The 62,671-nt window shown below is 41.2% G+C and overlaps 2 protein-coding genes across 2 annotated transcripts; one reads left to right on the top strand and one right to left on the bottom strand.

Moving 5' to 3' along the window:
- Positions 1-13,188: 13,188 nt before the first annotated feature.
- Positions 13,189-29,251, bottom strand: il17rel (interleukin 17 receptor E-like). The gene is made up of 19 exons (XM_073480529.1): positions 29,172-29,251; positions 27,358-27,586; positions 25,384-25,411; positions 24,563-24,712; positions 22,772-22,878; positions 21,847-21,961; positions 21,576-21,620; positions 21,329-21,471; positions 20,695-20,766; positions 20,538-20,592; positions 20,264-20,427; positions 19,320-19,364; positions 18,380-18,437; positions 18,038-18,183; positions 16,613-16,672; positions 16,463-16,520; positions 15,487-15,618; positions 13,727-13,783; positions 13,189-13,635 (listed from the first exon to the last, which is right to left on the bottom strand). Exons 1-19 carry the CDS (start codon positions 29,234-29,236, stop codon positions 13,514-13,516), a joined length of 1,851 nt encoding a protein of 616 aa, XP_073336630.1. The 5' UTR covers positions 29,237-29,251; the 3' UTR covers positions 13,189-13,513.
- Positions 29,252-33,561: 4,310 nt separating this feature from the next.
- On the top strand, positions 33,562-57,824 carry LOC141008050 (protein phosphatase 1H-like). The gene is made up of 10 exons (XM_073480241.1): positions 33,562-33,797; positions 40,319-40,508; positions 42,963-43,334; positions 45,771-45,883; positions 46,018-46,102; positions 48,239-48,357; positions 52,325-52,388; positions 53,357-53,464; positions 56,401-56,552; positions 57,024-57,824. The coding sequence occupies exons 1-10, from the start codon at positions 33,562-33,564 to the stop codon at positions 57,169-57,171; spliced, it is 1,587 nt and encodes a 528-aa protein (XP_073336342.1). The 3' UTR covers positions 57,172-57,824.
- The last annotated feature ends 4,847 nt before the right edge of the window (positions 57,825-62,671 follow it).

A 62,671-nucleotide genomic window follows, 5' to 3' on the forward strand; every position in this document is an offset into this window, starting at 1 on the left:
CCTTTCTTTTACCCTTCTTTCTCAATTACTCAGTGTAAGCCCATGCTCCTCCCTCATCACACAGACACACACACACACACTCACACTCATCTTTTCTTTGATGGGATCCTGGTATCTTGCATAGAATATGACTGAGGTCTGGTGCAGTGGGCCTGTACCGACAAAAGCCATTGTGCACGGGGGGTTGGCAGATCCCTCTGAAGCCATGCCAGTTCCTGTGCCAACAGACACACACACACTCACACACACTCACACACACACACGCACACACACACACACACACACACATCAGTGATTATCAAGCAAAGCCCGACAAGTGGGGAGCTTATAGAACTGCAGGAAAGGCCTGGCACTCATCCACCCACGGGCCTCTTACCCCCACCCCTACCCCCACCCTCTCTGCTTAGCACACAGTGGGGGGTCAGTACACACACACACACATGCACACTCTATCCACCCCCTGCAGAAAAAAACAGCTTCTGTATTGTGTTTCCGTGTTATTCTTCTTTTTCAGCCAATCGCGGCCCTCGCAGTGAAGACAGGAGTGGAGCGGTGTGTTTCACTCTAACAAAGACATCTCGGCCTGATCAAAGTGTCTGAGGGCTGACACACACACACACACACACACACACACACACACACACACACACACACACACACACACACAAAACGCCACGCAGCACGCTCCAATCATGTTGAATCACATACTTGTCTTTCTTTAATTCCATAATCAAAACAATGAGATATCTTAATATGAAGCCACTGAGGGATGGTGATTAAAGGCTCAGTTCACCCAAATCACAAAAATCTCAGATTTTTTTCCCCACTTACTTCTAAGTGGTATAGTAATGTAAGTGGCTCACTGTTATTTGTTTAAGTGTTGAGACACAGTATCTCTGATTACTCTTGTCATCCCAGTACAATGGAGCTGAAGGGAATTTCATCTGTGGTGCTCACAGATTTAAAAAATGACATTCAAGACTATTCAATCGCAAAATCTGCTTCAGAAATACTGAAAGCTGCCAACAGCTTTCAAAGAGACTGTTTCTTCGGCATAAAGTAGTTTGGATCAGCACCAATCTCATATCTGTATGCTAAATATAAAGCTACAACCAGCGGCTTGTTAGCTTAGCTTAGCACAAAGACTAGGAACAGGGAAACAATTAGCCTGGCTCGCTTCAAAGAGCATGAATTAGTCTGATTTTTAGACCTTTGTTATATGTGTTGTTGAGTTGTGTTCTCACATTAACCTAAACGTTTCCAAAAATGTTGAGAAATACATAATTTTATTCAAGGTGAGGTGGGTTTCACTTGATTGCCTGCCGCTATAGCTTAACACCAGATGGTGCATCAGAGAGTGACGAGGAAAGTCAGCAAACGTGACCAAATGTAACGCGAATAAAACTTTAATACAGTAACTCGTCGCCTGTGAACATTTCTGCCTGAGACATGTCAGATTTTCACGGGCAATAGTGGTTTAACAATGAAGACAACAACTCCCATGATCCCATGCTACTTCACAGCATCTTCAAACTATGTCTTTTGTGATCATTGTTTTTTATTGTGCGGCAGAAATGACATACTGAGCATTTAAGACTGTTGAACAAGAAAAAGATGACTAAATGTCTTGGCGGCCATATCGTGACCCTGCAGTTTGACCCTCTCTTCTTGCAACAATGTATGTGCTGAGTGAGCTCGTTGTGTCCTACTGCTGCCTTTATCATTGTTTTGTTGTCTTTATAGTACTGTACTGGCACTCCTGCCCACCTGCCCGTGTCTCACGCACACACACAGGAGCGTGGAACCTCCACAGCTGGCCGATCGGCACGTGTCCTGACCTCAACTATTGAAATGTCAGGGGTCACAGGTTGCCTTCCAACAGATGGACTCTCTGAGTGTGTGTGTGTGTGTCGGGGGTTGGTAAGAGCTGATTGTTGGTGTGTACTCACATGGCTTTAACGTGGCAACGAGCACAACCTGGAGGGGGGGCGGGAGTGGGGAGCGGGCCTGGCGTGTGCCGGGGTCACGACAGGTCAGAGGTCAGCGAGGCTGACAAAGACCAGTGACTCCACTGAGGTCACTCGCCCAGGGCTTCGTTTGGCTATTCACAGCTTTTTATTGCCAGGCTACCAGTGACCCGTCATTCGTGGTGCGATCCCTGATGATTTGACCCGAGTCCTGTCGAAAATGAGCGAGGTGACTGCTAATTAAAAGGCAGGAGGTAAATCTAAAGGTTTGATTTTGTGTGTGTGTGTGTCAGGGGAAGGGATGGAAAGAATCGCCACTAAATATTTCTCTCCGGTATAAACACTGAGCAGAGAGAGAGAGAGAGAGAGAGGATGAGAGGGAGTTGCCAGTGTGAGAAAGGGAGGGATTTGGAGAGACAGCAGAGGGGTGACAGAGAGATAGCAACCCATGGAAAAAAGCCTTGTTTGCCAGCTGGGAGAGGCATGAGATCATTGCCCCGTGCTACTCTGCACCATTATCCCCCTAAACCCTGCTCTCCTCCTCTCTCTGCCTCCTATTACCCCCCCCCCCCACCCCCCCTCCTCCCAACACACACACACTTTACACACTCATCTGACTGTTCTGTTTATTGATGACTCAAGCTTGCCGTTTCTTTCCGGATACACAGTCAACACTGGAGCTCTGGCACCTCGGGGGCCTAATGGACTGATCTCGACTGTTTACAGCTGTGCCCTTTCTAGAATGACTCACAAAGGAACAAAGAGGCCTCTGTGTGCGGGAGAGCTTTTCCTATCCTCGTCAACAGGACCTACCGACGTGCACTGTACTTTTCTTCGAAAGCCCTCCTGCCTCTTCTTCTTTGACGGGCCTGTCGTCTTCTCGCCGGGCTTCCTGTCTGCTCGTCCTCCCGGTCTGACAGTCCCCGTCTCTCATCCTTTCATCTGCAGGAAGTTCTTTACTTTGTCATGTGTCACCACTTAGACCCGTACTACCTATTACCTTCTTCCTCCTCTGTGTATCTGTTTATCCCTTCATTTGTTTCCCATCCTCTTGTGCTCTTCACCCAATGGCCTATAAACCTGGCAGCTCTCAACAGCTCTGGACCTAAAAACTAAGGCCACAATCACACTGAGACTTGTTGCTACTGGGCGATACGTTTCAAAAAACGCCTGGTGCACCTGTGGCGCAGGGCTGCATCGACAACCAGGCGACCAAGTATAATTCATAGAAAAAGCCGTATGACTCCACGCCTCACGCTGAAACGTTGAGAAGATTTTAAAGGTGCAATATGTAAAAATTGCCCCCCCCATAAAATTCGTATTCCAAATCAATCAGAGGCAGCGTATCACCAGAGTAACCGCTAAGTGATGCTAACTGAAGCTGTTAGCTCAGTAAGCCATGCAGCTAGCGGTCTGAACTGGAAGCTTGGAGCAATGGAGAGTTGATGTTGAAGTTTGCTTGTTCAGGAGTTTTGCAGCAATAAATGGGACGTCATCACATCAAAACTGTTGTTTCTTTACATTCTGTTGATAATGTTCATTCATTTTTGGATGTTTTCATCTAAAATTCCTCCATATGACGACAAGTTTTTCCAGAAAGTGCAGTTTTCTCCGCCCAATTCAAAATGTCCCTTTTAAGGAGACATATTATGCTAATTTTCAGATTCATAATGTCATTTTGTGTTACTACGAGAATAGCTTCTCATGCTTTATTGCTCAAAAAACAAATACGTTTTCTCATACTGTCCAGTGCTGCAGCACCCCTCTGTCTGCTCTGATTGGTCAGCTCACACACGCCTGACCCAGCACCACTCACAACAACAGAGCAGCTGTGCTAAATCAATACTCACGTGCCAAAGTAGATGCTAAAGATGTAAATTATGCAAATGTGTGACATGGGGATGTACTGTGATGTCACAAAGTCACAGAATTAAAGGCGGGACTGCTGACGAGGTGTTCAGAAGCAGTATTTTCTGTGGGAGAGAGGAGCTTCTTTGTCCTTTTTAAGGTTCGAGATCTTTTAAATGCACAAGAACCTATAAAACCTTATGGAAAGGGAAAAAGGAAAAAGCACAGTGAGTCTCCATTAAGAAGTAAAGGTTTATGAATGTAATAGTGTGTACAGGTTTGAAGACATGCTTTCCATCTATTTTAAATGTCAGCAGTGACAGCAATTTCCCCTCATCAATATGGAGTTCCCATCCCCCTATCCATTCTCTTTTTTTTCCACCCGTGAACCTTTCACCTTTGTCCCAGTTACCCGGCTCCGCTCCTATGTGTACCTATGTGTTTTACAGATATGTGTCTTTCCACGAGTGCCTTGCAATGTGAATACTTGCCTGTTTGACATCAGCTTTCCACCCTCCGCGGCTCTAAAGGCCCGTGTTTGTTTGTTTAGCGCAAAGCCCCGGCGCGAGCGCTGCGTCGGCGCTCACCGATTAGCCCGACCCGGGAACAACACCCCATCGGAATGTCTGGAATTATACACAACAAGGATTAGCTCATCCCTGTCTGTTGTCTCTGGCTCTCCCTGTTTGTCATTCTTTCGCCGCATGGGCTTAGAGGCAGAGATGGACAGACAGATAGATGGAGACAAAGACAGAGGAATAGTTGTTTTTCACCTGAAGGCCTTAAGCTTCATCCTGTGCGCCAGCGCCAGGCTGAGAAGTGCTCCTATTTCTTCTTCTGTGTTCTTCCTTTATTTTCTAATCATTTTTGAAAGAGTCCACCAAAGACAGCTGTTGGCACTGCACCTGGCATTTTTATCCCAGTGGATAACCGGCCCTGCTTAGACAGCATGACATCATGTTCAGATCATTCAAGCAAAGCCACAACAGAGTTTAATTTTAGGAAATGTTTCAACAATCTAAAGAGATCAGAGGGAGACACTCAGACTGAGTTCTTTGTTGGAGTTTTAAACAGAGAAATACAAAAATAGATGTAAATGCATGCAGCTTCTGGTTATAATGCAGTTCTCACTTCTTTTCTCTTCATACCGTGTACAAAGTAATCCTGATTTTCTATCCATATAGGCTTAGATGTAAAACTTACAGCTGAATGCATTCAACGCACTTATCCAAAGGCATTCTGGGAAATATAGCAAACCATGAATTGAAGAGAAACAACACCAAGAAGAATAAAGGAATAATTTGAGAACTTCATCACAAAAAAACAGCAATAATCAACATATTATCATATTGTTCAGGTGCCTTTAAGCCACTTTATTGTTTAGAGGTTTTCTTCCAGGTCAAGTGTCTTTACTCAGGTGCAGTTTTAGCTGAGATATCATACGTTTTCAGCATTAGCTCTACTTCAGTAGTTTGCTGACGTTTGAAGCCTCTCAGCCACCTGTCAGACAGTCGGCTGAGAGGCTGCTGAAGGTTTGACTCGTCATCGTGCAATTCAGAATTGCACAATGAATTGCATTTGTGGCCCCTCCATGCTACACACACACAGATCATGTAGCAACAGATGTCCATACAGATGATTAGAACAGAATACAAGCAATTAGCAATAAGTACATTTATATAAATACACAACTCTTCAAAAGTTTGGAATTTATTATTAAACTCTTATTTGTAAAAATTGTATATGATTTTTGCACCATGTCTTGTGCGTTGCCTTTCCTTTCAAGTCAAGTCTTGGTGAACACCGCCATCTTGTGGCTAATGTAGAACAGCATGTAGGGACTGATGGTCCTGTGACCTTAGTTACTGTGCACATTTTCTATGGGTTATTTTTACTACTTAAGTTTACTAAACTGATTGTGCTGCTTATCAAGCTGAACAGTACAGCATTGACAGTATTGATTTAGACTTTCAGTATTGGGTTACTGTGACTGTACAATCATTATTTCATTGTCATTTATAGCACATTAACTCTTATTCTATTTGTATACTTACATGTAAAATCTAGGTCCTGTATCGTAGGCAACTGGACTTGTTTCAGTTTCTTGAAGGCGTTTCACCTCTCATCCAAGAGGCTTCTTCAGTTCTAACTAACTGGAGGGGAGTTGGCAGGCTTTTAAACTCTGTGTGGGTGTGAGGACAACAATGTAAACATCTTGGCCAGAGAAGACAGATGGTTTAAGAGTAAAGGAATCCATCTATGTCAAACTGGAACGACCGTCTTTGAACAGAGGAGGTGGCGTAAGACATTACTCATCACCCACCTACAATGCTGTACTGTACACCTAGCCCTGGCACCACACCTGGAGGCCAGTTGGACCAACGAACCCACAAGTGGCCCTGAAACGTCTTCAAGAAACTGAAACATGTCCAGTTGCCTACGATACAGCACCTAGATTTACCATGACCTGGATGACTGAGAACCTTCATCAATATATACTTACATGTGTAACATGTAAGGCGCATTTCTTGTCCCCTTACCCCAGAGAAAGTGGAGTTAGGACTACACTGTCTTGCCATGTTGGTGTCGATTAATATGAGATTAAAGAAAGTAAACGTAGACAAATTGTAGCCCATTTACCCATAAACCTATAAAAAGGATTACAGTCCTGTAGGACGGGGAATTTGATGCAACAATTTAATTTATAAGTCAGACCTCCAACAAAACTCAAAAGAAGCACATGATAATACAATTATCGACACAATACGATATAAATGTCTTGTCACAGTAAAAGTCCCTCATAAATACCAACCATAAGCCTTTAAACATATTGTAATGGAACAATACAAATTGTTTAAATAGTTGATGTTTCTGCCACGCCTCCATCCTGGGCAAATGTCACAAAGCAGAGGTGTGAAAACATTTCCTCCATCATCTTAGGATAGTCAAGAGCTGAGCTTCCAGCGCACATCGCACCGTTTATTGCTTCTGGACAGTCACCAATCGATGATCGGGAGTAATGGAATACATGTAAGGGGATTACGTAATCAAGATACAAAAAAGGTAAGTGTATTCTGGTAAAGTTACAGAAAAAAAGATGGAATTAGATTACAGATGCATTCAGTAAAAAGGGGGATTATTAACAGAGTTACAATTTGAAAATAAATAATGATCACTGTGGTCTTAAGTGAAACCAAATACACAGTTAAGATCAGATAAAAGTCATATTATTGACACTTCTTTTCTCTAGGATTTATTTGCATGTGTTTGGTTTGGTTTGGTAATCAAGTTCCAGTACTTTAATATTGTGATACTTAACGTTACTGACAACATTTTTTAATAAGTAATTTAATAAGTAACTTTATTGGAGTACATTTTTAAAGTAACCCTGTCGATGGTGGATCAGTTTCAGAGACATCTCTACTTTTAATTTATTTACACTGGGACCAGTTAATATCTGTGACTGTTTTATATAGCCAGAGAATGAACAATGAGCAATAGATTTTAAAAACTGTGATGCCACACCTGATGATTGATGTTAGAGGTCAGGTGATCTGCTGCCAGGGTTTCACACTCTCCCATGTTTGCAGTTAGTTAGTTAGTTTGAGATCTATTTTTTTTAGAGTTGTAAAAGTGCCTGTGTGCCGTTCATGGCCTATTGTTTGTCTAGTAATTAACATAATAACATCTAAGTGGTAAAAAGAATAAGGGTAGCTGTTCTATAGCTAACCATGACTCCTCTGACTCAACCTCAAATAAAAACAGATTTTCAGGTAAACACTACAATATGTTCTGTCATTCATTTAAAATAAATAAATAAATAAATAAATCTTGTGGAAGAACTGGCCTGAAGATGGCACTGTTCACCATGTATTTAACAGTATTCTCTGTGCAGCCTTTTTACCATTCATCATTTCTGTAAATAAATAATATATCTCAGTTATAAAAATGTATATTCTCGCATACTGTGCGGCTATTTCTAGGATGGAATCTTTAAGTGAATATCTTATTTAATAAAGTAATATTAAGCCAAACTTTTGTTTAAAAATATCATTTTTTTTATCATTTTGTCAAGCAGAGACTGAAGTTACATGTAATTTTACTGTTAACAATATTGTTTCCCTTTTTCAAAATGGATCAAATAGAAAGTTTTCCCTTTTATATAAATACAAACATGGTGTTGTACATTAGGTATGACTGTCTGCACAGTAGTGAGTTTGGTCAAACTTCTGTTTGTATCCAGCGTCATTTTTTACAGTGTTATAAGCCAGTGATGTTGTACCATCAGGTACCAACATGCACCTTTCCTTTGAGGCCAGCGCTGTCCCCTGAGAGATGCTGTGTTTATTCTACATAATGATACAATTCTGCTTTATCAGTCCAAGCTTCAGTTGAAAGCTCACACAGACTGTCAGGGTAGACTGACACACAACAATGTTTTTGATTTCATTCAAGTTTTTCCAGTTAAAATCTTTCATTTGTTGTGTGATTGCATCATCCATCATTTGTTGTTTGGTGTTCTGTTCAGGCTCACCTGCGTCTCTCTTTCTTGCATTGATTCAGTGTTTTTCCACCAGTTTGTTCCTCTCGGTGTTTAGAGGACAGCATTTACAGCTTTATCAAGGGAAGTAACGTGAAGAGAAGATATATGATTAAATAAATATATCTTATATTAAGTTTAAGGAGCTTTTTAGTCCTAATTAAAATTACTGAGACAATATGAGTGTTAATTACAGCATAGTAAAGAACGTTTGTTGTTTTTAGTTTGTATGGTTTATAATACATAAGCAAAAAACTGTTAATAGGTGCATTATAAAAGATGTATTAACTTTAATGATGCCAAAAAGCATCATTAAAGCAACACCATGTAACTTTTAAAGTCATTCTGGAGGAATTAAGTTGATTGTCAGGTCTCATTCTCAGATATTTGGGTAGTATTTGACACTTATTACAAGGACCATATAAAGTGTTTTTTTTGTTGTCTTGTGGCTTCGGTATACTCAAGCACATTGATCTGAACTGGAAAACAGTAACTCTGAGGTTGTGCTGTCTGATCTAGTTAAAGACGGATTAAATCAGATGAACTGTGTAGGTATCAGTGATATCTTATTACAAACTCCAAAAAAAATAAAACAAAGTATTGGACTTAGTTATTAAGACTCTAAAAGTTTAAAAAATGTTCTTGATAGATCCTGAGCAAACAGAAAAACATTGATTCTGTTGACACTGATCCAGCTGATGACACCTATTGGGCTGCTCATGGAATCTCATTGGCACTTGAACTGAAATAAGGGCAAATACACATACGCAGTGTGATTTTACATGTGGGAGAATTGCCCTTTTAAAAGGTGAGTTAACAGTAAACGTGTCTGGAACATTTGCCAGCATTCATTTCAGGTCCGGGATCCTTTCTGGGTTAGAGCACCACCCGATACCTGCAGTGGAGTTTTTGCTTAGTCACCATGAATTAAAATTATAGTTAACAACAATAAGCTGACTGTCAATTTAGTTGTTTCCTCAATGTGACTAAGTTATTATAGATAATGACACACTGATATGGCGCTAGGTAAAGGTCGCTCATATTGTCCTGAACACACGTGGACATGTTTTATGATTCATGCAAGAAGACTCAAGTCCTCTCTGCTATGAGGAAGCATTCCCTGTATATGCAGGTTTTGGGAAAAGGCCAGATGAGCAAACATGGTTCCCTCATGTGATGCTATCAGTCCTTGTGTCTGTGTGTAATGTGGTAAAGGATATAAACAGACACTGCTTTTCACACTCCTACTTCCTGTGAGGTGGTTAATTTGGGTAGTTGCGAAGAAGAACTTTATTTTCGTCTCGTGTTTTACATGTTGTCTAACAAGGAAATGTGTTGCGGCACACCACCACTGTCCCATTTAGAGTTTTACAGTAACAAGTTCCTCGTGCAAGAAAGCCTGGTCATGGCCCTTTTCCGTAAGTACTGCACAGAGAGGCCTCTGTTCTCTTACTGGTACTGGTACCTGTGTGGAGCAACATCATTTGACTATGTAAACCAGAGAAAGATGTGGGCAGCATGGTTAAGTGGTTGAGGAAGAGACTGTAGCAGGAAGGCAGTTATGTGAATCAATAGAGCAAATACTGGTGTCCAAATACTACACGCAACATAAGGTGCTCCTGGAGCCGTCCATGACCTGTATGTATGTGTAACGTTGTGATCTGATAACACTGGGCCTGACATTAAGACTCTCAGGCTTGTAGCTTAAGAGGATGTGATGAGAGCCAAAGAAAAGCAAACTGTGGGGGAATCATTCGGATTAACCTGGCACTATGTAGTTTTGGAGAATAAATTCAGAAATCAGATAAATCAGAATTTTAATATTTACAATATCAATGAGGTGATAATACAAACTACAAATATTATTTTTTTCCATAGCTGAATAAACAAGCTGTTCTCAGAGGAAAATAAGGTCCCCAGAACACTGTTTGAAGCTAGAAAGGTGGCAGGGTCCGCCACATATAAGGTCATTTTGTTTATTCAGTTTATTCTGTCATGAAAACAAGACACTTCCCCAAAACTACATAGTGCACCTTTAAAGAAATAAAGCTAACTGAGTCAACACACATAAATGTAACTCGGACCTAATGCCCCACTCTACCTCAGATTACCTCTCTAATAAAGGTGCGATACCTCTGATTTCTTTTCCATTCCAATACCAAGTAAAACCCAGGGTGGTATCACTGATAACAATACGATACTGACACTTTGTACAAAAGCTTAATTAAGAGGTGTTTTAGGAATGCAGGAAACTCCCATTGTTTGAGCATCATCACAGAGACTGAAGCCAGATGTTTATCACTTTCCCACAGTCAGTGAGAGCGATAAAAATGTCAACAGTAGCTACACCCTCTGATGATCCGACGTCTGTCTCGCCCTAGCAGGTCCTTCCTTGTCCTCTTCTCTAGACCGTTGCTTCATAACGTCATTATTCTGTTTTCTTATTAAATCTCAGATACTTAGCAAGGTTTATGATGTTGCCACAGAGCCTTACAGTCCTCACATACCCATCACATACAGCGTCACTGCTGTTCTGAGGACTGAAAAACTCGTCCAGTCATCCGTCATCTCTGTCAGAGGCGCAAAGAGAAGTTCCCATCAACTCGGTATTATTTAGACTAGATTCTGGTAATAGCGTAGTTACTTCCTTCTGTGCCCCTGTTGATGGTAAAACACATTTTTACCCGAAATTACTCAGCTTAGATATCACGTTAATCGTATTCCTGTCTGTGTTCCCAAGCTTCCTGTTTGTTCTTTGGCTAACTTCATTTGGGTCCTCATCCTTCTGACCTCGGATGTATCAATAATCTGTATTGATCTGCACACCACTACTCACTAGTTTGGTCCAGATTTACAAACCACTGCATGAATTCCCATGCCAGAGGATGCATCCTAATGACTTTGGCAACATGTTAAACTTTTTAGTGTCACCAGCAGTTCAAAGTAAGATAGTGTACATGGTAAACGTTACCTGCTAAACAGTGGCATGTTAGCATCGTTGGCATTAGCTCAAAGCACCACTGTGCCTACAGCATCACCAACAGAGCTGCTTGCATGGCTGTAGACTCTTGTAGACTCAATAAAGCTAATGGATGGGCCAAATACTCCTATTGATTTTAAAAGAAAAGCTTCTAAATTTAGTTCATTTGCTTTGTGTAGTTAATACTTCACTTGAAGGCAAACCGTGGGCCCTGGCATTTATATTGATGCCACCTGACACACAGCATCCATCCAAACACTGTAGCAAACCAACAATCATGGCACTGGAACTCCACAATCACAACCAGCAACAAACTTCTCAGGAATGGCCCAAGGAAAGAGTTCCTTTCAACCTGGCCTCCAAATTCCCCAGATCCCAATCCAGTCGAGTGGGATGTGCAAGAACAAGCCCAATCCATTGTCCCCTCACCTAGCCACCCACAGGACCAAAGGATCCACCACCTATGGCCTGCTGGCAGACACCACAATATACACCCATAGGTCTTGTTTCCATGCCTCTGCGGGTTCGAGACAAGTCCATGGTTGGGCCTCCAGGGATTGAACTTGTTCTGGCACATTTCATTGATGCTCAACTGGATTAAGTTCTGGGGAATGTCGAGGCCCGGTTGGCGTGTCTGAGGGGAGACACTGATGCCCCCATGTTTTGAAAAAACACACTGAAAGTGACGTCTTGGATGCCCTTCAAGTGCCCTCTCTGCGTGCTGGTGCACTATTTATTTTTTCCGCCCCTTGAACATCCCGAGTCCACAACTGTGTACTCATCCTAAAATTCTCCATGAATTATTTGTATATTATGGGTATAAATATATCAACTGTGTTTTTTTAAACAGATTTTTCTGCCATGTTCTGTGTGATGAACTTTCAGATGATATTTGCACATATACAGAGAAACATTAGTGTTCATCTTTACCTATGTTTGTGTCCACCTAATGAATGTCGGTCAAACATTCACTCTCCTTGTAGCTGTGTTTTGTTCTTCACTCACTTCTGAGGGAATTACAATGCTCCACTTTACTCACCAGCTAGTCATCAACTGTATCAGTCTGTCATTTGGTGCTGGGATGGTTGTGCACACTTGGTTTATTAGAAATGTTTAGCTGCTTGATGAGACAGAAAACTGAAACCGAAACAATGAGCTGAACGATGCTAAAACACTCTAGAGCTGAAGAACCGGGTGCTATTTATATGTGGATTCATCAGCACAAGCAACACCTTTCGCTTCACACAGTCATTTGATCAGTAGTTATTATAAAATACTGATGACTAGACCTTTGTTACCACAGTTATATTCATCTGTCCTTATAATGTGCTCATTGTTACTTGAAATGCTTCATGAGCTGCCGAGAGTTATGTGAATGTTGGAAAAATACAAAAAATATGCAAAGGATGGAGGAAGTGAGCTGCCACTTAAAAGAAAAACTGGCTTGTCTGAACAAGTGTGCAAACAGAGGTGTGAGAGCTCCGGTGAAAACTAATTTCTTGGAAACTGATAGGTTTAAATGCCAGAGGTGACCTGCTGTCTGTTGGGTGTGGACAAAACAACAAAAAACGCCTCACAGTACAGAAGGACGCAACAATGGTAAATACCAGTTAGGTTAGGCCTTTGTGTTGAGTGGGGACTCTGTCACGTTTGGACATTTCTAGTTGTCATATCACAAAATGCTGTATGTGATTCGTTGCATATATGGCTCTGACTGATGTTTGCTTCCAATACAAGGAAGCTTAGATAAGAAAATGTTTATTGCTATTCAGATTTTGGACGATGCTGAACTAAAAAGAAGTGAATCATTCCCCTCCAACATTTGTTCAAAACTTTAAGAAAAAATTAACAGGTTTTCTTTCATGTTTGGCATTTTTTTTATTGAAAATAGACATTTAAATTCAGGAAATGACTGTTTAGCTGCATGCTGGATGGATATCTTAACTTAATTCACATAAACTTTCACCTAAAGAGACAACACCACACAGAATACATGAACAACCGGCAAGAATATAGCAAGCATACTAACGAGCACATATACATTACGGTAACATACATAACATTTGAAATATTTGCCCCAACATTGTACACTGCCTTCAACAGAGAACTTATGTGGTTCATGTAACATCTTTACAGTCTCATACTGCACGTCCTAAGTAATGCTTTCTGACTCTTTGGTCAATTAGAGATTAAGTTGGCCTTCTCTGTGTTCCCATACTGCAGTGAATCAGGTATGAGGACCCCTCCGTGGAGAACAGGTTGAGACTGTAATGCAGGGACCACACACTCAAAAGCAGGACCTGTCAGAATAAGGTTCAGGGGTTAGGTATGTGAAAATGCATACGCTGCGTGGTCAGATAAAAAGGAACAAAAAGATTGTGATAATCTCACCTATTGGCTTTTCCGAAGTACAGTCTCCGTTTCTCTCTCGTTTCCTCCTCTGATACACTGAAACAGAACAGAGGGGAATCTGATGAGGAAATAGGCCTATAGTACAAATTCAGTGGCTGCTTTTTATTTAAATGAGTTACACAGCCGTGGCTTTGTAATTTTAGGTTAATTTTAGGCCCTATATTCACAAAGTAATAAAACGTCCATAGCCGGTTCATTGAAAAACCTAAATTTGTATAATCTAACAAATGATGTGGTACACTTTACATACACAAATATCTCCCAACGATAGTTGTTAGTACCACACGTTCATGGAAAGACACAAAATGTACAGCTGTGTTAGATCTGGTATGATACAGTATGAACTGTGTAGAATTATATTTGACCTGGTGTGTTTTATATATAACAATTATATGAGAATAGTGGTTGAAAGTAACATTTACTCAAGTACTGTTCTTCAGTACGATTTTGAGTTACTTGTACTTTACTTAAAGCAACATTATGTCGCTTTTTTACCTTAAAATAACAGCTTCAAAATCATTTTGATGGTACAGTGTCAATATGTAATAAGGTGAATGGTGTCTGCCCCTCTATCACTTGTTTCTGCACTATGTAACTTCAGTGAGAGGGTAGGATCACAGCCTTACACACATTATATTGCTTAAGTATTTCCTGCTATATACAGTAAATCTACCCCACTAGAATTGAGAAGGGATCACTGTTCTTTTTACTCCACTTGATGTATTAGAAACTAAAATTCACTTTAAGTACTGTTCAGATTCAGATCGATTACAAAAAATTAAACCAACAAATAATTTCTGGTGTATTATTGTGGATAATGATAAGAAGAGTTTATTGATCCTTTGGCGAAATTATAAAAATTATGCCCCATTTTTACCAGCAGCAGCTTAAGGATGATATAAGTGATGTACGTATTAAAACATCAACAATTATAGCTCAATAATATATTATACACTATTCTGACATGGAATATTTTGCATAATGAGCCTTTCTACTTATTGTACTTTCACCGGGGTATATTTTGATGCTAAAACACTTAAAGAGTTACTCCACCAACCACAGGTGTTTACAGGTCTTTGGGAGCACTACTGCATGTGTGAATCAAGTAGAATGAAGTCTTTTGTGGCTCTGGAGTTGTGGCTCAGTTGCATTGTGGATAATGAAGGCACCAGGTTTGGAAAAGGAAGAAGAATGTGTTGAATAAAAAAAGGTGATATCTCTGGTTCTGCTGTGTCAATTTTGAGCATTTGTTTGAATGCAAGTAAGCCACTGAGTGACATCACTGGTCCCAAAGACCTTTAAACACATTTTAACATGTAATATTGGTGGAGTGACCCTAAAACATGAATGCAGATTTTTACTTGTTACACTGTGATATGGCCATGTTTGCTTAATATACGTATAAGTATATACAAGTAAATGATCTAACTCTACCACCATTGAATTAGAAATTGAGTTATAATTGAGTCAGTTATCAGTAAGAGGGAAAACAACCCCCGATATGAACTGTTATCATTTGAACACTATTTATTGCGCTCAATTCCAAGCATTGAAGCCTGAATTCAGGGCTGTGCAGCCCTTTGCCCTAACTTATCAGGAGCATGCAATGTCTGTGAGTTTGAAGGGTGGACATTGCAACTGAGCCAAAATCAATTTTGGCTCAAGTGCTTACATAACAGTATGTCAACACAGTAAACAACACTGCAGGCCTGAGGATGGTTGTGTAATTCTCTACCTACCGGTTAACAGGACGTGAAGCACCAGAGTGATGATAATGATGCCAGAGAGGCAAACTCCGGCTGGTACGACGACCCAGGTCAAGTCCCAAGAGGCTTGTCTGGACATTAGAATACTGACGTCAGGTGATGGATCTGTCAAGAGAATTCACAGGTTACAGACATACATACAGCATTTTCAGGTTAGACGTGGCACATACTGACATATGTATAAACTTGGTGACAGTGAAAGGATCGGTCGGATCCACAGACAGATCCACACAGTCACAATAACTGAAATTGTAGACTGAATGATGAGGCATATGAGCCAAATATGTAAATCACATGTTGTCCTAAATAACAAAATGGTCGCCAATCAGTTGTTACAGAGGAGAAATGTTCTCAAAAGCCAACTGGCTACTGGTTACAGCTTCATTTTGTACAGACAGACACTGAAGTGATATCGATATTATTATAAAAATACTAGTCAGTGTTTTTCCAACATTTGTGAATTACAATATAATATAAGCAGTCTGTTTCTCAGTGTTTCTCAATCTCAGTTGTGCGTGAAGAATATAAACAGCACATCAAAGATCTTTATCACTTCCTTCAAAGCCCTTATGTTTATACATATTGCTTTCATCGGTAACTGCCAGCAAAATTGATGTGCAGTAAATGTTACAGAGAATCCTTTTATCTTCAAAATGATGCCAAGAAAACACTTAGGGGAACTTCAGAGGCTCATAATTTCGTAATGACTCTATTAGAAACAGCGTTACAGTAGACATATGACTTACTACTGCTTCAAAACGTATTTAAAAAAAAGTAGCGGAAACCATTAACATTTCAAACTGATGAGGTGCCTCAGGTTGGGAATATTTAAGGAGAAAGGAAGGAAAAGAAAGAGTTGGATAAACCAGGATTTGTCCCAAAAAAAGAAGAGAAGGATGAATTAATTTCTAGTACATAAGGAGCAGAAGCGCCCCAAACATATACTTACCACATTCCTGAAGACAGTGATTGACTGTGGCAGCAAATTTCACATCGAGCCTCGTCACCTATCCAAATTCAAAGCATGTATTAAGTCATTGTTTGTCTAAAGGTGAAAGCATAGTGTACCTCAAAGGACATATTGACTTCCCAAACACACCTGGAGACAAGAGTTGCATAGTTCCCCTGCCAGGTTTAATCCAACAGCTTTGCGTTTTTCCTGAAAAACAGACAAACGACACAAAAGACCTTTAGGAGCTTAACTCTGCAGGTGTAATGAAAGCAGTCATGATTGACATCCTGTTTTGTTTATAGTCTCTTTTATGTGTTGTCTGCCAGGCAGCTGTTCACTAGTAATTCAGGAGAGAGCTGACTGATGAAGCGTTAATGTCAGAGTACTGTAGAAACACATTTCCTGCAAGAACAATAACGGAAAACGTGCTGTTGCATATTTTATGCTGCTGATGTGTTGGCAGATAGTCATCTAAAGGTGTTTTTAATTGCTTCGATTACATAAAGCGGTTTGAGGATATGTCACCTAAGATGAAAGGTGGTGTTTCCTGGCAACAAAAAAGCAAAATACAGAAGAAACAGTAATCAGACAAGACGCTGCCATGAAAACATTACAAGCATGTCGTGGCATGTCCTTGCAGTGTTCCCATACGGGCCATAGTGGGTCACTGATATACAAATAATGCAGTTCATACAACACACCCTCAAACCGAAAAAAACATAATAGGATGATTGCCAGAAACTCCCCAACGTCATAACTGTTGCAGTCGCATCAACCCAGCGCTAAAATGATATGAAATGAAAGAAAGAGATGAAGAAAGTGGCCTATTTGCCCTTCAGACAGTTCGCTTAGTTTAGCTTAGCTTAGCTTAGCTTAGCTTAGCAAAAAGTCTACAGTAGCCTGGCTCTTTCCAAAGGTAACAAAATCTAGCTAACACCACCTCTAAATCTTTAATCTAGCGGCGACTCAGGGAAGCTACTATGTGCCATGAAATAGTCTGGCACCAACGACCGCCATAATGTTTTAGAGGTGCTAGTGGGTGGAGTTTAGACAAAGCCAGGCTAGCTTTTCTCCCTTGTTTCCAGTATTTGTGAAGAGCTAAGCTAACTATTTGCTGTTGTTTGTAGCTCTATCTTTAATACAGAGGCATGATTGATGGTGAGGTTTAGGCAACAAAATTACTTGGTTAGGTTTAGGAAAACATTGTGGTTTGGGTTTAAATGAGTACGTTATTTATTGAACCTAGCCTACATGCATGCATTTGTGCTTATGTTACGTACATGACCTAAGTTACGCTATGTGCGTAAGTGACATACCTTAACTATGATAATAGATTAAAATAACTCAGGTTTTCACACATCGGAATTTTCACACTCTTTATAGTCCATCACCTGACTTCCTCCTTTGCTGCTGTAATACTTACTACAGCCACAAGAGGTCGCCGCAAAACAACTACCGTAAATATGTGTTGTAATAACCTGCTTGCACAGTCGACCTTTATGGACATTTTCATGATGATGGAATTATATGAACATCTTTTTAGAATCGGCACCACAAGTGTGTGATACCTACCACATGAACGGTGTGTGTTTCTGTGATCTGGCACACAGCAGACCCTTCAGTCTTCACACACAGCCCCACAGAAAACGTTGCATTGATCTGGGACGACATTTTCACATCTTCGTGACCTTGCTTTCTTGTCACAACAACCTCCCATGCTGGAAAAATATAGCACAGCTATCATTATAATGGCCAATTTTCCAAAACCATATTGCATGATGTCCGTCATTAGCTTCATAATATGATCTAAATGTGGCTCTGAAATGACTGTCTGGGAGATTTATTGCCACAGACTGATGCAGCGGTGTGATAATCATGATATGATTAGCATGCTGATGTGACAACAAGTGGTACCTTGGAATCTTCCATTAGCAAAGGGGCACCTGGTCCAGGACTGAGAGCCTGCAGTGAACTGAAGAAGATTAAATAGTTATATTTTGTAAATCTCTTCATCCAACATATCAAGCCCATAAATATAATGCTTTGTTCTAAGATAGGAATCTAAATGTGAGAATTTGCATCAGAGAACCTTTTTAACATGCCCACAGAAAATTGTTCCAGTTAAGTACTATTGTAAATCAGTGCACAAAGTCTAAAAACAAAAGCACAACTTCCCCCTTTTATCACTGCAGTTTCAATTGTAAAGGTGTGATCATACACTGCGCGATGTCCTTTTATAGAATAAACTGGTTTAGCAGTGCAAATGCCATCAGCACTAACATGCTATATATAAGCATTAGAAAGCTATTAGTCACTGTCTATATCTATGCCCAAGGGAAAATGTTTTTCTGATATTATCAGGCATTCCTGTGGAATTTAAGCAGACATCAGCCCAGCACTGAAATGACATGAAATTAATTAATGTGAACTAAAGTAGCCTACAGTATGTGGCAAATATGAGGCTAGCCAGCAGCCAATTAGCTTAGCAACTAATCAGTGCCAGCTAACCAGTAGCCTGAGGCAACCAGATGCTAGATTTATCTTCCTGCCCTACAGACAGTTCTCTTAGCTTAGCTTAGCACAAAGTCTACAGTAGCCTGGCTCTGTATAAAGGGAGCACAATCTAGCTGACAGCACCACTAAAGCTTAAAACAAGCAGGGACTCAAGGAAGCTAGGCTACACTACATGCCTTTCTACACTTTGGTTTTTGTTTGATTTTAATTTTTGGCCCCTGTCCCTCAAACCTCCTGAGTCTGCCACTGTAGCCTACTGACGTGATTTACAGTATGTCAGCGCTATTGTTTTTTTTCCCACTGAAAGTGAAAGAGCCAAAGGGTGAAAGGTGATCATTACCTTCATGCACAGTTGAGGGTGTGGATCCATTTCAGTAAATGTCATCTGAAAAGCAACAATTGAATATGAAAATGAAATAACAATCTTCGAACACAGAAAGTTCAAATATTTAGTTTCAGTCTGACTAAATGCTAAACTACTACTGTTTTGTCTTGGTACTGACTTAATAGTTTGTATCAGGTCAGCAAGACTCAGCTTTCATGGAGACTCTGTGTCACCGGCTATTTTTATATCAACAGAGAATTCCCTTCTGGAGTGACACGGCCTCGGGTTCACTCCAGTAGATAAATATACTATCTGTGTTTCATCTAATGACTCCCAGTTGTGCAAGTTCTCCTTTCGTTCTTGCAAGTCAACTGTTAAATCAGCAGCTGTTTGGATGAACACATCTGTACGAGCTGAAGCAAGAGGTTGGAATGAGTTTCCTGCTTTCTAGATGCCTGACTAAGTGCAATTAATAGTTTTCCTGGCAAAAAAAAAAAAAAAAACCCAACACACACACACCTGCTGTTGTCCTAACTTTTTTTATGTATAAAGTATGCCTTAAGGAAGGAATCAAGGAAGATGTTTTCAGAATAATGCAATACTGGGCTTTTGGTGTAAACAGGTGATGTCATGAGCCACAATCGGATCGGTCCATCACGCGATATTTTCCGATCACACAATCATGATGTGTTCAAACCGCTGACGCCATGTTATTACAAATTGTTACAAGGTGACACTTAACAACAGAGTACTTTTGACCTAACCCAAGACAAGCTGTTTTTTTAAACCTGTTCTTTAACCCAGTCTTGAATCTTTGTGGCATCTCTGGCATTCCAAGTGTTTGTATGATCTTGTGCATTGTTGGCTCAAGCGTACATCAGCTTCAAGTGACCTTAACAAGAAGTCAGAAACACTGCAGGTGAACACAACCAGTGCTTCAACATTTCAGAGTGCTGCACCTTTTCTCTGCTAACGTTCTGCGAGGAGTGAGGCAGATCCACACAGTCGCCGTCCCCTCTTTCCTGACACAATGCAACCACAGCTGCAACCGGACAGGCGGGCTCCCACGATAGCGTCCCCTCCAGCGGGTTGAATGTTATTTCTGACCACAGCTCCTCGAGACCTGCGGGCAGGTGAGGTCATGTTCTTTTCAAACAACGTGGTATCAGTTATGAAGTAATAAAAAAAAAGGACGCAGAATTCAATCTGACTCAAAGCAATCAAGTGACTCACGGTCTGTAAAGGGGCAGACCTGGACTCTGGGGGCATCCATCACTGCTGACCACCCCTGTGAAGAACGTTGTTAATGATTACCAAATGTTGATCTCTTTTGTGGAACTGATGACCTATGAAAACAGATCATAAGTACTTCAAACCAGGAGTGTTTTACCTCGATGCAGAGGCAGGGCAAAGGCCGGGAGTATGGGAGGATGACGCTCTTCAAGGTTTCCTCCTTCTTAATCTGGAAGATAAACAAAGCATTGTGACATTCAGCATGTGAGCATGTTAATGAGTCTGTGTTGGGCGACTCCTTGGGATTCCTGAGTCACCTGATTGATAAGAAGCCAATTACCGTTCTTTTATCAAGTGGAGAATATTTCTCAATATCAGTGACGCATCAGACAATTAGTAGCATTCACCTTTAATTTCTTCAGAATTGCAGAGAATTAAAGAAAGTGAGTCGGTGAGTAAGTAGATTACCACTCCACAAATATAAAATGAATGGGATACTGACTCACGAAGTGGTTAGCAGGAGAAGGATTTAAGTAACAAAGGGTGCTTTAAACCGCCAAAAATTGCTTGGAGGGATGTTAACAGGGTTTATGTTTAGATAGAATTCTTCTTTATTTTCATGTAAATCCTGCCCACAGTACAGGAGACCTAATAGGCTTTTTGTTTTTCATTTCCTTCAGTGTGTTATATAGGTTATTTTGCTTTTTAACGATCTTTTAAAGAGAAAGTAAGTAAGTAAGTCCCTGTTGTCCATTTACCATTCTCAGATTCCAATAAAAAGAGGGACTAACCAGTGTATTGATGCCTGTACCAGCGCAGATGAAATCCCTGCGGCGGCACAGACGGAGGTGGTAGCTGTAATCTTCCAGCATGTCTGACACTCGGACACTCAGCTCCCTCTTCTGTGGGTTCACATCATACGACAGCCTGCCAGCTGAAAGAGACATGCGAGCGTGAGATTTTCACCTCAGTCACGGACACATGTGAGATCCTGCCTCTGAGACTGGTTTCTCGGCTGAGAAAAAAATGTGTACTTACTGATGCATTCTGGGACGTGTCTTCGCAAATCTTCACCGACGCATCCTGTGGAGAAAAGTAATAATTACTAACCACTACAGTTTTCTCCTTACTGTGAATCATTGAATCATTTACCTTCATCTTAACATAACAGGGGGTGTAAGTGTCTCCAATGTTTCTATCCAAACAAGTAGGTACTTGTGTTGAGTTACTCTCGGGTTCCTGTTACTTTACAGTCATGGTCCCATGAGTGTGTGTTTGCACAGTTATGCAAATTTGCATATATCTATACCTGGAGCTTCATAGGTGGCTGTCCAGGTAATTCCACAGTAGCTTGGCACTGTCTTCACTGTGACTCTGACTTGTTGGCCCGGAGAAATGTCAGTACAATCGTTCTCAAGTTCCACCTGCAGCAAAAAGTGAAGGATAAAGACATACACGCTGTCACATGTCTGGCATGGCTCAGCTAATAATACCATGGAAACAGCTGCACATGTTTAGACCAATATCAGACCAAAGTAATTTCATGGTGCACAAAAACATGACAAATTGACTTATAAGCAACTGTACTAGACTATACAAGCCTTTTTTTTATGTCGTTTAATGCTGCTGTACAGTGGATTTCTTTGTGAAGGACTCAGGTTGCGACAGTCCAAAGGATGTGACTCAATGCACGTTCTGCTCCGCTAACGAAGAGTGACAGTTGAGTCCGCTACCATAAACTAACGGCCAGCGTCTACCAAGACAGAAGTTCCACAGAGCCCCTTTAAAGGACGAGGCTGAGACGTTAGCTATCTTAGTAAGCTCGTCCATGAGTAGAAGCACGCTTCCTTCTGGTAAAAACAAAGTTGCTCCCACGTGAAATTGCTCACAACAAGGTCTGTGGATTATCTTGAGGAGCTGGGTCGTGATTTCTGGAAGGAGACACTGACGCTAGGTTTTTCAGATTGTAGTATTGTATTTGCATTTTGAGACAGACATCTCTAGGGCTGATATCTACAAAACTTGGCGACTCAAACCAAAAAATAGCACTACAGGTAAGAGGAACAATATGTTTGGGTAATTTTTATAATTAAGGGTGAACTGTCCCTTTAAACTCTTAGTTTACTCTACATGCATTTGCATGACATTTGACTCTAAAAGAAAACCAACTCTAGCATCACACTACACAACTAAATGTCTCAAAAAATCCCAATGAGGTGCTGTTAAGAGTCTACCTGCCGTCCAGACATCCTTTCTCTCGACGCTCTTGTGAAGCTGACGATCCGGCAGTTCGCCATCATCCCCATTGTCATGGTGCAGATGGACACACCATGGACGGACTCTGGGGGAGAGAATTATATCAAAGTCAGAAACCAGAGGGCGGCTTGAAGACACAAAGTACAGTTGTCAAACAGTAACGGTAAATATAAAACAGTAATGCATTTTCAGCGTGAGTCAGCTTGACCTTAGACAAAAGCCTCAGCTGGAAAATGCTAGATTTTACCACTCAGTTAATCTGTTTGTTGTGTGTCATATTTTTTTGGCTGAGTCAAATTTTCGTCAGATTTGGTCAGATTTTCCCTGCTCCAGCCCATATAGTGTCATGTGCCTCACTGTGTGCTTCGAACCACACCTTATTAGATCAGGTGCTTCCTGTCTGGAATCAGGAACAGAAGACGTCAACTGATATTGTCATGATGCAAAAGCAGAAGTTTGATGAGGGAAAGTGTTTGTCTTTATGAATGAGACTTCCTTTACTGTTCATCTGTGTCATCAGTGATAACCATCTTTGACCATGACTAGTCGCGTGTTGGCTCGACTACACCCGAAGAGTTACTTTGGAAACTTCCTCATTACGACAGAGTTAAAATAAGTTATGTCAGGACTTCTGCTCGTTTGAAGGCCAGTTACAGAGAATTACAGATATTCTTGCCAAATAAGGACAAAGAGGTTAAAAACAGGCGGTTGCTCGTTGCTAAAGCACTGCGTAAATAAAGTGTCATGGCAACTACTAATCGATCGTTGAGGGACAGTCCAGCAATTGGAGCAAATGCAACACTTGTGGATGCTAACTGTAACGTGGTGGGCGAGGAGCTGTTTTCATAATGAAGTTTATATTCAAAAAGTTTGTGAGACAACTAACGCTTTTTCCATTATCTACTTGATTCACAGATTCGAACACATCATCAGTGGAGTCTTGTGACTGGTTTGTGATCTGTGGGGTAGGGTAGCAGTGTACATGGCTACCAAAATATCTCTTTTCACCACACAATGTGATTTAATCAGTAATCACTCTGTGGTTTGGAGATTTTTACTCATCATCAATAGCTTACTTAGCAAAACCCAGCTGACCTTTGGCTTATTACCGGCTAATGTTTGCAAACCAGCTACAAAGACACAACATGTAAATTAAAAAGCTTTGGAGTTACCGGGAAGCACATTTCCCCTTTGAGGTCCAGGCCAACCACATCCACACAACCCCTTACTCTACATTTACTGAGAAAAGTAATTGATAGATTGGAGATTAACTGCCCTGAGAGTCACGACTACCACAACTGTTCTTCTGTTGAGTACCATGAACTAAACTGGAATAAATTAGCATTAAACATAATATATTGAAAACAAAAAATTACATAAATATCCATTTCAAACAAAACCGAAGAAAAAATATTAAGAATGTGGTGACCTATAGCTAGGTGCCAGAATTTGGCTTCGATAACTAGATCATTTCCTTGACAAACTTAAATGATTAAACTAGTTATTCCAAAAACCACTAGCTTATGTGGTAACTTTGTGTTAGAGTTTCCCACCTCGCTCGTGGATTGAAGTTCGCAATGGTTACTGTAGGAGAAAAGTCAACTAGATGACTTATCAGAGGCTTTTTAAAAAGGTGCAATATGTAGGAATCTTAGTTGAAACATTAAAAATGAGCCAAAATTATCAACCAATTGTGAAGAAAAAACATTTTGATATTATGATGAAGAGATTTTTATGTTTATATATATATGTTCATATCATTTACATACCATGAAGTTGTAACTTGGTTTTGATTCTGAGGTGCAGCGAGCATTTCTGCTTCCCCTCACACCTCATGACTGTGGACAGGCTGATGTTGTGGAACATGGAGGATGTGCTGAGGCCTTCAGCAGGGGTCTGACATGGAGGAGGAAATAAAGCTGCCAGAAAAAACACACAACACGTTATCTTTCAGCGCACACACGCTGCCACTTCAAGAGAAATCCCTGATGCGGTGAGGTTTTCCTGTCACCGACCATAACAAAGATGACAGAAGGTGTTCCAGGTGGGTGTTCAGTGGATGTTAGATCATTAAGTGTGTACTTCCATGTCAGTTATTATCTATTAGTCATTGAGAAAAACAAATTACATCAGCTTTCCTCCATCATCATGAAGGCATACTGATTACTCTTTGTACTCTTTGAATACACATGTAATTTATGTGTCCTGCTTGCTTTTGATACCACAATGAGGTCAATTCAATGGTTTAATTTGACGCCCACATGCCTCCCAGACATGCACATTGTGTATTTAACTTGATTGCATGTCAGGAAGTTTCTCATACCTTGTGATAGGTGGGGCGGCCTACTTTCAGATCTTTAAATGCGATTTAGGGGGTTTCTAGTTTCACATGATGGTTTGAATGTGGTTTTATAGACCTTTTGAATCAAGTCTTAACACTGATTACAGTTTCTTTGGCAACATAACAGTAAAATAGACACTTATAAAATGACAGCAATATTGTCAGCAACACACAGAGTTATTGTGAAAACATATGTCCTGTGTGCATGCATGAGTGTAGATGTCATGTAGCAACCATGTCTTTACTCACAATCTGGCTTGTTCTTGCAGTGAAGGCCCTTCAAGGAAGAAAAAAAAAAGAGGCACTCAGGAAAACAGGCTGCAACTCTTTTCTGTGACCCTTTTTCAGTTGGAGCTGCTTTAATAAAGTTATTCTTAACAAAGAGAACAAAGGTCTGCAGAGGCAGCTCTGCAGAGGAGGGGATTCCCAGATAAGGAGCGTTTTACATCCTCATTGCTCCTTCAGGTAAAACCCGACCAGTTCATAACCACAGTTTGCTGCAGGTTGTTCTGGTTGAAACAATCAGCCCAATACAAAGGGTAATTATATGTTACAATCAGTTACTCTACTTTTTGTGCTATTAGGGCAGCTGCAACACAAGTCTGTGCTAAACAGCATGCATCACTGAAGTCATTAAGTACAGGACTATTTTCCTAGGCTTGCTTCCAAAATGTATTTAACTACAGCCTTGGTTATAAATCAGCCAGAAAATATTCCATGTGACTATTCCAAATATTCACACACGCTGTTATTCCTCCACCCAGTGATAATTGACAGGTTTAAGTATGACATGGAGATGTAATTTATGAGATGCTTCAGAGCTTATCTGGAAAATGTTTTTAAAAAATTTTCAGCGGCTATTTTGTTAACTGACATTTCTTTAGAAGGCACAGCTCTGAAGTGTCCATCATTTTGTTTTAAGAACAAACAACATCCAGCTACAAAGTATGTAGTAATACACATTACCTCATAGTTAAGGATGTTTTGAAAGTCAACACTGCAGATATCTAGGAGGAAAGTGTCTGGGTTTTTGGGAGGTTGTAAGCGGAAACAAACAGGCAGATATTGTCCTTTTTGCTCACTACATTTACTTAACAACTTTAGTTACTAGCTACTCTTGAGATTACACACTGCAATTAAATTACTTTATCAGCAATCAGATTGAAAAAACATACAAACAAACAAAAAGACACATTCTAATAACCGTGAAAATATTGAATCTCAGGTCTCCAGTATCCATATACATGTAAATATATCTATTATTTACTTGTGCATTTAATATCAAATACTTATATTTTAACACAATATCTTTATTTTTTACTCAAGTATGACTTTTGGGTACGTTTTACAACACTGACTAAGGGTGAGGGTCGTTTATCTCTCAAAAGTCAACTATCTCATGAAAAACAGCCTGTTTTCAGCTTTGACCAACTAATCCAAGAGGGTTTTTAAATAGTTACTTAGTTTTGAGAAGTAGGAGGATTGTTTCAACCCATAAAGGAACACATCATCCTTCAGTTGATCAGAAAAAAAATCACATTCAGATCACCAACATTTGAAGATACATGGTTTTCACTGGACAGGAAGGGTAGGGAAAATTGTAATCTGAAAAGTTGCAGGTAACTAAAACTGGCAGACAAATGTAGCCGAGTAAAAAGTACAATATTTGCCTCTGAGATGTCGTGGAGTAGAAGTACAAAGTTGCATCAAATGAAAATAGTACCTTGAATTTGTATAGCACTCGAGTAAAAGTAATTAGTTACTCAACCTCTGCTTAGAGAGAAGTTAACAGGCTACAGGTGTCACCTATCCACTCTCCACCCAACTAGATCTATTTTTGTTTTCCTCCTCAGTAAATGATTAAGTGCACTTCAAGCACCAGACACGAGCTTCATGAACATGTGCTTCAGATGCTGCATGTGTGCAGTTCAGCATGCAAGATCACCTTTGATGTATCCAGGCACTGTTCACATGTCCAGTGAGTCAGCAGGTGAGTCATACAGTGTCAGGAATTGATATTACAGCAGTGCGTAGGAGCACCTGCATCATTATTTCATTGTCTGACTGTTTGCAGAGCCTTCTAGGAAATCCATACTCATAGAAGAATGAGTAGTAGTAGTAGAATCAATCATAGTTGCTGTACTGTAGTATAAGCAGCAGGAGTCAGTAATAGGACATCTATATTTAGATGTGCGAGTGTATATTCTGAGGATGCGGTTTTACCTGAGAACACCTGGTGCCACATTCCTCTATCCTCTCCAGTCCTGTGCTTCCCGCTGCTGCTCCACTCAGACCCAAACAACAGTGAGACATCACCAAGGCAGCCAACAGGATCATTCTGACCAGCCAGTAACAATCCACAATTCTGCTGCTGCTGCTCTGCTTCTTCTCTAGTTCCTGTGAGCTGTCACTTCTTGTTCCCTTTTTCCCTGTTCCTCTTTCCTTCTTCTTCCTGAGAGGGTGAGATGGGGGGTCAGCCTTATCTGGACAGGGAGTTTAGGAGGCTTTGTTGCTGAGTTTGTCCTACAAATGTGTGTGCTGGTGCAGAGCCAAGCACCCAAATGAAAGACAAGCAGCTGGAAACTGTGGACTTAAATATTCTTGAGTGGAGGCGGGGCCTTTAGTTGTGTGTGGGAAACACACAAACATAAGGGACCTTTCCTCTTAGCAGCACTTCCAATAAGGTTTGATTGTACTAATTGGCACTCATGACATACTTAAAGGTGTCTTCATTGACTGATTTTGTATGCCTAAATAAACAAACTCTTTGTTTTCATGACTGAATAAACAAACTGACCTTAAAAGGACAACACAACTTCATACTGTTTTTACTTTGTTTATATGTGGCGGACCCTGCCACCTCTCTAGCCTCAAACAGTGTTCTGGGGACCTTATTTTCCTCTGAGAACAGCCTGTTTATTCAGTTATGGTCACTTATTCTGTGAAGTAATTCTGTGTTATGACTTCCCCCATTGCTTCAATTCAATCTAATTCATTCTAGGGGTTAACGGTTTCCTGACATTTCCTGTAAATCTATATACCCTTCAATTCAATCTGACTCAAACAGAGTTCATGAGTATAACACGGTAGCTGAAACTCAATACAAGCATGACATTCATTACGTTGTGCTCACCCTGTACAACCTCTCTCTGAACCCTACAGGGCAGGGTAGGACTGTCTGCTACGTGCAAAAACATACCTGCTGGTTGAATTTGAAGATTCAGTTATACAGAGGGGGGGATTAAAGTTCAAGTATGGGTAATGTTTCTTAACATTTTGTTGATAATGTCAACCACAGAAAATCCTTCACCCATGGCTTCAGTTAGTCATGATAGCACCCCCCTGACATTTAACTCCCCGTGATTGCACACAGAAAACTTCCTCTTGGCTGGAAGTTACTTCATGCCCTTACATGGCATGTAATACACTGTGGGGCTGACAGAAGCTGGAGTCTTAGACTGAAAAGCTGTGAAATAAAAAGGAGTTATACACATAGGTTTTAATAAGAAAAAGAATACTAATTTTTCGATAATGTGCAATTATTTATTTTGTGGCTACTTGGTAGCAGCGGAAACGAGCTGTGAACAAAACAATGACAGGCTGTAACCTTTAATGTGTTCGCGTTCAGTTCCTTATTTACACATCCAGCAGATACAGATTAGCAACATTATCATTTTTGTGGAATTAATATTTACTCTCCTTTTATCTTTCAACCAACTACAAGAGGAAATATTTTGTTTTTTAGCAGTTAATTGTTCTCCTTCACCCGCTAGTTGCCGACTTCATCTGTCTGCTGTTTGGTGCTTGTTTTTGGGGGGTTTCTTTTGGCTTTGGCCAAAAACTACACTATGAGAGAAGCTACAGTCAACCAAAACAGCCCAAAACCGAAACAATGAGCTGAAAGATGCTAAAAAAGTCCATAGACAGGACCTGAAGATCATATCAGTGATTTAGAGTCTTTAAATTCAACTCCTTCTCTATAATTGGCTAACAAATAAAACAAATGTACACTTTCAAATTGCGTGCAAGGGACTTACAAGGGGTAGCAGTTGAAATCTGTCCCTGTGAAATAGGACAACCCTTCAAGACCCTCATACGTCATCAGCAGTAGTAGTCGTGGATGGAGCTGTAAAAGCATGGACTCTCGTAATTCATTCACAACTTCATGCTATGAATCAAGTCATCAAATACAAAACACCCTCGGTTTGAAGCGTGCAGACAAAAACTGGGACAAGAATGTGAACACACAAAAATGGAAGGTTAGGGCTAAGTGGTAGCGGCACGGGGTGTACTGGGATTGGGCCTTGAACTTTGTATTTGGTCGCGCCTGTTTTCTACAGAAGTTAATGGGAAGGATTAGTGTATCACATGCACGTACGTACTGCACGCAATATAAAAGTCAGGGTTAGGGTGAAACTCATCATTTGTATGCAAAGTGAAGCAACATGGCTGTTAAATCATCTGAAATACTTTGCTTCAGTATTCCTTCGTATTTTCCACTAATACCTGGTAACTCGCAGCCCCGAAGCACGTCAAGCATGAACATTACTCACACCAGCACCGTTGGCGCCACATATATCATCCTACAATAAGCACATCTTGTACAGCCAGAGGCAGAACGTGCTGTACAGAGAGGAGCCGTCCACAAAACAACTAAAAGGAATGTCTTCAGGCAACTCCCTACCACTCGCTTCAAAGCTTATATCAGGTTTTTGTCACTGTTCTGATGACAGATAATCACTGTTTAACAAAATTTGGGTCAACGCAGGTGAAGAGAGCCATACTAGAAGAATATGTGGTCAAACATTGACCTCATAGCACTGCAAGAGTAACACCTTTGGTTGTGTTTTACTGTCAGACGCTGCTCTTCTTTTAAATGCGGTGTTGTGCAACGAAATTAAAGCGCCAGACCATAAAAGAGATGAGGTAACAGGACAGATAAACTGATTACCATCATGGCACTCCCAAGAAAAGTGATTCTTGGAGCTCATCTGAAAAACTGATTTCATCTTGTCACTGTGTTAAAACAGTTGGATCTCAAGGAGACACCCTGAGGAAAACACAACATTGTAGAGTTGTTGTGATTCATTAACGCATGAGCCTAAAAATAGAAGTGATTAAGCAGCTATGTTCACACTGTCATGCCAATAGAAAAAACACACATACAAACAGCAGCTAGAGTGACAGGTGTAAGCAGACAAAAGGCAATGGACTACTTTCCATCTGGCACTTCGCCCAGTGACTCCTCTGAGCTTCCTCTGCAAAGTGCTGGAGTGGCAAAACCACACTGAAATGACCTGGAGCGAAGATTAGAAAAGAGCTGTTGACACAAGACCTTTTTTCTTCAGAACCCTTGTCACCATTTCACAGAGGAGCACTATAAAATGGTAAGTGTAAAACAAAATTGCTATCAGAGGGCTAAACCACCTCCTTTTGTGTGATGGCGCTATCTACTGGGATTCAGTGTGTATTACAATCGTCATGACTATTAAAGTACATTTGCTTTGGGTTACTGAATGACAGAAATGATGTCATAAATGCATGTAACCCATGAATAATAAGTCTCGCCCTCAACTCATCAAAGGACCCAAACGCAAGACACACAGAAGCAGGCGGGTAGAGAACAAGCAAGCAAGCTTTAATGAGCTGGTGTCCAAAATCCAAAAGCAGCAATAAAAAATGGCAAGCAAGGAAAGAAAAAAAAAAACTGAGGACAAACCAGAGGCCATGGAGAGCACAGAGGACACAGGACCGACAGCTGAACCAACAAAGAGTGAGGGAAGCACGCAGACTTAAATACTCAGGGAGTGATTAACCAATGAGATACGGGAAGAAAAGGTGTAAAAACAGACCAAGAGAAGAAGTGGAAAGTAAAACATGACACACGAGGTTTCAACATTAAACAGGAAACAAACCATGACAAGGTCTGGTGGGTCGCCATCCCAAAGCGTCAGTGTTTGAAGAGTCAAAACTCAACTTTCTTACCAAGTGGACCCTTAATGTACAAGGTACCATCCACAGAGCATCAGTGATATCGGTGAGGTGAGATGTCTGCACAGAGCCCAAAGGATACTAAAGGACAACACCCACCCCAGCCACAGTCTGTCCACCCTGCTGCCATCTGGCAAAAGATACAGAAGTCCCCACTGCCATTACACCTACACGACTATAAGAGCAGCTACAGCTGATATTTACAGTGATGGTGTTGACATAAAGTGAGGTAAACTGGATATTTTAGGTGGACTGGATTGTAAATGAAGTATTTTCAAATTTGAAATTCTACTTGAAAGATTGAAATATCATTTTGACTCAACTAGAGATTTCTATAGTAAACTGAATTAAAGATGCAACGGCACAACAACAACAGCACTAACCTGTATAGGTTAAAAAAGGTTAGGTTTTGTTTCTACAGCGAGTTCTCATTTAATAAAAATAAAACAAAAGAGAAGAATAAAAAAGAACGAGTAGCATCAGCATTCTTATGTTGATTTCTCAAGAAGAAAAAGACGAAGAATTAGAAGCAGAAGAAGAAGAAGAAGAATTAGGAAGAGACGAAGGAGAATTAGAAGGAGAAGAAGAAAAAGGAGGAGAAGAAGAAGAAGAAGGAGAAGAAGAAAAAGGAGAAGGAGAAGGAGACGAAGGAGAATGAGAAGAAGGAGAATTAGAAGGAGAAGAAGAATTAGAAGAAGAAGAAGGTGAAGGAGAAGAAGAATTAGAAGAAGAAGAAGAAGAAGAAAGAGAATTAGAAGGAGAAGAAGAAGAAGAAGAAGAAAGAGAATTAGAAGAAGAAGAAGAAAGAAAGAATTAGAAGGAGAAGAAGAAGAAAGAGAATTAGAAGAAGAAGAAGAAGAAGAAGAAAGAGAATTAGAAGAAGAAGAAGAAGAAGAAGAAGAAGAAAGAGAATTAGAAGAAGAAGAAGAAGAAGAAGAAGAAGAAGAAGAAGAAAGAGAATTAGAAGAAGAAAGAGAATTAGAAGAAGAAGACGAAGAAGAAGAAGAAGAAGAAGACTACATATATATTGTTACCTCTTGCCAATAATCCCTGTTGACTGCTGGTATGAACATGAATGAAATCCTTTCCTTTCGGTTGATTCACCTCAACGACAGGGTTAACGCTCTTTCAGGAGTGTGCCGCGCGTAATTACGCACAGGTCAAACTGCTTGATTAGATCAAATTAAATAATTTGGCAAATCGACGCGTTGGAAAATCTTGGTTTTCTGGACAATAGACTGCTGAGCTATTTCATCGATTCCAAATTTAAAGGGTGAAATCATTTGGAGGAGGCGACAGAAGACGCCCTCGTTCAGGAGGTGGGGTGTGTGAAAGAGGGTCCGTGAACTCAACCAAAGATTTCTTTTCACGGGCAAAACTCAACGCGTAAAAAACATTTTCCTTTAGCATATCCAACACATTTCTGTCGTGATCATATTGCTCATGTCAACCGTCATGTAAGCGCCAAGTATCAAGTGGCTGTTTTCGTTTAGGTAACTCGATTATACAACGGGGAGTGAGCTGGGCCTCTCAGCACTGACAGCGCAGACTGCAGAGCGCTGGTTTAATTTGATAAGGAAAAACGCTCCTTTCCCCTGTGAGCTCCAGGGATCAGTGAGTCCTACAGGCTGTACAGTGTCCATAGGCTGACTTACCTTTAACCTGCTGTCAGCCGCTGTAAGCTGCTCATCCTGCACTGTAAGAATTATCAATCTTTGCTCGTCCTGCACTGCAAAAAATTTCAGTCACAGCGAGTGGTTTAGCCTGCAGAGCCTTGAAGTACTGTTTCACTTGAATACATTTAATTTGTTTTGGAAAAAGCTAATCATGTCCGCTTGTTTTCTGTGAATTGGTTTATTGTTTTTTTTTTTTTAATAAAGCTGTCATATATGTATGTATATATCTCCTTCCCTGGATCCCTGGACATATGGTCATCAATTCAAATACCCAAACAGCAGGAAAACATATGTATTTGTCGTCCCTGGATGTTTTATATGACTTTATGCTTTTACATTCTTATTTATGAGCGCACACAAGCCTGGAGAGCGTATACGTGGAGTGAACATTTTTTGCAGTGTGCGTCCATGGTTGCGTCACATGACCCGTTAATCTTCTGTGTATTTCCGCGTTCACGACGGCCGAGCTGTTATCAATGACTCTCCATGGGGGTGTGCAGGCTTCTACTAAAAGCATCCTCGCTGTTTCCATCGTCCTCCCCTCCGGCTGCAGCTGTCGTGTCCTCTCTGAATGAATGAAGCTGTAACCATCTGAGGCTCTCCTCCTCCTCCTCCTCCTCCTCCTCCTCCTCCACCGCCTCTTTATTCTCCATCGAGCCTGTCGTCGACCAGCGCGGCCGAGCTGGGGGGCAATCCGGGGAAAGGGAGCCGCGGCGCCGCGCACCGGCCGACGGACGCCCCGCCGCGACGCGCCACCAACATGCTCACTCGGGTCAAGTCCGCCGTGGCCGGGTTCATGGGTGGAATCATGGCCGGGGGCAGCTCCGGCGGAGGGGGCAACACTGGCTCCGAGCTGCCGCTGAAATTCCCCTATACCAGACCTCAGTTTCTTGGACTGTCCTCGGATGAGATCGAGTGCTCCGCGGACCACATAGCCCGGCCCATCCTCATCCTGAAGGAAACCAGGAGATTACCGTGGGCCACCGGATACGCTGAGTAAGTAACCTGCTGTCAAAGCGGCTCTTGTTGTCTTGCAAGTGTCATCACACGAGGCATTTAATGTAAAGCATCTGTGTGGGGTCTTATGGAGGCCTGAGTGCCTGCAGGTGGTCATAACTGTCTGAAAAGACTCTCAGCTGCACCTGTTGTGACCCACACCCATCTCCATCTCCAACATGCATCCATTCAGCATCCTCTCTCTCTCTCTCCCTCTCTGCACTCTCCACTCTTTATTGCGTGCTGTTAGAAGTGGATAACATCTAAAGGATCACAGCCCAAGCTGGTTTTCTCGTGCAAGAGGATGGTGCACCCTCCACCAGCAGCATCTGAGTATTAGTGTACAACTGGGCTCTATTTCTGGCTGGATGTGTGCGATTGCATGTGAAAAGCCTTCAGATATACATCAGCAAACCGGTTCAAAAAGATGCAAGCACACATTGTAGCTCGGCCGTCCTGGCTCCAGACTGCTGATGCAGTTAAGTGATGAGTTTGTTGCCATTTATTCCCGTCAGCATGTTGATGGTACAGCAGAGCAGCACGTCAGGTTTAACACAGCAGTTTGAACAGGCACTTAGGGAAACACGGGTGCTGCATTCTTTTGTATACAGTAAGTGGAAAAACCTCCGCCTGAGACAGATTTGTTTGATTTGTTCATAACTGAGGCAGAAATGTGTGGAGAAGAAGCTCATCAGTCACTCAGCTACAGTTACTATCAGTGTTTCCGCCCTTGGTCAATGTATCACAAAGTTGCCCCGTCTCCACCCTGATATCAGCGGTATGTGCGGTTAACAGTTCACATTGAGACACACAGAATCTTGAGTAGTTCCTAGCAACAAATCAGGAACTAGTAATTAATCAATAGTTATCACTAAGTCTCTGAATAACTGACGAAAGGCAGATAAAGAGAAAGAAGGATATGGCGCCGCTATGATAGTGTTATTGATCTACCTACTTTACTCCAGTATTGTATCAGTTGTTATCTGTGCTGCCTTAAAAAGGTGTGATGTGTAATTAGCCACTTCTTGAGTTCATACTCCCAACTGCCAACTGTAGCTGCCATTAGCTAATTAGCTCAGTTAGCCGTGCAGCTAGCAGTCCAGACCACGCCCCCAGGAAGAACACCAGACTTTGAAGCCAACTTTAGTAGTGGCCAAACCGTAATTACTATGTTAGGTGACACGTTGTGGCCCCAAAAGACTGTATGGGGCGCCGTCTCCCGACACTGTTTCCAGGTTTCTTTATACGTCCCTGGTCCAGACTGGGAGCTCGATAAAGTAGTGATATTACGAGAAAGGACGAGTCAGGACCAGCTGGTTTGCATGCCTGCTTCAGTAGACCTTTAAAATGCATCCATTTTTTTCATGTTGTGTTGATCATTTTAGTTATTTTTTCAGATTTAAATAAAGTGGTGGATCATATTGAGTTGATATTAGAAATGCAACATTACTGCATCATCACCATATCAACACATGTTATCTCCGTGCGTAATAGTTCAAAAGAAATTCAGCAGACCTATTTATAAATATTCAAATGTAGTCTGCACTGTGTTTTTTTGCAGGAACATGTTTGTTCTGATCCTGCAAGGTTTTTCACTCGCAGATATTATTAGAACTAGTCGCACCTCCTCCTCTCTCCCACTGGATTGTAACAGAATAATGCCACAAAAGGTGGAAAAATATTATATAGAGCGAGAGGTGTTCCTCAAGCACACTTTTACTCGATCACTGTGAATAAAAATCAGGTTAAAGGACCAGTTTAATACTTGAGGGTTAAACAGGCCTGTGGTCACATCTTCCTTTGCTTTCTTTCTCAGTGTTAAACACACACTCACCACACACTGATAGAGCAGTCATAAGGGGTCTCTTTGGGACCAGTGTGGTTAATGAGTTCAGCTCATGTCAGCATTTAGCTGTAATTAAAGCCTCCTGTGTTACGATTACGGCAGCCATTTTGGCTCTTTTTTTTCCCTTTACGGAATAAAGGCATATCTGAGACGATTCAAGTCATAGTTTAATCTTTTATCTGCTCATAGCCTAATTCACTATTCATTAAATCCCTTCCGGATTTGGGATTTGTCCAATCATAGCTTAACCATATCTATCCTGCCGAGCACTGGACTTCTCCGTATGTTGAAGCGTTGTGCATGGAGCTGTAGCAAGAGCAATTATCGGTATCTAAATATAGGTTGGGCTTTTTAAAACCAAAAACACTCGTGTGAAGGTGTAAGGAAAGGTTAAATTTCAAGTGTCTTCTGCCGTAACGTAAACTGCATATGATAGCATTTCCAGCTAACTAGCTTACAACATTGCAGGAACTTCACGTTCCTTCTAAGGCCAAGGAGCAGTTTTGAAAAGCACTGTTAACAAGAGCTCATACAATGTGTAACATTTCCTGTTTTGTCGAAGTTTGTCCTGGATGCAACCATGTCAGAGTTCAGGGTGTCGTTAGCAGCTAGGTTTATAGCCTCGTTCAGCAATCCCACCCATACCTGTTACCCAAGATGGCATTATCTTAGTTAAACATATCTGATAGTCGACACCCTCAAAGTAAAACTTTTTAAAACTATTCTTTGATAATACAAACAATAAAGCTAAGTCTGACCTCTGCTCTGCCTCGCTTTCCCATTTCCCAGGCTTACAAGACGATACTAGGACTGTCTTTACATGAGAACAATGCCGACACCTTGTTCCCATGTCTTCTACTGACTCTTTCTGGGACATGTAGCTATAGCCTCACGTCACCTCTCGGCAAAATATCATGTGACAGATACTTACGTGAGTTGCATATCGTGGTAGCCATCAAGCAGCCTATTTAGTAAACATTTTACCTGTACTAAAATGAGTAAAGTGGAATCACTGATACAGCAAGTCAGTTAGCTGATGGAGCTAGCTTAAATAGCTAGCTTGCTAAAGTTGATCAAATCTGACAAATAATTGTTTATATCAGCTGGCAAAATTTATGGGCTGGTTTGAAGTGAGTAGTTGTTTTTGCTGCCTGATACGAAGAACCCAGTGTTTCCAAAATGACTAAGAATTTTGAGATGTATATTTTCCACCATACATACCAATAGAGATGTAGCCTATGATACCATTCTTCCCTTCCAATACCTGAACTTTTCGTAGCCTATTGGCTGATACATATATAAATATATATATACATATTATTTTTTAACAGCTGTACAAAGCACTGAAGTTACACAAGTCGCTTGCCTTTTATGGATCTTGTCCACTTGTGCAGTAAAATATCAGTTGAGCTGCATACAGGTGTGGAGGATGCTGCTGGAAAGCAGCAGGGTCATGTTCCTAATGAATAAATGATATGGTATTGAATTGGTGCATACAGTAGACCTGCCATTATTTCAGGCAGTTTCAGAGGCATTTCCGATTCCAGGTAATGGTATCCAAACAACACTACCGTTATCATTGTAAGCATATGTAACGTTTTTAGTTGTGGACCTCACAGTCCCAGTAGAACTACAAATGAAAGAAGATATCTAAGCCATCTTTCATTCCATTCAAACTTTCCAATTTTTGCCATTGTATTTTCTTATCTCACATATTCAGATGGTTGTGCAATCCTGACCAAAACCCTCAAGAAAAAGCACTAAATTTTGAGTGTTTTAATATTTAACTCGTAGTTCCTTTGCTGTTATTGTTCCTTTGATGTTCCGTGTTAAACAGAGGCAAAGCTATGAACCATTGTGCTTCACAAAATAATTATCTCATCCTTGGGGCGAATGTCTGGCCCAGAATCTGTTGCCGAGGGTACCGAAACAAAGGGGGCATTAAATGCCTGACAGTGGACGGGAAAATTAGGTTTTGTTCCTAATGGGAGGAAAGCTAATTGTCCCGAATGGAACAAAAATTTGATTGGCAGAGAAATGAAATGACGATCATTCTTCCTGCAAATGGTGAAATGAGGACGAATTAGATGCAAGAGTACTTTCAACCACACACACAATAGCAGCAGCTGCACATACCATTAAATAGAGTGGCACAGAAAGATCCACTATTGATTTAACCTATTAAACGCAGAGTTGTCATGAAGGCTGAGGATTGTTTTTGCTAATAGTTTTTACATTCAGGGGTTCAAAAGTTTGTATTTAAACATGTATTTTGTTCACACACAGTAGTGTAAAATCAGAAGGACGTGATCTCATCACACATCAGGGGTCATCAGATTACAGTGTTTGTCGACCGCAGATGACATGAAGCAGACAAAGGCTTCCTGGACTTCTGCGTATAGACGAGCTCAAAAGTGGTCGATGCGTCAGGGTGTTTTATGACTGTAATAACTCAGAGGGCATTCTGTACTGTAATTATGGGTGCAGTGGTGGGTTTGAAAGCAGAGCTGAGTAATCAGAGTGAGGACCAGCCTTCTGGACATTATGGGTTTTATACAATCCATGCACAGCACGCATATATTAGCCTTACTCATAGCCGTAATGTAAAGCACAGCATAAAATTAAAGTGACAATGAAAAATGGGACCAGCACAAATAAAATATAAAATGCATACTCATAAATATAGTATCAACAACTTCTATCTCTCTTCTTATACAAGGTTAACAAGCATTTGAGGCAGAGAAGCCAGCATGATACTGCCTCGCAGACAACATCCACAGTCTGGGTCTATAAATAGACATGCCGATTTCTAAACACACACACACACACACACACACACCCTCCAGAGATGTCTGTCACACTTGCCAGTCTCGTTGGAGCACTCCACAGTCTCAGTTTTCACCTTTTATTGGTAGTCCAAGCACTATCAGAAGTGTCCTTTCAGATAGCCAGTAAAGGATTATGGTGACCCAGAAAAGCTATATCCCAAAATTTTAATGAAGACATTTTTTACTCAGTTGTTGTTGGAAGGAGAAACTGAATTATGTTCTTTAAATTCTTGTGCTGTGTATCCAGAAGTCTCGAGTAATGCGTAGACTTCACAGCCTGGGCCATAGCTAACATTGCGGACATCAAGGTTATGTTCTTGGTGTCTGGAGAGGGATTTGGAGGCTTTAGTAACCTATGGGAATTACATGGTTCAATTTAAAATAAGTCTAAGACTCTTCAGCCACACTAGCAGCTCTGTGAACAGTACTTAGAGCTGAATTGTAAATTGTAACATGCTGAAGTTTACCAGTTATAATGTTTATTCTGTTCACCATTTTTGTGTGTCAGCATGCTAATATTTGCTAACTAGAATGGCAGTTAGTAGAGCTCATAAGTTCGCCAAGGTCCAGCAGTCCCCTTCAATTTAATCAAGCCTAATCCAATTACAAACTTGATAACCCTGTACCAAAAGTTAATGGGGTCTATTTTGGGCCGAGATCAACCATCCATCCAAGTTTCATGGAATTCGGTTCAGTAGTTTTTGTGTTATCCTGCTGACAAACCAACAAACAAACGGGCACAGGTAGAAACCTAAAACCTTTAATTTTGTACCGACAAAAAAAAGAAATATAACACATTCAGTGTTTCTCTACCAAAACTGTGCTACTGTCAGTTTGAACCAGTATTTAGACCATTAAAGGCCGTAGGTGATTTGTCAGTTTTTAACAAGGGGAGAAAACCTCAGTCAGATAAAAGGATCCATGAGTCAGGCAGACTAGACTAACAGATTCAATCAAACAGCCTCTTTGTCTCTGCAGCCTCTCTGCTGTTTTTTTTTTTTCAGAAAATATAAATAGTTAACTAAATAAAAAAATGTATGACTAATGCAGTTAATTCACTTTCCAACCTGAGAGTCAGGGCGGTGTTACAGTGGAACTCATGGCCTCGGTATATTTAAAATCCTGGCCACAGCCCTGCTCATATATATCTTTTTATACTGCTTATGTCGACAACACAGAAAAATGCTGAGATCTGATAAAAGAATAGAGACACCACTTTTATGCAAACCTCACAGTTATCGTGTGGCTGTCCCTAATTGTTTCAGGGTTATATATCTTCTTGGTACCATCTCTGGGGGTCTGCCTAGTTAAATAAGGCACCAAAGATGAATCAGGCAACACACACACAGCTTAAGGCATACATGTACACTCAACACACAAACAAAGACTTAATATTCATAATAGACATAATTCTCCCTGGAGCGATGGTCCCGCTGCATCAGGACACACCCAGCAGAGCCGTACCGCAAATGAGCTCTCGTTTTTTGATCCTCATCGGGAAAATGAACATATAACAGCCGCTGCTTTGGCTGGGTGTACACATACAAACCTCAGGCTGTGGCTCAAACTAATTGTTGTGATCCTGCAGTGAGCCATAATAACCATGAAAGAGTGGAGAGCCGTTTCATCCGACGGGGAAGCATCTGATGTCGGCTTTCATTCGGCCGCTTGTTCCAGACCACAGCTGTCAGACAGCAAGTGGTGCATCTGTTGCTCGTAGCAAAATTTCAACTGGAAAAAACGAGGTCTGAAAGTATGTTGCCAAATTTTTTTTTAATAATAGGACCTCCGAGTTGCTGTAGACAAGGTAAAATATAAGTTAACCCATATGTACTGTGCTCTCGCAGGGTCATAAATGCTGGTAAGAGTGCGCTGAACGAGGACCAGGCCTGCTGCGAGGTGGTGGTAGCGAGAAGGAGGCCTATGAGCTACTGCCCTCCGTCCACGCCCAGCAAGACTCCCACAGCCAAGAGACGCAACTCCCTGCCCAACGGAGAGGGCCTGGGGCTCCGTATGGAGTACGGCAAGCTGGGCGAGGTAAGAAAACACACACACACACACACACACACACACACACACTTCATTGAGCGTGTTGGTGTATGCACAAAGGGATTACAGCGCTCATACAGTACATGACACATTTATAAACAGTTATGCTCTCAGGCATACGCATGAGTACACAGCGAGCAGTGACCCAACTACTGGAGCCATTCAGCAGTAAACAGTTGGAGTTCACGTGAACATCAGGCATGTATGTGAAGCTGTTTATGTGCGAGCTGGAGTGTGTTTAGTTCTGGCGTGTAAATTAAAAACCACGGCTACGACTTATTTTGAGCGTCGACTAATCTTCAGGTTATTGTCTCAGTGAACCAATTTGTCGTTGTATGTTAATCTAAAATAATAAGATTTAAGAAGAGACCATCTTGCGCTGGGATCACACCAGCAGCGATGCCCGTCAACATGTGGATGTTCTTCTCCTTCTTACTGCTTTCTAACATGAGTACTCAGTACTCATTGGTCGGACCACACCAATGTACAAACCCTTTGGATCTCAACTACTCACATTTTAAAGTTTCATGACTGCATCATAAGGAATGTGGGCCAGGGGATTAAGTGTGTGAGGAGGAGGCACTTCAGCCCCCTCCTTGAACCACATGCGTCTTCAAACTCTGTCCTCATTTTGATCCCAAGATCCCAGAATTCTTCTCAATCCACTAATCGTTTAATTGTCTCGTCCTTTCAGCTCTAGACGTTACTTGTGTTTTGACTTCAGTCTAGATCTCATCAATGAAATCTTTTCTCATATAGATGTTTATTCAGTGGCTCCGCAAATTGGCCACCAGTCACAAAATCTGTGAAAACAGTTCTCTGTCTGAGAGGAAGCAGCTGAGAACAGATCTCAAGTTATGTTGTGACATTTCATTCAAAAAAACCCCAGATGTTTGTGTTATTCATTTCCATGGATACACTCCACTGGGACAGCCGGTACGCAAGTCTGTCAGGGAGTGATTAGCTCATTCAAAACGTCCAGAGAATAATCATGCTTGAGAATGTATTTATTTATTTTGTAAATCAAGTGTTTTTAATGGGTTAGAATGTATCCACACAAACCAAACCTAAGTAGTAAGAAAGTGAACTTTGCTTTGCTGAACAAAAAAAGAGAATTGCATTAGGTCACTGCTAAATAGCTTTAGCGGAAATGACAACAGAAAAAACTAAAGTGAGAGAGAATGTGTAATCAAGGTCAGGTAATACCAAGCAGAGTGTGTGACGGCACAGACCTGACGAAGCCTTTTGGGCTCCTGCCTCCAGAGGGAAATGAAGGGCGAAGGAGGGTTGACCCTTGCGGCTTCCAAGCACTAATGGACAGGATGAGTCATGATGTTTTCTCCCTGGTCTCTCCTCCCAGAGGTGACTCACGTATACTACAATTCAACCAGCAGCATCACACATTAAGCTTAATGTTTTAAAAAAAACAATTTTCAGAAGATCACATTATTGTAGCGCGAGTATGGCGTGGTGAGCAAGAGGAGGAGGAGAGGAGGATTTTGAGTCATGATGATGATGATGATGATGATGATGATGACGACGATTGGTCTGAGTGACCTTCAGCTCAGCTGCGTTCTCCATCAACACCCTGCTTTCTTTGGAACATCACTGCGAAGGACTTAGGATTTATCACTTTGGCTCTGGTGCTGGTCCTGCATGTGTTATGCAGATTTTCCACTGTGAATGTTCTGACATTTTGAACAATGGCTACAGTCTCTTGTAAATAAATGAAATGGATCTCAAAGGAAACATGATAGTAACTAGAGCAACGACATTAGTCATAAAAAACAAGTCAAGTTCAAGTTTAGACAGATGTTTCTGGACAACCACACAATGTTTTTAAGGAGTCTGGAATGAAATGCTAAAAAAAAAAATGTGTAATTGTGATTTTGGTTGGTTTTTTTTGTCACACTCAAGACTCCATATAAAAACCCTCATTAACGTATATTAAAAGAAGATCTTTAACCGAACACCACCCGTGAATTTGGCTTTATAATAAATGATAGAAAAAAGTTATAACTTGGGGCCGATACCTATATCAGAAAAAAATTCTGATTTTGAAATATCGGCTGATATTCCTTTATACATAGAATTTATGCATAAGTACACAGTTTTTGCAATGACTTCTTGAATGTAGTTATCAAACAATCGTAACAAAGATATGTACGTGATGGAGGCAGGATGTTGCAATGAACTTAATTCAAAAGTTTTGATATCAGCACATATTGGACACCATATGCGCCAATAGGAAAACGTCTGTGATACAGCAATATTGGCTGATAATATCAGCTATCTAATTATCAGTCAGGCTCTAAAGAAATTCTAATCCCTTCATCATTTTTGTCTTGATTGTCTGGTCAAACGTAATCATGTCTAATTGAGCTGCTGCTTTGAAACAATGTGCTACGTGATATAAAATCAATGTCCTTTTTGTTTTTGCAGGAGAGTGAAGGCCTGGTGTTCCACTACTGGGCCTTGTTCGACGGTCACGCCGGTTCAGGTGCAGCAGTCGTCGCCTCCCGCCTGCTTCAGCACCACATCGCCTGCCAGCTCCAGGCCGTCATCGAGATCCTTCGCAACATGTCCTCCCCACCCCCGACCATCCTGGGCGAGGAGCCCGACAACAACCCCTACCTCCAGGGCAACATTCCAGTCCCTCACCGAGCGTTGACCCGGGCCGCTTCGCTGCGCGGGGCCGCAGGTGCGCCGGGTTCCCCGTGCAGCACCCCGCCTCCGCCACGCTTCTTCACTGAGAAGAAGATCCTGCATGAGAGCCTGGTGATAGGAGCCATAGAGAACGCCTTCAAAGAGATGGTGAGGGGCAGGTGCAAGGTCGTCAGAGATTTTAGTCCAGTCATCCTGACAGTGCTTCACACCCACTGGATTCACTCTGTCATGCATCATTACTTTACATTTTAGAGATTTGGCTGAGACTCATATAAAGAGAAATGACTGTGAGGTTCCAGAAAAGTGCTCATAATCTTTTTGCAGGGATCAGTCGTCCAATCCTGTCATCACCCCATCATCAGCAGCTGTGGCACCTTCACTATCTGTCCTCTATTCCAAGTTTCCACACTTTGAAAATATAACCTCAGTTTATTCAGGCTGCGATGACATTTTGAGGCAGGAAAAGCAAAGGTGTGATTAATAACTAATTAACGGTTCAGGGTCCTCATTCTCTGAATGTTGGGACTTTTAATGTAACGGCACCATCATTAATGTTTTGAGTTACACCTGTGCTTTTCGTACTGTGACAAAAGTCAAAGTCAAAATGTACCTGCCATGAAAACACATCGCAGATCCAGTGTGTTATCTATTTTATTCACATTGGAAAAGACCACTCTCATCACATCATGTTTTCCTTTTTGTTTTTTATCTGAAGGTGAATAGTACAATTAGCAAACATGACATGTAAAGCTCTGTTCACAGGAGACTAGTATTACTAGTAATTTGCAACAGTTGCAGAGGTTGTTTGTGAGAGGTTGTGTGTTTCTATTGTCAGGCAAGTGAACAATTTTTAAATTTGATCGCAGCTCATAATGAGCTGAACAGCAGTTGAACAGCTGTGCTGTGAGATCGCCTATATTGACGTTTCAAAGGTGATGACAGAGAAGGTTAGGAGCAACACATACAGCCACAGAGCATCTTTTATTTAACCTGAATGAGCTGCAAATGTGTATTTATGCCTCTAACACATGCAGGAAGTGAACAAAACATCTTGGTACTATATTGATAATGTGGCTGCTGAAGAACAGCCGCTCTGCTCCTGAAACATTGATGATACTTTGATGCCCTCACATCATATCCGGGGGATAACATCAGTGAATCGAGTAAAATGCACTTTGCTTATCTCATGTGAATGCACTGCACGTAACACTGATATAGAGCGGTAATATCCAAAAAGCGCATGAGGTCTCCTGGTAATGCTTGTGCGAATAAAGACTATATTTTTTGCAGAAGCATCACGTACTGTACGTATGCATGCAGTAAACATTTGCATGGATACTAAGCAGATATGGAAACACAGCCACTGAAGGAGCCAACACATGTAAATAACTACAGATAAACTAAAGCTGATTAGTGTTGTGTTTGCTGCCACACATTAATATTCTGACCACATTTCCACCAACACACGCTTGACAGAGATTATTAACCTTTAGCATCTCTGTTTGCAGTTTATTCAGACATCTGGCCTCAGAGAGCTGGGTTACGAAACAATGGCTGCTGGCTAAACACCACTCAGCCGTACACATTAGACTCTCTGGTTCAAAGGCAGCGTCTGATTAAACGTCTCAAATCATTTTCTTTCTTAATTAAAGGCATTAAGTCATTATTTTTAATGGTGCAGTTGTGTGTTTCCTCATCATTTTCGGTCCTGTGTGTGTCTTTTCCTTTGTGAAGACACGTCTGTACGAGCCAAAGCTTTTGCAGTTTTACCACTAGATGGCAATGGAAAACAGCTCACACTGCTCAGGCTGGACCCCTCGGTACCCAGACTAAAAAAAAGATCACAAAGAAAGCTCATTTCAGTTCAACCCCCTGCTATCCTTTCCCCCTCGTGGAAAAAGAAGCACTCTTACACTTGATTTGACGTTCTTTGCAGGGGATTATCTCTGCATCAGTTAAAGCTGTGGCCTCTGTCGAAAGAAGTCCACCTGCAGGGGAAAAAACTGCTCATCAGGGGGCTGCTGTCTGCAGGGTTTCTGCAAGAAAAATCATGTGATTATATTCCTATTGTAGAAGGTTTGGAACAGAAAAGGCATGCAAGGAGGAGTTCAAGTAATAATGACATATTCAGGCATTATTTGCACTTAAATATCTGCGTGTACGAGCAGCATGAAGCTCGAGATACAAACCGTCTCAAATATCACTCTCTACATTATTCATGCGTTGTTTACTGACACGCGATCGACAATAGGTTTCAAGTTAAACCGATCAATACTCCACAACCCATGCATCGCCTGTCGTTCAAAATAGTTGATCAGATATCCTCAGTCTGGCCTCTAGCTCGCTTTCTGTGCCTCCATCTCTCCCTTAAGGCCTCATAGTCATATGCATGAGTGTTGCTGAATAGACGAAGGCCAGGACTCCTGCCTGTGTGGGCTGCCTGCAGTGTGGTTTTTGACTTGACATTGACATTTCCTAATTTTCACTGCCACATGTAGGCGGACGTGGGAGCTTTTATAAAGCCGCTTTTTTTTTTCGATGTCTCATTAAAGATTGACAAAAAACCGTCTCTCTCTTTCCCAGGATGCCCAGATCGAGAGGGAGAAGCAAGTCTGTAGCATCATAGGAGGATGCACAGCCCTCACTGTCGTTTACCTGCTAGGGAAGCTATACGTTGGGAACGCAGGTGACAGCAGGTGTGTGTGCTTATGATCCGTCCACTCAGTGAAAAGTGGCTCCCTGCACCAGTTTATATCAATAAAGCTGAGTTGAGTTTGTGTTCTTTTCAATGCAAGCTTGAATGTGCATTGCTGTTTGTGTATGTCTGCAGGGCGATCATTATTAGAAGCAATGAGATCATTCCTGTGTCGACGGAGTTCACACCAGAATCAGAACGACAGCGACTCCAGTTCCTGGTAAGAAAACTCTACTGCACTGTACGAAGTCTGATCTGTAGCCTTAACAAATATATGTAATAAGGTTATTCACACAAAGCCATGTTGGCTTATATAAAAACTACACACTCTCCACACATAGGTAGTGACTGGTTGGCACATTCAGTTTTTTTAGTTGACCACAGAAACAGTTTGTCAGCCACAGTTTCTCACTGTGCTCACACAACAAGCGACACAATCAGCAAGACATTTGAAGTCCATCAATTTCCTACAGAGCAGAGCAACAGCACAACACGCTCGTCAGCTGTGAATAGCTGGCTGTGATTGACCTTTTTATAGTCAGTGGCAGTAAGCAGTGACTCATGTTTCTGCATTTCCATGCCTCCTTTTGATTTCATGAATAGATATCTCAAATGGGTCCCGTATTGTGCTCATTTTCAGGTTCGTACTTTTATTTTGGTGATGGACTAGAAAATGTTTCACATGCTTTAATGTTACAAAAACACATTATTTTTCTCAAGCTGTCCATCACTACAGCACCTCTATACACCCTCTGTCTGAGCACTCCATTTTAGTGCCTGTCTCTTTAAAAAAAAAAAGCAATTCTGTTCTAATTGGTCAGCTCTCACAGGCCTGAGCTGGCACTACCACTGCCAACTGAATTCCCATCCTCTCTGCTGGTGTTTTTGCAAACCAGGGCCATACTAGGGGCTTCGCAACCTTACAGAAGTCCTGACGGCCCGTTTAAAGGCAACGCTTGTCAGCAAAACATGTCCAAAAAGACGTCAATTCGTCGTCTTAGACGGCGTTGAAAAGACATCCAGTGGAGAGCCAGAGAAATGTTTTTTCACCGTTCACTAGTGATGTCTAAGTGACATTCTTACATTCCCTGAAGTTTTTACAAGACATTTCATAGACATCTTTTTAACTTCAGTCAGAGACATCTAAAGAGCTTCCTCTTCCAGCCTATTTTTACTCCATGCAGCAAAGGCAACAGGGAGGATTTGAACCCCTGGTCTCAACCTCCTTAGTCCAAATGAGGCATGTTCTTTACCAGGTCAGCTATTTATCAGCTTTACTTAATACCATATTTTGGTCATCTAACCTTGGAATAGTAGCTTACTTGATGAATCAGAATCGTCAGAATCAGAATACTTTATTAATCCCCGGGGGTAAATTGTTGATGAAGGTTGGATGACCAAAACATGGTATTTAATAAAGCTCTCCTGGTAAAGTACATGCCTCATGTGGACTACGGAGGTTGAGACCAGGGGTTCATATCCTCCCTGTAGCTTCTGCTGCATGGAGTAAAATTTGGCCGACATCAAAACTTTAATTTACAGTATATAGCATCTAAACATGCTTATAATCAAAAAAAGGACATGGAAATCTCACTTTCTAAAATACGGGACTTTTGATTGAGAGTGAAGTGGAGGCTGCGCAGTACACTGGCATGGTCAACATCGAGGTTGAGTCCTAGGTAGTGGCCCATGTTCGATTCCAGTCTGTGGCCCTTTGCTGTTTTCCTCTGGCTCTCTCTCTCTTTCCTGTCAGATTCTAGCCATCCTATCAAAATAAATGCTAAAAGCAAATAAATCTAAAAAAAAGAAGAAGAAAACTGTCTGGATTACATAGTTTTATCCACCAAAGTTTACTTTTCAACTGTAAAATATCTGGCTCTGTACAGTCCATTTTAAATGCTGTTTTATGAAATCCTTAACAACATTCTGCTGCAGACATGGACACTTTCAGACTCACCCCTCCTCACTGTGTGTGTGCGTGTCTGGTGCTGATGATTATAAAACCTCAAACCCTCAGTCATCGGTCGACACCTTCACAACTCTCCTGCACGTCAGTCACAACAGCCTTGACCAATGTAGGAAGAAAATTTAAGGGCTTGGCTCGGTATGTGATTGAACTGGTTTGTTCATGTGTCAAGGTTTTAAAAAATGAATAAAGACAGACGTGTTGTCAAAGTTTTCCCTCCAGCGTCGTATATTATCATCCTCAAAATTCCAGTGCGATTCAGACTCATACAGAGTGAAATGGCACAGACAAAAAAGAAGTGATGGGAGATGACTTTCATTTGATCTGCAAATCTGCCGCACATTTATCTGCTTGACTGACTGGAAGGCCATCACCGTCTGTGTCCTCCAGGGTTTCATGCAGCCTCACCTGTTAGGAAATGAGTTCACACACCTGGAATTTCCCCGGAGAGTTCAGAGGAAGGAGGTGGGCAAGAGGATGCTCTACAGAGACTTCACCATGAATGGCTGGTAAGTTTCCCCTCGTCTTTTTGCATTTCCTCCTCTCACACTGTTTCCACTGAGCAGACAAAGAACCCCTGCAGAAGATGAACGGCCTGCCTTAGCATGAATCATACCTCTGAAATGAAACCTGCTAATGCTCTGGGATTGCAGACTCCCGCCGTCTCCAGCTGCATCCACCTTAAATGAAACAATAACCTGAAAAAGATTCCTATTGTCTGTCTCACTCCCTTTACCTCCTTTTGCTGCTAGTGAGAGCTGAAGAGACCAGCAGAGAGCTAATGAGGGAGCAGCCTAAACTGATAAGATATAATGATACAGCGGAGATGGTCCTGTGTGTGCGCTGTTATGTGGGTTAGCAAGGCACCATGCTGTGAGACTGTGGCAGCAGTAGAAGCCGGTAATGAGACGCGCTTTTACTGACACACACTGCACTGTGTGTGTTGTGCTGTGTGATGTATATTTCACTATAAGTCCAGCCCTCAGGAGCAGAAATGTGGCAGCCAGGATGTGCTGCTGCAAGGACTGCTGCTGTTTCTCTTCAACAGAGTAGTTTGAAGTCATTGTCTTATATTTTGTCCTTTTCTCAGGAGGGATGGTTATTATTTGAACATTTTCAACACTGGCACAGATATAATCCTTAAGTTTCAGCACTGATAACACACGGCTTTTTTGGGATTTCTACTTAAAGTAATTTGAACCTACATTAATAAGTTTGCGTTTTCTTGGCCGCTGTGGGGCAAGCTGTAAACACAACAGTGTCATATTATCACCTTTGAAGTTAGAGAGCTTAAACTTGTGAGCAACAGTTGCTTATTTACATATCCCATCAGATGCAGCAACCAAATCTGTTAGCTGCAGGCTAAATGTAGACTAGCCGTGCTGTATGAACAGCACTAAAACAAAGTTTGCATTGTTTCACCATCGTCATATTACCGTTATTAATCTTACAGCCACAAACATAACCTCATTGCTATGCATCCTGTGAACATCAGCGTTTAAAAGAAGAAAATTATTGTGAAGAATATGTTGCGTTTTTTCTTTCGCTTGATTATGAAAACAAATGCACACGGCAGCCAGATCAAGATCTTTAGCAATTAGACACAAGGCAGTGCTGCTCACACTGCTTTTGTCTGCAGGGCGGCAATCAGAAACAACAAAATGAAAGAACATAACAAGAGAGATTTCAACAAAAACTTCCATGCAAGAAATCTGCATAAATGAACCTTTGCAAAATTTTGAATATGAATTAGAAATTATGATCAAGAAACAAGTAGACGTTGTGAATTTGAAGCCTGGGTCACAAACCGAGACAGCTGGAGAATAATTTTGAGGGATTTAATAAAGCTAAGAGATCAATAATGACTCCACTTTTGGCTGCCGCGCTTTGTTCACTGCAGGCAACCAATTCTGACGCGCCCCTTGAGCAAAAGCAGCTCATCAAAATTTCTCAGAGCTCAAGGGGATGTCTCTGACTGCTCGTTTTGTCCGACCAAAAGTCAAAAAGTCAAGATTAATTATAACAAAGACGATAAAACGACGGATTTGAGATGCAGGAAGCAGCTGATGTTTGGTGTGATTATTGTCTAAGCTCTTAATGTGTGTCTGAAATGCAAAGTAGGACAATAGTGAAAGTGAGGATTCTCTCATCGCAGCCCTTAATATCCCAGATAAAACAGAGGGAAGATAAGTTAGAGCATTGTGGGACTCACTGCTGCGTCTCTCTGTCAGAGGTGTTAAGTTTGATGAGCGGGGATGATCGGATGACTGATAGATGAAGTTGTATCTCTACCTCTGCAGCACAAGGGCACAAGAGGAATAAAGCCAGGCAGAGAGAAATTGTGCTGTTTGGGTCGGGGAAAGTGCACGTCTCGGTTTTAAGACAGAAAAAGCGGGCAGAGAGACACCGGCTGACAGACTGGGCGAACCCTGGTCAGATATGAAGCCGTTTGAAGTTGATATTCTCCACTGACTGGTGACGCCAAGTCTAATCTGTGGAGTTTAAGTACATCAGCGTCAGCCGTGGAGTCTTTCAGTCTGGCATCAAAGCTCCAGTTCTAAGTGTGTTTTGAGATCCGCTGCTTCCATTTGTGCACTTCTGAACTCATTTTCTGTTGTTGCTTGTTTGCTTTGGCTCACTAAATTTTTCAGCAGCAGAAACACTTGTTATTGCACTCTATGGAGACACTCTTGCACCGAGACAGGATCAAAACCTACAAGAAGGGTGGCCATGATGTGTGTTTCCCACCTATGTGTTTATTTAAAAGGGTTGTTAAAGAACAAATAGAAAAATATGTTTAATGCAAAAAAAGAAACTGACACTTGACATGTAACATTAAAGGGAGATGCCAACATATTTACACATGAAGAGCACTTTAGTCATCATGGAGAGCACTTGAACGCCTAATGATGTCATCGGGGTTATCTCATCTTGAGCTTGGGGACAACAGGCAAACTGGAAGTGTATTTCTGGAGTCCCATGCGAGGGACTGAAAGTCAGGATATCTCAGCTTGTGCTGCACCAATTATGACCATTTAAAAAATAAATAAATAAATAATAATAACAACTCCAGCAAGCCTCCAAATTTTATAAACATTCAATACTGAATTGCTGGAGTACTCCTTTAACAATGTGAGGCAGCACAAGGAAGATTATCCAGAACTTAAAGCAGCCACAGTCAACATTTTGGCCACTTGGGGGCAGCAGGACAAGCTAATAATCTGTCTGCCACTACGGATGACTCCTTTAATATCACACAGTTATTTGATCCATTGAGATTATAAGATATTGACAAGTGCAGCTTTAATTAGTATCCAACTGTCGTTTAAAAGATAAATCAGTCAATCAGTGATCAGAGTGTAGGGATGCAATCTTCTAAGCAATTCCTTAAATTGACAGTCGGCTGCCTAAACAATCGATTATCGGTATATGTTTGAGGTTTTTCCATTAGAAAACTGTTTGAATCACTGACATGATCTGTGTTTCTAAGGCAAAATCAAAGTAGGCAACATTAGGAGTTAAAAGAACAGATGAAGTAAACACCAACTGACCTGAATGAAAAATTAATAACACAAAATGATGACTTCATTTTAATTGTGGAGCTCTTCAACAACTGGTCCAACAAAACCCATACTGAGACTAATAAATGTCTGAAATGTTATAATATCAGTTTGTATAGAAAGTCTTGCTGTATTTTCTTAATTACAAACTACTTGTATTTTAACTAAATACTTTTCCTCATACCAGTATATCAAGTATTTTGTCATTTATTTTGATATATTTGAAAAGCAACTTTTTGTCATTTTGAAAAAGATCCTTTTTATGGATTTTATGCCCATCTCTGATTGTTGGTTAACCCATTTTTAATTGGTTGAATTGTTAACGATTCATCGATTAATGATTAATCATTAACATCCCTAAGCTGTGACGAAGACCTAGTGGTTTTTTATCATCCCCTTCTTTGTTTCTTATATTTGGACTGCCTGGATTACCTCGTGTTTGTATTTGATTTGACAGTTTTGGCTACGAAGTATCAGTCCCACAGTAGCTAGTGCCTTGCCCAAGGACTGGTGGCAGTAGCAGTTGGTTAAGTTAAATCTGGATGGGTAATGATGCACCTGAGGGAGAGGCTGTAGAACCTGCTGACTGTGGATCTGTTGTGAAGCTAATGTAGCATAGCATAGGGAAAACATTTATGATCTTGTAATCAAAAAAAGGCATGATATGTAATAATTCTACTTAAACATTTTTAGAGCGAGCTTACTGGCTAATGGCAGCTCTAGTTAGCAGCAGTTAGCGGTTACTCTGGTGATATGCTGCCCTCTGTGGCCCATTCCTACATAATGCACCTTTTTAAAAGAAATCTCCATTTGCTCTTCTCACTTGACTTATTGTATCTTTTTGTGTGTGAGACAGAAAGACAGAAGATTCATTCACTGTCTTGGTTCTGCTTCTCTTCTCTTTCCTTAAACACAGGGCGTACAAGACCATCGAGGATGAAGATCTCAAGTTTCCACTCATATATGGGGAAGGAAAGAAGGTAAGAGTGTGTGTCGACTCCGAGCTCTGTGCGTCTGCTGTAGAATTCATAACTGCAGAGAAAATCACTCGCTCTAACATTGTCAGTCTCACACACACACACACACACGCACACACACACACACACAAAACATGCCTGCCAGGCACCCGGAGAGTGGGCGAACACTTGGTCTCTGATGTGCGAGTAACACACTGTGCATACATGTGTGTGTGCGTGTGTGTGTCAGCGTACACCCTCACTAGAAGAGGGAGCAGACGGTCCATCTGTTTCACTCCAGTAGCTACATCTAACACACACGGACGTTCAGACAGACACACACCACTCGGGAGATGACAGTCGTCTCTCTGAGAAGTGAAGTTAATCCCCAGTGGGACGGCAGGGGGAGAGATGAGAAGGAGAGAGCGAAAACTGCAAACACTCCACCAAATAAATTGCACAAAACGCTTCGAAATTCTCTGTCGCGGCCGTGTTCGTTTCATATTTTTCAATCAGCTCGGTTTGATGCCAAAGAGAGACGTAACAAGAGTCTCCGTCAGAGGGGAAAACGGCATCTGACGACCACACGGCTGATGAATGACTGCTGGATTCAAAGGACAGACAAAAAGAGTATTCACACAGGGATGAAAGAGCGGGAGAATATTGAGAGAGAATTTGATAATGAAAAGGAACAGAAAAAATAAGTTTCAGCGCACTTAAGACGTTTCACAGATCCCCAACAGTGTCACATGTTATATTTGTGTGTTTAACGCGCCACCGAAAATACGCTTCTCACAAAAAATGCAACTGTGTGAGCAATTAGCAGCTCCACCGCCCACTTGTGTTGTAGATTCTGACTGGGAGAAAACAGGGTGAAACACTGCCATCGTGGTTACTGTCACTCAATATGTTTACACCCATATGCTCATTCATAGCGAACAGACAGACACCAGATTTATTTTAAAACTGATACTGAAATCTGTGTTTTCCAGGCACGGGTGTTGGCCACCATCGGTGTGACCCGCGGGCTCGGTGACCACGACCTCAAAGTCCACGACTCCAACATCTACATCAAACCGTTCCTTTCCTGTTGCCCTGAGGTAAGAGCCGGCTCTGCATGACGCCCGCTGACACACATTCAGGCATTGATTACTCAAAAACTAAGTGAAAGTCCAACTATTTTTGTCTGCTACAGCGTAAATCACTTGTGCGACCAAACAAACTTTCACCGGGGAAAAGTCTGCAGTTAGTTTGCAGGCTAGATAACTAATCAGGTGCTCTGCTGCAGCAGGTTGAACAGCTGGAAATGGAAACTCGGGATGCTGGTGTGGTCTGTACTCTGCAATACCACTAACAACACACAGTCTGTCCATGACATGTAGGCTGCAGCGCAAGTTTATTTGCTTTGTCTCTCATTCCCTGAGGTGTAACACCGGCCGTCTGGCAGCTTGCCTGTGCGCTGGCAACACAACCTTCCAGCTGGCTGAGACAAAAAGGATGTTTCCCCAAAGACCTTGTTTCCTCCTCTTCATAATAAATAACGATTAGCAGCACATTTAAAAAAAACAAATTACATTTTTTTTTACCTTGGACCTTAAAAGGTGCATTACAGTATGTAGTTTTGGGAAGGAAAGAGAAAGATCTTCATTGACTGCAGTTTGCATGATTTAGTCCTGCCATCGGTTTCACACTATTCCAATGATCTACAGGTGGTGGAAACGCACAGAGAAACACAACAATGTAAATAATGCAAATAATGCAGGTTTCATCAAAAATAGTAATAATCAAAAACTGAGCTTTGAAGACGTTTAATAAAGAAAGTTTTCCATTCAGCTCATTTTTTTTAGGACTTCAAAGACACACAGCGCTTCATGGTGAATAACAATCAAAGTAAATATTGCATTAGTTTGCAGTGCTTTCAATTGATTTTTTACTATTGGAGTGTTGTATAATTTAAAGTTGTGGTTAAAGGAATAATACTGTTGGAGTAAAACACTTCTTGCAGAGAGCTGGCGACAAGAAACCCCTCTCACATCTGTGCGGCAAATATGTAGCCCGAGCTATCTTAGATTAGCTTAGCTTAGCATAAAGACTGGAAACAACTAACCTGGTTATGTCAAAAGGTGACAAAAATCCACATATTCAGTTCAGTTTGCTACAAATGAATGAAATGTCTTCTTGGAACAAAACGGACAGACTTCTTAGTGTCCTGGTATCCAGCCAGGTGATAGATTTTGACAACTGGGGGAAGTACAAAAATGTGATTCCAGTCTCTGTAACAAATGGATCTTTCTCTGATGCTAATAGCAATCGGGCACAGAGAGAAATACAGTAGATATCAGCTTACGTCTGCGGTTGGCCTGTTTCTCTAGCCTATCAACACACAGGGGGTTGTGGGCTGACATGTCTGCGTCACCTTAAACCCAACAACCTCCCAGACTCTTCTCTGTTACAGTCAAAATCTGAACAAACTTCTTAAGAATCCAAAATCTTGTTTTGTCTCACGTCCTACATGAAGTCTGTTACACGACTTCACCTGATTCTACCTCTATCTTATCTGCACTACAGTCCCTGTCTGAGCGCTGTTCTCTGCTGCAGGAGAACTTGAGCTCACCTGTCTGACTGTCTGGCACCGGTTTCAAAGCGCTTTCATCTTCTGATGTAGTTTGTCTTATAGAGTTTTGCATTTTCCCTCCCACAGCTCTCCGCTTGATCTTTAATTCATTAATACCCGGAGTTCATACCGGGTTCGCATGGCAGACTTAACTCCTCTCGGCACTCTGCGTCTCTTTCTTTCTCTCACAAACACAACTTTCACCTCTCACCGAAGCGTCTCGAGTGTGCTCCTCGAGATGCTCTTAGTGAATGAAAACTGCATTGGCTTCATTAAGTGGTGAAACTACCATGCGCTGTGCCATGTCAGTATAGATTTATTTACGGCTGGAATACGTGCACTACTTTAGCTGAGTGTGCTTGATCGTGGCAGCTGCTGAAAGAAATCTTTTACTTCATGTAACTTTAGAATTCTGATGCCTGCAAAAGAAAAGTCGAAGAGCTACTAGCATGTTCAGGTTAAGGGTAGGGTTCATGTAACCTGCTATTTTCAAGGTGCAGATTGCTCACCCAGGGGTGGTTGTTGGTGTTGTTTCCGGTAGAGATTTGAAAAAGACAAAGATAGTGGAAGGGAGGAAAATGTCAACTGAAATAATCTACATCCGAATAGTCATAGCATGATTGTGTCGGTGCTGGCTGTAAATTGCTTACAGGCCAGCCATAAAAATATAAACAAAAAAACATAACTAGGGGAATGCATGATGTCCACTACTAGGACAATAAACCAATAAATAAACAAATGCCTCTTCCCGCTATAATGAATAAATGTGCTCCCAAAAGCCCCAGGGAAATAAAATGGTAAACTGAAGGTGTGGGTGTGGGTTTTAAGGGGTTCCCAAATAAACAAAGTTCCCTCAAGAAAGATTTGGACAGCCAAGAAAACAAAATAGGGCCTAAATAGACCAGAGTTTCTGGCTGGCAATCTAAGGGGGAATCTCTGTAATTCAGGGAGCGATTCAGAACAGGTCAGGGGCAGCACACCATGATTGGCTAAGAGGGAAATGCCCCAAGCTGCTTCCACTCCTCAATCAGGAGTCAGTCTCCCACCTGTGCACAGGTGATCTGAATCCACTGCAATCAGTCATGAGGAAAATCAGCCCAAACAAAGAAAAATAGCAAGTCAAACAATTGGACTGCTACATGATCACAGTAAACGTTATACCTCAGCATGTCATTGCGAACATGTTAGCATGCTGATGCTAGCATTTAGCTCAAAGCACAGCTCACAGAGCAGCTAGCGTAGTTGTATACTACCCAGATAAAGGTAAGAAGGTACAATGATCTTGAATTTTAGGGGTAACTCAGCAGCAAAGTAATAACTTGAAGTCATGACAATGATGTAATTAAGATGATGAAATTTATTTTTGTTGCTTCAAGCTGTGCTTTTAATGAAATCCTTAATGTTTTGTGTTTTGTCATGCAGGTAAAAGTATATAACCTGATGCAGTATGAGCACGGGGCTGATGATGTTCTGGTAATGGGAACCGACGGCCTCTGGGACGTCCTCTCCAACCAGGAAGTAGCCGAAGCTGTTACCTCGTTCCTGGCCAACTGTGACCCTGATGACCTGCACAGGTCTGCTGCTATTTCTTGTCCTTCTTCTTACTCTTTAATTATATCTTTGATGCTTTAATTCTGTACACCAGAACATCTTGCTTCCATTTCTCCGGTGAATGTCAAGCGTCTGCATTTATTCCCTCTGAATGTTAAGCTGTTCTGCTGTACATCGTGCCACTGTGTTGCACATTATTGTTTCCCTTTCAAGGATAAATTCCAACCTTGGCCACACATCAGTTCCTCTCGTACATTTCACACATTTTATTATACAGGCATATAAAGACAGAAATAGACATTTTATCTCACCAGTGCAGAGTGGATACAACATCTTTTCAAGACCAAAGACGGCATTTTGAAGCAAAATAGCAAATAAGACAGTTATAATGACAAAATACTCACCCCAATTAATGGGTGACCTCATGTTTCACACGGCATAAAATTACTCATAGTCCGGTTATTGTCACAGTCATTGTTTCCTCTGTTGTCCAGGTATACAATGGCGGCACAAGACCTGGTGATGAGAGCACGTGGTGTGCTGAGGGACCGAGGCTGGAGGATCACCAATGAGCGCCTGGGCTCCGGAGATGACATCTCGGTCTTCATCATACCGCTGATGTACGGAAACCGTCAGCCCTGAGGAACCCGACACAGATGCTGGGAATGGTTCAAGGACCTGAAGGGCGTGTAGGCTCTTAAACCAGCAGGACTGATTAGTCCTGGACTGAGTATCCCCCTTTGAGTTCCCTTCAGTGCTGTTTGCACATTTCCTCTCTTCCTAAGACCAAGGACTTACTTATATTTGGATATTTAGATTTGTTGGTGTTTCACATCTCTGTAGGAGTTCAGAATTGGTCAGCCACAAATTATGGCTGCTCAGGGCTTGTCAAGAAATAATCTGACCTGTTCAAAGTTGATAAAAAAATCAATGTTATCAGTGGTGGTAGTTACGTAAGATGCCCCTGAGCTTCTGCAGAGATGTGAAAGCTGAAAAAGGCGAATGCTCTTCCACAGTGAAGAAAAGACCTCTGTCTTTCCGTTATTCTTACCTCTCTTGCAGTGCTGTACAATACTTGGCTCCTCCTCTTCCTTCTCTTTTAGTCCTCCCCTCTTCTGCTGTACTGTACAGTCAACTCGTTTGTAAAAAAAAAAAAAAAAAAATACCTCCTTCGTGTAGTGACCATGGACCAGGCTGACAGGTCAGCTGCGTTTTCTGTTTTGCCACAGTGTGGCTCTGAAGGATTCACTTGCTGAAGAACTGAAGATTACAAACCGTTGCATGGAAAATAGGGAAGGGAGAGGGTGGGTTTACCTTGTGCAATCAGTTTTAATTTTTCAGAGTTGGTGCACAACTGACCAATGTGGACAGAGAAGGAAAGAGACAAGGACCTGACATTAAGCAGCTCACAGTAGCAAGGCAGATCAGAGAGCAGTTTTTGCTGCGGAGTGAGAACTCATGAGACTGTGTGGATCAACAGTGGAGACGTAGCATGTTGTTTATGAGGAGAGTTTGGTTCGAAAATTGCTCAGTCATTCAACATCTGCATAAAAATATATTCATGGTGAAGTCATTTAATCTGATTTTGAGTCATAAAATTCAAAAATTGTCACGAAAAAACAAACATCAATCAATAGTTTAATCAATAAATCAATCGTTTGGTTAGTCAGATGGCAATGCACGTTTCTGCAAACCACGGATATGTTGGAACTTTACACTTCTTTATGTTGCAGCTTTGCGTTTCTTTAGGTTACGTTTTCAACGAGCTAAGCTATACACTAAGAATGAGTGGAAATGACTTGTACATCAGTGTACTCGCACTTTAGGCTGACCCACATCATTGACCCAGGAGCCGTTATACATGAAGTGATGAAGAGGCAAATATTCCCTGCAGCAGGGAGGATTAAATTAAACTCCTACTTGTAATTTTAAGTCATGAAATACAATCGAGTCGTAGTGAACAGAAGTTTTACAAAAAAAAACCCTTAAAGCTTTCTTTTGCTTTAACACGTTTGGCTTCAGATGCTTTGGTGTAGATCACATTTGGCTTCAGAGGGACAGGTTTGGGAGTAACAATATGCTACGCGGTGATTTACTGTGTCAGTGCATGCAGTGACATATTGTAGGCCTGGGAATATGAGAGACGGTGCAATGGTTTACACTGCTGTTGTTTTTATATGGACTGACTTTGTATTTCTGTAATGTATCAACGAGTTAGTGGTAATGTTATTTGTTTGTAAATGTGCAGAAGAAAATGCATATATTTATAAGGTTGTTTTTCCCTTTAGCGTTGTTAGCATTCCAGACGTTTAGCGTAAGAGCTGGGTTGCGATTGATTGCGAAGGAAGGGACCGAAATGAAAATGGTAATGGCCAGACACAAAACCAAATCATGTGTTTTCCAGCTTCCTTTTATCATTAATCTGCATCTGCAATCCTCAGCCAGCCGCACTGGGTTATGTGAAGTAGAGGGAGAAGTCTTATGGGGGAAGGAGAAACTTCAGAAGACTAATATAAAAGTTTTTTGAAAAGTTTGATTTCAAGCTGAGAAGAAAAAAAATACTAACAGCATATAATTAAAACAAAATTCATGTTTTCCTTGACTGAAAGTGAGCAGTGATAGCTAAGGTTTAATGTGTTTTTTTACTCAATAATGGGTAAGTTGAGTTTTGGAGTAGCACTGATTTACTTTAGGCTTGACTGTAGAGTGAGAAGATGTCTCCTTGTTGTATGAAACAGGGCGTAGAGGCGTTAGACTGAATCCAAAGAATTTGGAAATGGTGCCGTGCCAGGATGAGGAAGCCATTGTTAGAGGAACAGTTCAACATATTGGGACACATGTAGCCTGCTTGCTTTCTGACAGAGAGTTACATGAGAAGATTAATACAACACTCTTATGTGTGCAATAAATGTGAAGCGACAGCTAGCAGTTAGCTTAAAGGTGCAATATGTAAGAATTGTAGTTGGATAAATTCAAAAATGAACTCAAATGTTCAACATATGTGAAGAAAAAAAAGATGTTTTCACTTTGTATTGTGTTAGCATGCTAACCAGCTACCCTTTCCCGTCCAGTTCCAGAGCTACAGTGCTAGTGATTAAACACCAACACATACCCAGTGCTCAGAGCTCCCTGCACGGACCACTAACTGCACAGCTAACTGAGCTAACTAGCTAATAGCAGTTATTTGGTGATATGGCCCCTTTTTGTATGAGTTTTACAGGTGGCCAGCTTAGTTTAGCCTAGCTTAGCATAATGACTGCAGAGAGGGGGAAAGAGCTAGCCTGGCTTTGTCCAAAATCTCTTCAAAAACTTAAGTGTAAAGACGAAAATGTACTATTTTACAACATTTTTACATTTCTGTTAGCTTCAAAGGGTTTGGTAGGCAGCCAGGCAAGCAGTTTTTCCTTGTTTCCAAGCTAATTTAACAGTCTGATAGCATTAGCTTCATATTTAGCATCTCACCTACCAGAAAGCAAATAAGCATAATTCCCAAAATGTTGAACTGTTGCTTTACGTCACATGATATGTGCCATTGTTGCATGGGCTACTTGTCATCTTAGCTTGAACTATATTGCAGTTGACAATTGTCTACATTCCTCCAAGCAGCAGTCATTTACATTTGCCTGAAGTTCATATGGTGCATATTTTCCTCCTGTACATTCCAGACAAAGAAATATTTAATTTAAAGATGGTGTATACATCATGATTTGTTGTTGTTTGTAGCCTATTACATCCGTTCTTCCATCAAATAAGCTGTTTGACATTAACCAAGTTTTTTTTTTAAAAAACTTGTTCTCTAATTAATTTATTGAATGTTCGTTTTTTTTATTATTTTATTTGACTTTGTTGAGTCTAAACTGTCCTGCCGCCACCTAACCATCGTCTTCGCATGTGTCTCAGTTCAAGAGTGGTTTCAAACAACCGGGCTTCATCTGACGTGTGAAGTGAGTGAATGTTTTGAACTGTGAACATGCGGAGACAAGTGTCCGGATGGGGCGTCAGTATGCGTTGAATGTTCACCCATATACCTGTCATTAAGCCTTTTCTCTTAGATGAATGTCAAAGAATGATTTATTTTTCTCATCCTACTGTGCCACCCAACTGCTGCACATCAACTCAGGTTCTATTATCATGTGTAGTTAAAGTGACCGAGCTGTTAAAGGCAGGGAGTCCCCCAAGGTGGTGTATTAGTCCCACTACATTTTTTAATTACATGGGAGAAGATTGTTGTTCGAGAAGCTTGACTTAAAAGTTTACTTTTCCCCTCAAGCCTGGTTTCCCATTTTGAAGCTGTTCTATTGTGAAAGTAGACACTGTTGTTCTTTTTTTCTACCTTGAGACTATAAGGTTCATTATGGGGAAAATGAGAAGAGCTGGGAGGTTTTTTTTTTGTAGCAAGAGGAATTTGAAACCCATAGGGAACCATTTTTAAGTGACCATCGTGCTGCCCTCAACCTACTCATTTGTGAATGTGAAATGCACATTTTGTATAACTAAAAGATCAAAAAAAGAATTATTTTTAATGTTCCCTTGTGCATCTCTGACTTTTTTGGGGGGGAGGAAATGTTTACCTTCAGTGTTTCTTTTCCATAAATGAAAAAATAAAAAAACGGAAAATAAATGTTAAAGATCAATGTAAAAACTTGTAGTTTGTGTCATTAAAGAAAATTGAATGTTTATGTGCAGACACACAGATAGTTCCCAGAATCCTTCTGCTCACAGTCCAAATCACTTGCCAGACCGAATCAATCTGAAAGAGCAGGAAACAGAGGAGCAGAAGTACAGAAACGCTAATCAATATTGTTGCTGTTTCTATTCCCTGGCTTCTCCTTGTGGGAAAGCAAAAACCAACAAACAGGGTCAACTGGCCTGCGAAAGACTATTTAGACTTTGAGAGCAGAGAGCAGAGGGATTCATTAGTGCTCACTGAATCTCAACGTTGGCAAACATACTGACAGAAAAGGGTCAATTCATACGGCGCACTGTGGACTCTGTGAATGTGCACAATAATACAGATGCAGTCCTTAATGATGATGAGGTTAACCCGGGTAAAAGCCATTATCCTAAATGTATTTCCTGTATTGAGTATACATTTATCACGGAGGAAATGCAAAGAGAAACAGATGAATGTCTGTATTACTTTATATGGTATTATACTAACTGCTACGAGGTTGATTTTCTACTACTGCCACTTCCATTACCAGCTGAAGACTGAGACTGTCTCATCCAGAAACACCTGCCCCCGAACGCATTGTACAAAAATGATGGACTGGACATGATTTTTCTTTACAAAAAACAAGCCCCTTCCCAATTTTATTTGTGGTTTCACCTTCCACACATGATCTCATAGTAAAATAGGCCTGACTACTGATTGGTACCATTCAGTTTGACATTAATATGATCGTGTTCCCCTGGAATAATAATTTTCTAGCCCCTATATTGCATAATAGCAGTTGGATTAGCAATAGCAGCCCCAGTTGACTTCTGTGGGTGTCGGTACAATTTTCAAACACTTACTTTCTCTCTATTTCATTGTTTCAAACATTAAAAGTGGAAAACATGTATCACTATCGATTGTGATATTTTTGGTGAAATAATTATTTTATGGGTGGTTATGGTCTCAATTTTTTATGTTAAATTCCTGCCAGGATGTTAGATAGTTAGCATACATACAGTATATTAGCTAGCAATTAAATAAAAAGTTCAACCGATATGTTAATGGACTTTAAAATATATTTAAAATAGCAGGAAATTAGTTTTTAATGGTGAATATTTTTCTGAGGGGGTACCCTCAGGGCTGGATTGAATGGACAGATTACCCCAGGCAGACTTTTTTCAGGCCCTGACTGGAGATTTTTTTTAGATTTTTTAAATATTTTAAAATGTATGTTAAACATTATTTGAAGTAGACACTTCTTTCCTCTTCTGTCTGGGCCCCCTAGTGGCAACATGGCCTAGAATGTCTATGCCTAGATCCTCCCAGGGTGCCCCCAGTAGCTTCAGTCATCCCCAATGTTGTCACCTTGAGCAATTGGCAAAATTATGACACAAGTTGCAAAATGATGCATAATTTTTACAAAATGTCCAAGCTACGCTTTAACTTTCAACAAAGAGCTGGCACTGTCACTCATCGGAAAGAATC

Source organism: Pagrus major, chromosome 14 (genome assembly GCF_040436345.1).
Source record: "Pagrus major chromosome 14, Pma_NU_1.0".
Taxonomy (NCBI): domain Eukaryota; kingdom Metazoa; phylum Chordata; class Actinopteri; order Spariformes; family Sparidae; genus Pagrus; species Pagrus major.

Coding starts and splice junctions, on each gene's coding strand:
- il17rel (XM_073480529.1), bottom strand. CDS start 29,236: ATGACGTATGAGGGTCTTGAAGGGTTGTCCTATTTCACAGGGACAGAT. Junction 27,587..29,171: donor GATTTCAACTGCTACCCCTT/GTAAGTCCCTTG, acceptor TCACCCTCTCAG/GAAGAAGAAGGAAAGAGGAA. Junction 13,784..15,486: donor GCTTCACGTCCTGTTAACCG/GTAGGTAGAGAA, acceptor GTTCTGTTTCAG/TGTATCAGAGGAGGAAACGA.
- LOC141008050 (XM_073480241.1), top strand. CDS start 33,562: ATGCTCACTCGGGTCAAGTCCGCCGTGGCCGGGTTCATGGGTGGAATC. Junction 48,358..52,324: donor GACTTCACCATGAATGGCTG/GTAAGTTTCCCC, acceptor CCTTAAACACAG/GGCGTACAAGACCATCGAGG. Junction 56,553..57,023: donor GACCCTGATGACCTGCACAG/GTCTGCTGCTAT, acceptor TCTGTTGTCCAG/GTATACAATGGCGGCACAAG.